The 72,089-nt window shown below is 39.1% G+C and overlaps 4 protein-coding genes across 5 annotated transcripts in view; 2 read left to right on the forward strand and 2 right to left on the reverse strand.

The window, feature by feature from the left end:
- Positions 1-9,627: 9,627 nt before the first annotated feature.
- On the reverse strand, positions 9,628-29,373 carry LOC122671952 (ADP,ATP carrier protein ER-ANT1). 2 transcript variants are annotated; one of them, XM_043869447.1, is made up of 4 exons: positions 29,055-29,373; positions 11,047-11,418; positions 9,861-10,177; positions 9,628-9,795 (listed from the first exon to the last, which is right to left on the reverse strand). In XM_043869447.1, the coding sequence occupies exons 1-3, from the start codon at positions 29,307-29,309 to the stop codon at positions 9,866-9,868; spliced, it is 939 nt and encodes a 312-aa protein (XP_043725382.1). In that variant the 5' UTR covers positions 29,310-29,373; the 3' UTR covers positions 9,628-9,795; positions 9,861-9,865. The 2 variants fall into 2 exon arrangements, with proteins under 2 accessions (XP_043725382.1, XP_043725381.1); XM_043869446.1 differs by having other exon boundaries at positions 9,628-10,177; positions 29,055-29,372.
- Positions 29,374-33,796: 4,423 nt separating this feature from the next.
- On the forward strand, positions 33,797-53,543 carry LOC122672462 (RNA-directed DNA methylation 4-like). The gene is made up of 8 exons (XM_043869930.1): positions 33,797-33,935; positions 34,058-34,138; positions 34,677-34,777; positions 39,797-39,912; positions 40,012-40,130; positions 52,744-52,825; positions 52,948-53,018; positions 53,101-53,543. The coding sequence occupies exons 1-8, from the start codon at positions 33,821-33,823 to the stop codon at positions 53,340-53,342; spliced, it is 927 nt and encodes a 308-aa protein (XP_043725865.1). The 5' UTR covers positions 33,797-33,820; the 3' UTR covers positions 53,343-53,543.
- A 2,639-nt stretch (positions 53,544-56,182) lies between these two features.
- LOC122670708 (PAN domain-containing protein At5g03700-like) lies at positions 56,183-59,151 on the reverse strand. Its single transcript, XM_043867669.1, has 2 exons — positions 58,647-59,151; positions 56,183-57,206 (listed from the first exon to the last, which is right to left on the reverse strand). Exons 1-2 carry the CDS (start codon positions 59,130-59,132, stop codon positions 56,193-56,195), a joined length of 1,500 nt encoding a protein of 499 aa, XP_043723604.1. The 5' UTR covers positions 59,133-59,151; the 3' UTR covers positions 56,183-56,192.
- An 8,767-nt stretch (positions 59,152-67,918) lies between these two features.
- Positions 67,919-72,089, forward strand: part of LOC122670585 (alpha-ketoglutarate-dependent dioxygenase AlkB-like) — an 18,923-nt gene continuing 14,752 nt past the window's right edge. The window contains exons 1-2 of the mRNA XM_043867523.1: positions 67,919-68,240; positions 68,809-69,153. Of these exons, the coding sequence (XP_043723458.1) occupies positions 68,001-68,240; positions 68,809-69,153 (585 nt within the window). The 5' untranslated portion in view covers positions 67,919-68,000. The remainder of the gene's footprint in view (positions 68,241-68,808; positions 69,154-72,089) is intronic.

The raw sequence follows: 72,089 nt of genomic DNA on the forward strand, positions 1-72,089 counted from the left end.
TTTGGATGTAGCACACCATATTGGTGTGTGAACCACGTTAAATCTCCATGTCATCTTGCTCTGTTTTCATTTTTTGTTCATGTTTTGATTGGTGTTTGTTCTAACAAATCGGCCATCACAAAGATCATAAGATCAACTGCAAAAATCAAATAAGATAGCAAAAGAGATTTGCATTTTGGGAGAAACTGGTTCTTAATTATCTCTACCATCAACTTCTTCTCCATCATTAGTAAACTTCTTTTCATTATTCCTTGATTTATTCTTATAAAGTTCTCATTGTCTTGCACATTTTTCTAAGGTACCATATTAAGAAATGATAGGATTTTACGGACTTAACTCCTCTCAGGTTCCCTACCCGGTCAGGTTCGTAGGTTCCTCTCATAGGGGATCGGAAATGACGACCTCACCCCCTGCCCAAACCCACTACCCGGGTGGGGTGAGGTTGTCATTTTTGCCCTCCCTATGAGAGGAACCTACGAACCTAACCGGGCAGGGAACCTGAGAGGAGAAAATTTTGGATTTTACCATGATTGAAAGTGTACTAAAAGAGCAAAATAATAATAATAATAAGAAGGTAATTCTATTTCACTAAGTTTGGTTACAATAAGATTTTCCCTCTTTCACATGATTAATTTTAATAGTATCACAATATCTTGGTTAGGTAAATCATCAGAATTGAACTGTTTATAGTTTACGGTTTATACCAACAAACTATATAGGGTTGAGAAGTACGAAGAATGCTTCTGCCATTGGAACCATCAGGAGGATCGTGATCTTCTACGACGTGCTGCTCGTAGCGGCCTGTGCGACCCAGACAGAGCACCGCATGCAATGTCCACCTTACCCCTGTCCGAGTACCTTACACGAGCAAGGGTAAGGCGGACATTGCGTGTGGCGCTCTGTGTGGCCTCTACGGGCAGCGTGCCATGGAGGATCTGTATTGACCATCAGTGTTACCATAGATGCCATTCTTGACACCATGTACCTACTCTTGAAACCATTACAATTAAATATTAATTGAAAGAAGTTAATTCAAAGCTACCTTCTCTTAGTATACAAAAGACAATAATGGCAGTGAAGAAAGGTGGTCCACGGAGTACAAGCAAATGACTTACTTTGAGAAAAAATGATCCAGGAGAGAAGGTAGGAGACGCCCAAAGAACCCAAATAAGGAAGACAAGGGGAGCAAAGAAGAAGTCTGAGAGTGTCCACAAGACTTGGCTATTTGACCTAAGTTGTTCGAATACACCAACCCAAATGTTGCTTCGACACATCATCCTGAGTCCTAGTTAGCAAGCATGCATTTAAAATAGTGTTTTAAATGCGTTTCTATTTTTTATCATTTTAAACACGTTTTACCGTTTTACCAAAAAAAAAACACGTTGTACCATTTGTTTTCCAAATATACAGGAAAAAAGATAAATGGCAAGCATTCCTGTTTTAAACACATTCAATTAGGATTTTTTTTGGCCTTTTTAAAGACTTTAAACTTGTTGAACAATGGCTTACTTAACTTACCATATCAATCTCTCTTTATTGGACTCTGATTGACCTAATTCTTTCGTCGACTTAAAGTTGTCTCGAAGAGTTAAATTTTCCATGCTATCACCTTTAAGTAATGTTCAATGCACAGACTCCAAAATTGAGCTACAAACTTATGCATCTACTGAAAAGGGTTTCTAAAACGATGACGCCCAACTCCAATTGAATATGCATCATTCCGAGAGTGTGTTGGTTGTGTTGACAACAATGAACTATTAACACCATAGCCAAGCCACATTGTTCAACAAGACTTTTGACATTTTTTTTTTTTTTTTTTTTTTTGTCATTGGAGGTGGTACACTCAATGGAGATCGAAATCGTTTACTACATTCCTTTGGAGGAATATGCTGCTTATGTGTTCTAAGTAACGAACAAAGCCTAATTAATCATATTATTACACATGTGTTCATTGAGATCCTAGCTCCATGAAACTTTTGTAATGGATATTGTATCGTAGTGCTTCCGCAGCCACCTTCAATTATTTGGGTTCCAAGGAAGTCTTTGTAAACACACATATGCGAGAGGAAAATAGCTTGTAATCATTTTCTCCATTGCTAGTGAAGACTGCCTTCATCTTACCATGGACGTAGACACATTATTGAATCATGTATATGTAGGTGCAGCGGACGGAGGGTCGCTGGCGTGCACCCGAGGGAAAGAAGGAAAATGAAAAAATATGAGTCGCCACCTAGATTTAGGGTCTAGGACCCATGAATGGTGCCCCTCCTTTGCAAAAGGGGCGCTAATTTAACTCCAATGACTCAATGGATGGTCTGCCCCAGATCTCTGGGTAAGTGTCAAGTTGCGGGCTGGGAAGGTGTTAGGCACCCAGCAACCACCCGGCCAACGGCCGGTCTTCCTAGACCAAACTCTGTTGTGTACTGTTGTTTTATACATATTATGTACCTAATTAAACTAATTTTTTTTGAAGATTTTTTATTATCTTAATTGAAATTTATGAACCTAGTTAGGCTAATTAAGATTAATGTTTTAATCCTGATTAGTATCACTAGGCTAGATGGTTATGTATATTATGCATCCTAGTTAAGCTAATTAATGGATTTTACCTAAATTAGAAAGCCTAACTCTATGGCCTAAAACATGGTTGATTGTAAAAAAGAAAACCAAGTCTAATTATATCATGGAGAAGGACAATTATATTGATAAGCAAAACAGCTTATAGGCCAAAATAGCCAAAATTACGAAAATGCCACTAAAGGGCCAAAATATGTACAAAGGCATGAAATCATATTTAAATGCTGTAAATAAGCAAAACATGATTAAATAACATTAACATCATGCATTTGGATCATCAAGAGCACATGAAATGGCAAAGAAATGTGGGGTGGTAAAAATTACCAAAATGCCCCTGTTATGGCAAACATGTAGAAAATGCATGATAATTCATGAAAATGCTGACTTATGCTTAAAACATGTTTATTAAATGTTAAAACATGCGGAAAAAGTAACAGGAGCCTTTCCGGGGTCCTAAGCAAGGTTTGGTCACAAAATGACCAAAATGCCCCTAAGGGCAAAATGGCAAAAGTGTCAAAAGACACTTAGAATCATTGTAGGCATCGAAAGTGATGTTAAACACCCTAAAATGACTGAACACACCAAATGATATTTCCAGAATGATAGCCTAGGCCCACGTTTGGTAAATTACCAAAATGCCCCTAGAGGGCGCAAATGACTTTGTATGCATATCTATCAAGCATGATGGTCACGTATGCATATGAAAACATCCTAAACCATTCTAAAACAGCATGTCATGCATAAAAACATTTTTTCCTATTTTTCCAGAATTTTTCGTTATAATTAGAAAAATGACATTTATACCCCTAAATGAGGTGGGAAATGTATAAAAACTATCAAACATGCATGTCAGTGGATAATGATTCCATAAAATCAAGCATGATGAAATATGCATTCCCTAATGTTTTTGTGAATTTTTATGCATTTATATTATTTTTAATATTTTCTGAAATGCTAAAAAAGAAGGGAAAACAAAGAAAAATACAAAATCCCCATCACAGATCCGAATTGGATCAAACCAGAGCCCATTACCTCTAATCAAAACATGATATTTAACATGGCCATAACCCTTTTGTCCAAATACCCACCCACATGTTCAGATTTTACATAATCCGAAATCCTTTACAGGGGTAAATATATCACAAAAAAATGATTTGGAGCTTGAAAAATTTAATGAATGTCAAACATAGTGACAAGCATCATCCCTGAAAATTTCATATTTTTATCACTCTTGAATTATTTTTAACATTTTTATAACTGAAAAACAACCTTTGTTGTAAAGAAAATCAAAACAAATACTTAGAAATAAGTAAAAAATATGAAAAAATACCCTTGAAGAGTGGAAGTGCCTGGGCTCAGCTTGAGTAACCTCTTTTTGACTGTAAGTATCGCCGGAAACCTCCAAAAGCCGCTCCAAGTGTGGTTGCTCCGAATGACAAGAGTGGTGAAGAAGGGGTATTTACGGAATTTTATATCAGTAATGGAGCATAAACTATGGATAAAAAAAACCATGGATGGAAAGAGGGGATCAAGGACTACGTGAAGGTAATTTTTCACTAATTTTCCTATGTCTCTCACCTCTTTAAAACACCTCCTATTTATAGGAAAAAAAGTGTTCGAGGAAATGACTGAATGAGCCCTGGGGCATTGAAGGCAGGGGACAAGAGGCTGGTGGGCAGCTGGGGTTGGCAGGTGCAAGTGGCTGGGCGCACATGGGCTTGACTTGTGCATGCCTAGGCCTGCTGGGCAGCCTAGGCCGGTGCAGCCAAGACTTTGGCAACCAAGTGGGCATGGGGCCATGCCCATGTGTGGGGAATGGTGGGCCTTGTGGCCTGACGACAGGCCCAGCCGGGCTGGGTCAGGCCGGGTTGGTCCGGGTCGGGTTAACCCGGTCTGACTCGGTTCAGTAAACTTTTTTTATATTTTTATATAAACCTTTTAAAGATTCCATTTTAAAGGGTCCACATTCAAACATCAATATCTTTTGATCCAGATGGCCTTTTTTGCACGCCACATATCGTCGTGAAGGTCGCAACACGTACTTTCCATCTGTGTGGCTGATGCAGCCAGATTTTGACTAAAAGTGGCACGAATACCAAAGAAAGCACATAAATGGTATTTCACATCGATCAAGGTCCAAATGATACCGGAATTACATGAAATTTTACGTGTAAGCACAATATGACCAAATAAAATTATCCAAATGGTTTTAGGTCACATCAGGTGGCTCGGGTACCAAGAACCATACCAGGGGCAAAACGGTCATTTTCACAAAAGTTACCCGATTTGGTCAAAACTTTACGTGAAAACTTAATATGACCAAATGAGGTCATCCAAAGTATTTCAGACTAAATCGGGTGGTCCAGATACTGAGAACCGTGCCAGGGGCAAAACGGTCATTTTCACAAAGGTGTTGGATTCAGGTGAAACTTCAAATGTGGACTTAAAATGGTTAAATACGGCTATGTTAAGGGTTTAGGCTCTATTTGGGACAGTTTGATTACAAAAAGTGGGTAGGGGTAATTTGATAATTCTTGTCATTCAGTCACCACACGAGTTACGTCCTTGACCATCATTGCTTAGACACACTTCCAAGGTGTCAAAATGTGGTGTCTACAGTATATCCTTGCATTGTGGTTGTTTGATTGTGTTGGGGACAAATACACAACAACAAAGAAGAAACCAAGCAAACAATCACATACAACACAAAGAATTTAACATGATTTGGTACAAATGCCTATATTCACCCGAGAGAACAGAGATATTTCCATTTAATAGAAGAAAAGAAAATATATACACCACTCTCCACCTCATAATGTGATCTCTCCGTTCTTGAGTTTAGGGTTTTCTCCACAGAGATAATATATAAAAAAAACTAAAACCCAAATCCCCGCATGATTACAATTTTACTATTATACATGTAATGAACCCAAAACCTAACCCAATAATATTAATGTGAACCTGTGGAATACAAGATCTCTCCATTTAATTACTCTTTTCATTTGTTTTATTTTGTTTTCAGCATAATATATAGATTTCCATTTCTAAAGTGACCTTAATTTGCAGCTTAGTAGTTGAGACAATCACGCATGCAAAGTACTGATGAGGATTGAAGTCCATTCACATCCACATTCACATTTACATTCAGTTGTCTGTTGATGCTTGCATGACTTAACCCATTACGTATCTAGAACAACTAATGCATTAAGCCTTTCTATACTAAGGTACATGCCACGCTGCACGATCGATTAGCGTTCTTTATCTCTCATAATTAACAGCAACTGTTTTCACAAAGCAAGCATGCATGTAGGGACGGCCGGCCGGCCGGTGCCGTCCCCTTTTCAAGAATGGAAAGCTGTTTGGCACAAAAAAAAAAAAAAAAAACGAGAGGCAAAAGCAACACTATTTTATATCTCATTTCCACCGTCCCATGCAATTCCCAAAACTAGACTCCAATCCCAACTGGTCATGAAGTGTGAACGGTGGTGACCTGTGTGGTCTGGGAAAATTATCACCTCCAGTTTGCTGACCGGCCCAGTTCCCCAGTTCCTCTAATAGGGGGATGGTGGACCCCACCCGGGCAGGGTGTTTGGGCATGGGTAGAGAGGTCATTTCAGCCCCCCTTTGTTAGAGGAACTGGGGAACTGGGCCGGTCAGCAAACTGGAGGTGATAAAGATCCGTGTGGTCTGTGGTGGACTAGAATTGTAGAACCAGTGGTTGGTGGTTGGCGGTTGGCGGTTGGCGGTTGGCGGTTGGCCTGCGTCCACCAAAGTAACCAACAACCATCATATTATCAACAAATTGTCAAGCACGTTTCGTCATAGGAGCCACATATATATAGTGACAGTGTGAGACAATACAATAAGTTGTTATTTACATCAAAAGGCCAAAAGGCCCACAACCTATAGTTGGAAAATCATTTTTTCTGACTCGATTCGCCTTTCAGAAAATCTGGTGATTTAGTCCAATCAAACTTAGTTAGGATGAGTCACATTTTTCTTATTTTTTAAATATAATATATATATATTAAAAATTCAGAAAATCTAGGAAAAGGCACATCATGAATTTATTGTTCTTCATTGAAAAGTTTGGTAGAAATTTCTTGAAACTTCTGTTGTATATATTACGAATTCAATGTTCATCGAAATTTTTTGTTTATATATAGTGGCTCATCAATCGGAAAACAACAATGGAATCCTCTCCTACCTCATTTTGGGAGGTAGGGATTCATTGATTAAGACCAATTAATGTGACTCATAAAATAGACATGTATTCTTCTTGTACTACAGGTTCTATACAGGTCTATTTTGTACACTGTTCATTTCAAGAATAATTTGACACACTGAAAAGGAGGGAAACTTAAATTCACAGTTGTTATCCGTAGAGAAATTTCAAAGTGACTAAAGGTTTCATTTACTCTCAACGAACCACTATCAAAGAAGAGGATTCAAGGGTTTTTACTAGTTTACTCAACTCAAATAGAACAATTCAATGTGATTTTTAAAAAGACCAAACCCACCAATTTTTTGTTTGTGAGTCAGGTGAAAAGACTATGACTCATTTGACTCGGATGAGTTGTGACCGATTAGTGTGGTTTTTTACCCTAACTGACCACTTCTCTTTTTTTAAAGTGAAGGCAACAACAATGTATATCAATACCCCACATGTGCAAGTCTGTATATGCAATTACACACGGTCCTACACATGATACATACTCACGCTACTCACGTGGCACCAAATAGATAATGTGTCAGCTCTAATACATGTTACAATCGCTTATCCCAAAAGCTTGAGCTATTAAGTAAGAGCAACATTAATGTATATCAACCCCCTTTACCTACCAATTTTCTAGAATCAGGGCAGTCCGAAGTTAACTTCAGAATTTAATTGCCTTGATTCTGAATGAAAGGTGGCAAGTGATCAAAAGGTCTTCCCAATGCCAAATAAATTAATGGGAAAACGACCCCTAAAAAGCAGTGTGGCTTTGTGCCCAGACATAGAGGGGCATGAAATGATCACCCTAACCTCCATGAAAGGTGAAAATTCCATCTCTGTTGATGCTTTCATGCATGTTCTCATTGGTTTTAGGCTGGCGCAAGGACCTCGTTGCCTTTCAAGGAACCCTCTCCCAAAATTAATAATGTTTAAAATACAGAATTTAGCCCAATAGCAATTGCACTTGCAGAAAGCCAACCTCCTCCATGGCTTATATAGTTGGTAGGTGAGTTTGGGATGTTTGCATCTCATTTTAGGAGTTATACTCTACTGAAACCATCTTGATCCGTCCAACCAAACACCATCTAAGTGGATTCATCTTTCCTGCTGATATGTTTAGCAGATTAAAGTTAAATCTATATGAGTGGAAACACCAGAATCAATACTACAAACAAACTATATAGGGACTTTAGAGATGAATCTGAAGAAAGAAAGAAAAGGATCACTTTGAGAACTTAACAACTGCAAAGCACAGAGAACAAAAACCTCATGGACTGGAAAATCACAAAGCACATAATCTCTACTTCAATAAGGTAAGTTTCATGTTCCAAAGTTTCTTTCTGAACTCATACTAGATACAGCATCACCACAGGCATAATGAAACTGCCAAAGCCCAACCTGACGAGTGAAGAATAATAGAAGCATGGGTGCTATGGACGGCCATTTCGGTCAGAACGTCACCGCGGATGCCTGTGAAATGGACAATAATCTCATTTACTATGTGCAAGATTCAAGAACCTGCACAATTCTCGTGTGGTTGAGCTCCTTGTATCTAGGGGTGCAAAAGGGTCGGGTTGGGCCGGGCTTTATAAAACCCTAGCCCAACCATAAGTCTCCTTAGCTGGGCCCAGGCCCAACCTGATCCTGATTCAGGACCTGAAAAATCCAACCATGACCCGCCCTTAGGGTCAGGCCGGGCTGACCTTGATTGGCCCTGATCATGGGGAGGGGGAAGGGAGATGCATGGGCTGGACTGGGCCGGGGAGAAAATTATCAATTTTACTTAAAATAACACTATAATAAAATGTTTATATCACTTATTACCTTCATATATAATATATATCATATAACAAAATGTGGGTGACAATTAAAGTTTATAATATATATACTATATCAACATATATTTTATAGTATAACTTAAAACAGAGTCGGGCCGAGCCGGACCAAGCTTGGCCTGAGGCCTCAACCCTGACCCAACCCGACCCTGCTTCAGGGTTAGAAATTTCCAAACCTGACCCGCCCTCAGTGAGATATCCCAGCCCAGACCCTGTTCGGGCTCAGGACAGATTTGGGCCGATTGGGCAAAACTTGAACCCCTACTTGTATCAATCTTTTACCTTTTCAGAGTAGTGATTCAAAATGTGAAGCCATATTGAGAGAGCCTGCCTTCCAATCTAAAAATAATTGTCAACATTTGTGCAAGAAGAATGCAAGCCAATGGGCTAATTATGAGTTTAATGGCAGACTAAAGGAAGATTTGACTGTTTTGGGTTTGACAACATCCACATTACCTGTTTATCACCCAGATGGCCAAAACCATTTCAAGTCTCTCTCTCTCTCTCTCTCTCACCCCACATATGACCTCCTGGGATTGACCTGCATGGTTCTCTAACACCTGCCAGGGAGGCTGTGCCTTCATAAGGTCCTGATTCAATGCAGCCAATACTTGTCACCCATCTGAAGCCGCCACAAACCGCAGTATGTTCAGAGCCTCATCAAATCACCTTTACTCATTAGTAACCAACAATTATCAGGAGGTTCAGAGCCTCATCAAATCATCTTCACTTCATTAGTAACCAGCAATTATCAGGACAGAAAAGAGTTCTGGTCCAACCAAACTAAGCTATCTTCCTGGTTCAAAATTTCATTTGATTAGAGTATTTCAAGCATTTGATTTAATTCTTTCAGATGGTCAGTAAACTTTTATATCTCCGATGCAAGAAAAGTTAAGCAGATTGGAGATGCAATGCCTTGACTTCAAGAAATCGATGGTCTCATTTAATTTTAGGTCATAGATTGTCATCAATCTCCACATATAGTACCACAGCAAACAATTTTCACAGCTGAAGCACTGTCAAAGAAATCGATCTAATTTTCTATTGTACAGAATATACACAATGAAGCCATTCCCTTGACTTTCTATATGCATTTAAGGGAAAAGGCAGAAAGTGCAAGTGCAAAAAAAATCATATATCCATTCCTCTGTTCTTCTGTTTGGTTTCTCCTATGCATCTCCTTTGGAGTAGATATTGATTTTCAAGCTAGTATAAAAACTATTAGATTGTGGAAACATCACTTCAAGGTTCTCCTTTGTGGCTCTAAAACATACCCCTGTCCATTTGCCAAGCGATTCAGCTGATCATAACCAGCGAGGACACCTGCCCCTGCCATACCAGAAAGCATGTTTGCAGTTACTCCTCGGAACAGTGCAGTGAAGCCCTCCTGGCGAATAATTTGTTGGAAGGCATGCATGGAGCTACGATATTTGGATGGCTGTCCTGAGGTCAGCATCATTCTTCGTCGAGTGGTATCAAAAGGGTATGCACATAACCCAGAAACTGTTGTAACACTCCAGCCCAATATAAAACTGGCACAAAAGTTCCCCTGCAACAATATAAGCTTCTTGATTTGGTAGCAAGCAAAATAACTGGGACATATGTTTGTGGACAAAATGTACTTCGGCAAACCAAAGAAAGCATTACATGTCTGATACTCTGATGTGAAAGAAATAGATAGTTGTGATGTCTATTGACCTAGAAGATATCTTATAGGGGTTGGAATCATTGGATGGTAGGGCAACCAAAAAGCCATTATCCTCTGCAATGCTCAGACTAAAATATATGTCAATCAATATATTCTTAAAGGGAGAAAGTTTTCTGTGCTGGGGGCGTAGGTTGCGCCCAGACACATGTGGATGGTCGAAATGACCATCCTGACCCCCTGAATAGCAGGCCCATGTGTCTGGGCACAGGCTGCGCTGCGGCACAGAGAACATCCCATTGTTAAATATTACCCCTGGCTAATTTTATCAAGAAATGCAATGGACAACAGTTACCACAACTTTCACTAGTGACATGTACACATAATAGTGATAATCGTCAGGCTTCCTCTAGAATGTTAAGTAAAAAAAAGATAACAATTACACACAAAAAATAATAATAAAAATAATTATATCCTGTAAATTGGGATTTTCCAAAAGTTAAATGCTTCTGTTCATAGTTTTATATTAGTTTAGTTTTTTAGTGTTGAGAATCCCCTGTTGATGGCAATGCCAAAGGTGGGGGTATTCTTATCTCTTTTTTTTTTTCTGTATTTGTTGTTTATGGATCATTCCAGTTGCTATATCCTGCACTTCTCTTTTCCTTTCTTCGATTTAATAAATTGCTTTCTGATTTCAAGCAAAACTACAATGTAACATAAAAAATATCCCAGGGGGGGGGGGGGGGATCCACAAAAGAACTAGTAGTCATTACCTCCAATGGTCCCACCAGAACAATGGGCTTCATAGTATCATAGAGCCCAAAGTACATTCCTCGGTAGAGAGTAATCCCCATGATTGAAGCCCCAAAGCCCCGATACAGACCTACAATCCCATCACTCGACAGGGTCTTCCTGTAAACATCTATTAGTCCTTTAAATTGCCGTTGACCATTGACTCGGCATTCCTTTGCATCAGTTCCTAGTCGGGTACGTGCATAATCCAAGTGATACAGAAACGAAGAAGTGGTTGCTCCAGCTGCACTACCAGAAGCTACATTACCGGCTAACCATTTCACGTACCCATCTTTCTCTTTCGAGAATCCGAAGAGGTTCTGGAAGTACCCCTTGAATGCAAAGTTGAAAGCCTGCGGTCAAGACAATATTTGCTCTTTCATAACTGAAATTTTTAGTACCAATATAGGCTTAACAAAACCTAACCTTTTGTTGGCATGAAGGAACACTCAAAACATTTCAACGAGGGATGAATAGAAAATCCACCATAGAATGATTCTAATCATAATAAATGTTCTTTCCCTGATTATTTGCCACTGCATAGGAATGCCCCAGCTATGATGGTTAGGGCTTTTCGGTTGGCTCAACTTTTGGCCAAGTAGTCTACTAGATCAACCTTCAAATGGATGGTCTAGAGCTAAACAGTTTTTCCCCATTTCCAGGCTCTATTAAGCTGGGCTGATTTCCACCATTCATCCCTAAGCCTGAGCATTCTTTTACTTTGAAAAAATAATAAAAAAGATAAGAGTAGATCGTACTTGTTAATTATTCTAAATTCAAGTAAGAATGCCATATTCAGCTAAAGAATGAAAAGAATGTGCACATTGAACCATAAAAAAGAAACATGGAGACACAATAGAACACCAAGGAGAAAGGACGTGAACGAACTACAAAAATTATTGGTAATGTTGGATTTAAAGAATAAATCAAAACAGCATTGCAGGAACCCAACCAACATAGTTCAAAACATTACTTAGGCGACAACTAATCAATCAACTTAATTGGCCATGACAATATGAACTGCATGAAAGCAGAGATAGTCACTGTACATGACGCTGTGATTCATCAGCTAGCTGTAACAAGGACAGATCTTCAGATAATTTTATAGTTTTCTCTCGACATCTGACCCTAGTGAGCTTGTTGAGAATGCTATACTTCAATTGTCCATTCTTTAAAATTGGGATAAGGAAAAGAATGACAAAAACAGAGGCAAGAATAGATTATCAGCACAAAAGGAAAAATAATAGATACATGTAACGGCATGGAGAGGAAACAATAATCAGTCACAACTAGGTGATCACATACAGGAAAAACATAAGTATGTCCACCTGTCTGTAAATCAAGCATTTAGGGTTGCTATGTTAAAAATTTTTATCACTGCCAGATTCCCAAGACACACGTCTGTATCCATGTTATGGAAGAATAGGAAACTGTTATGTTGATCGATTTATCTATTTGATTAAAATGGGGGTGATAAGTAATTTAAAGATCTCCATTTCCACAAATCAACAATGCTTTTGTTACCTGCGAAAATCAGAGGAGGAGAGGAGAAGAGAAGAGTTGCAGCCATCAAGAATCAATTGAATTAATTAAGAGTGAAGGAGGGTACAATATATAGGGATTAGGGAAAAAGGGAAAAGGACCAAAAAGGGCCTCATGGAGGAGCCTAAAGAGGTCTCGTGATTAGCGTTTATGCTAGACACTAATCACGAGATTCTGTTTTGGGCCCCACAACATACATTCTAACACTCCCCCTCAAGCTGGAGCATATATATTAATCATGCCCAGCTTGATACAAATATACTCTATCCTCCCATTACCCAATGGCTTAGTAAACACATCTGCAAGCTGCTCTCCAGTTTTGACATGGCTTGGAAGAATCAATCCACTCTGCATCTTTTCTCGAACAAAATGGCAGTCAATTTCAATGTGCTTCGTCCTCTCAAGAAACACAGGATTAGAAGCAATATGAATTAATGCCTGGTTATCACACCATAATTGTATGGGAACTGGAGTCTTGAATTCCAACTCAGACAATAGTTGTTGTATGCACATTAACTCGCATGTCAATTGTGTCATAGCTCTATATTCTGACTCAGCACTGGAAAGAGCCACAACACTCTGCTTCTTGCTCTTCCATGAACCAAATTTCCTCCAACAAATGTGTAGTACCCAGTGGTCGACCTCCTGTCAGTTGGAGATCCTGCCCAATCAGCATCTGAAAACCATTCAACCTCTGCTATGTCCATGATCTCGATACACAATTCCTCTACTTGGAGCCTTTTTTAAGATACCGTAGAATACGAACAACTGCATCCCATTGAGAGGTCCGAAGAGAGGAAAGGAATTGACTCACCACACTAACTGGAAAAGCAATGTCGAATCGAGTAACTGTTAGGTAGTTCAGCTTACCCACCAATCTTCTATATCTCTCAGGGTCATGAAGACCATCTCCTCCTTCAGTAACAAGTTTCACATTTTGCTCCATAGTTGATTCAATAAGCTTAGACCCGAGCATACCTGTCTTAGTGAGTAAGTCCAACACATACTTTCGTTGTGACAGAAAAACTCCCTTCTAAGATTGAGCCACTTCAATTCCCAAAAAATATTTCAACTTCCACAAATCTATAGTCTAAAACTTTTGTTGAAGATATGACTTCAAGTCAGCTATACCAATTGAACCATCACCAGTAATGATAATAACATCAACGAACAGAATCAGAAAGATCCTCCCTACACCTGACTGTCTATAAAAGAATGAGTGATCACTTCCACACCTGGACATACCAAAGGCAAGAACAACTTCAGTAAATCTACCAAACCACGCACGAGGAGACTGTTTCAGCCCATACAAGGATTTTTTCAATCTATACACCATACCAGACTCCCTGAGCAACAAACCCTGGTGGTTGCTCCATATAAACCTCCTCCTGCATAGTACCATGTAGAAACGCATTCTTAACATCAAGCTGAAATAAAGGCCAGTGATACGTTTTTGCAAGAGAGAATACGAACAAAAGCAAGTTTGGCAACAGGTGAAAAGGTATCTAAATAGTCTATACCATACACCTGTGCATACCCCTTCGCTATAAGTCTTGCCTTCAAATGGGCAAGAGAACCGTCAGGATTCACTTTCACTGCATACACCCATCGACAACCAATGGCAGTTTTCCCTTGAGGCATCAATACAATATCCCAAATATCATTCACCTTTAACGCCGTTAATTCTTCTTTCATAGCTATCCTCCAGCCAGGACTAGATAACGCCTCTGTCACAGACTTAGGAAGGGGATGGGCCTCAATAGTAGATAAAAAGGAACGAAATGGAGAAGACAAAGAAGAGTAAGAAACAAAGTTAGAGATAGAATGTTGAGTACAACAATGGGTACCTTTTCGTTTAGCAATTGGAATGTCAAGATCAGAAACAGTAGGCTTAATTGGAGGGGTATCCGTGGTAGGACCTGCAGCAAAAGAAGACGTGATAGAGTTAGCGAGAACTAGAGGGGCACCAGCTACTTGTGGGCGGTGGGCATACACCTTGATTGGTGGCAATCCCTGTACAGGAGCTGATGGGGGTGGAACAGGAGATTGAATAATATACACAGGGAAATCATCATCCATCTCAAAAGCATTTACTGGATCAGCATGATATGGAGTGGATTCAAAGAAGGAGACATCAGTCAAAATAAAATATTTGCACAAAGATGGAGAATAACAGCAGTACCCCTTTTGGGTACAGGAATAACCAAGAAACATACATTTAATGGCTTTTGGATCCAACTTAGACAATCTAGGCCTATGGTCACGAATAAAACACAGCCAAAAATACGAGGTGGCAAAGCAAACAATGGTTCAGTTGGAAACAATAAGGAATGAGGAATTTCGCCTTGCAAAACAGACTAAGGCATACGATTAATAAGATAGCATGCAGTCATTACAGCATCAGCCCAGAAATTTTTAAGAACCTTCATTTCAAACAACATAGAACGAGTGACCTCCATTAGGTGTCGATTTTTCCTTTCTGCCACACCGTTTTGTTGTGGTGTGCTAAAACAGGAAGATTGGTGGATCATACCATGTTGAACCATAAATATAGAAAAAGGAGTAGAAAAGTACTCTTTGGCAGTATAACTATGAAGAATTTTCATATTCACACCAAATTGAGTTTGAATTTCAGAAACAAAAGCACAAAATATAGAAAATAATTCAAACCAATTTTTCATTAAATATAACCAAGTCATCCTTGAATGGTCATCAACAAAAGTAACAAAGTATTTAAAACCCAAACTAGATACAACAGGACATGGACCCCAAACATCAAAGTGAATCAAAGAAAAAGGAGAAGAGGAACGCTTGTTGATTCTAGGGGGATAACTCACACGGTAGAGTTTCCCAAACTGATAAGACTCACACTCAAGACTAGAAAGAGAATTAAAACTACAATCTAACTTCTTAAGACTTTCCAAGGAAGGATGACCAAGCCTACAATGAATCTGATGGTGAGAAGCAACACTGGAGCAAGCAATAGATTGAGTGACAACCATCAAGTAGATATAGTCCCCTCGACTTACATCCTCTACCAATTGTCTTCTTCGTACCAAGATCCTAAAAAACACAAGAATCGGGATAGAATGTCACTGAATGATTAAAAGTATTGGTTAATTTACTTACAGACGTAAGATTAAATGAAAAATTCAGAAAGTACAGCACTAAGGGCAGGGACAATGAAGAATTAGGATGAATAGTACCAGTGCCCTTAACCATTGCTAAAGACCCATCAGCTAAGGTGGCACTGGATGATGATGGAGACAAAGAGGAAAAGATACCTGACATTCCTGACATGTGGTCGGATGCCCCTGAATCAATGATCCAAGGACGGGAAACAGCGGAAAGGCATGCAATGGCATTACCTGTCTTAACCAGAGTAGCAATGGAAGAAGTAAACTGTGAAATCTAGAACTGGTTGTACTGTGCATACTCTTCGTCTGACATAACAAACCCCTTACCCTCAGACGGTTGAGACGGAGGGGCTGAATCACTACTAGCAGCGGAATTTGCAAACTGCTTCTATCCAGGCTTCCCATGAAGCTTTCAACAAAATCTCCGAATGTGGTCAGGTCGACCAAAATGATGACAAGTCCGGACAGCACCCGATCCATCAGAAGAGGCATTAGACTGCCCACAACCTTGGTTGTTCCCTGACTGAATTAGACCTCGTCCTGTACCACGACCAGTCCCACGTCCACGACTTCCCCCATGGTAACCACCATCTCCACGGCTACCACCACCAGCCCTGGTTTGTGAAACCAGAGCTGAACTGTCAACTGCTAGTGCGGAGTCACGAGATACGCGAAGAACACGAGCAAACGTATCTGTGAGAGAGGTAATATTCTCACTACCAAGGATTTGTGATCAGACAGACTCATACTCCTGCCCGAGTCCTCCCAAAAGCCCCATAACAACCAATTGTTCTCTTTGAACTAGCATATGCTTCACATCCGACGAAATAGGAAGAAGGGCATTCAATTCTTCATATATTCGCTTAAAGTCAGCAAAATATTGGGTGATGGAATGCCTCTTTCTTTTAGTTCTATAGAACTCCTGTGATAATTCATATATCCTTGACAAATTATTTTGACCAGAATAAAGTACTCCTTAATAATCCCATAAATCTTTCACAACGTCGATGTGAGTAACCAAGTCGACAACATGATTCTCCATCGAGTTCAACATCTGTCCAAGAATTCTAGCATCAACAGTTTCCCATGTTGCATCATTTATTGGTGTCGGTCCTGTCAAGTGTAGTTGCTGGTTTCGACCAGTCAAAACAAGCTACACAATTTTCCACCATTGCTGAAAATTGGTAATACCTTCAAGTTTTTTCTCTGTGATTCGATTGGAAGAGGACACCGCTTCAGTAACCATTGCACTACTTTTATCTTCATCACCCATGCTGTCCATTTAAAAGGAGACCCAAAATTTCAAGAATCAACAAACACCAACCACGACTTCAATAGTTGCCGCCACAAATCGAATCAACAAACATTACCCACGACTTCAAGAAAAAATGATAGAACTGCTGCCAACATGAATTGAACCCTCCCAAAAACATCAGACCAGCAATATGGCACTCAATTGCCAATCAAACAACCACAAACATCACCACGAACAAATCGAAAATCTGCTTTTAATTGAAGAAGAGCAGATTTACATCATGTGCACCCAATCCACAACCAACAAACACCAATAAAAAATGCAGGGGTGAAAAATCACCCCCTTCTTTAAGATCATGAGCCTCTGGTAGAATTAACCAGAAATCGCAGAAGATAAAAGAAAAGAAATAAAGAAGAAAGAGGAAGAAAAGAGGAGAGGGACTTGCGCAGATTTGTACCAGGCCTAGGAGCTTAGCTTTAATACCATGTTACCTCCGAAATCAGAGAACGAGAGGACAAGAGAAAAGAAAAGAAGAGAGAAGAGTTGCAGCCGTCAAGAATCAATTGAATTAATTAAGAGTGAAAGAGGGTATCATGAGTTATCGGTGCTCAGCCGCGCCCCACGCTTACGGTCTAATCCCGCTGTCCTTATTTACAATGCCTTTGTCTCTATTTAGAGACAAAGCACAGCGCTCGCCATTCACGCGCTTTTCTCGTTCTGAAAGCCAGCTTTCTAAAGGAGGGGACATGGTCTAGCAGTTAATTACATCTAGATTTTAAAAACCTAAGCTAAGGACGCCAGCCAGTAGAAAACATATATAGGGATTAGGGAAAAAGGGAAAAGGACCAAAAAGGGCCTCACGGTGGAGCCTAAAGAGGTCTCACAATTAGCGTCTTGGGCCCCATGACGTACAGTCTAACAGCTTTCTTTAAGTACTTTTTGAGAAGTCTGAATCATCTGTGGATCTACTGTAATATTATGTTAAACTTTGAAACTTAAGAAAGAATAGTTCTATTACTTGATTTGATTAATTATTCTCTTCCCTGACAAAATTCATAATTCTTATCTTGTCATTCTTGCCAATGGATCCTCTACCAATGTGACTAGTCATGGTATGGTTTGCCCTACTTCATTCTAGACCTTGTACTCCGTCCTCCATGTGCCACAGTTACCATTAAATCTTTTATCCATCAATCAACTTACTAATTCTCTTAACTGTTATGTGACTTTCTATCCCTCTTATTGTGTTTTTCAAGGCCTTCAGACAAGGAGGGCGATTGGTGAAGGGCTTGAGCAGGCTAGACTCTACGACCTGGATTGCACTGGACCGTCTACCGCTGCTGCTACAACTATACTAGTGGCTATTCTCCTATTCAATAGCACTTTCGACTGGGTCATCATTCCTTTTCTAAGTTTCAACATATGGTTCCAAGTTGCAAATCCATCTCTCGTCTTGAGTGTGAAGCATGTAAACTCGGGAAACATCATCGGTCGTCTTTTCCTGTTTGTAGTGTGTCTAGAAATCCGTCTTTATTTTCTTTAGTTCGTTCTGATAGTTGGGGTCTCTGTTGGGTCAAAAATATATTAGACTTCTCTTATTTTGTCACATTTGTGGACAATCATTCTCGTTTGACTTGGGTATATTTGTTGGAAGATCGTTTTGAGGTTATATAATGAATAAAAACACAGTCTGATGCTTCCATTAAAGTTTTCCAGTCTAGTAATGCTCTTGATTACAATCAGCGTGAAATTTCTTATTCTTATTTGACTAATGGTATGATTCATCAAATGAGCTGTTCGCATACCCCAACAAAATGAGGTGGCTGAACAGAAAAACAGACATTTAATGGAAATTTCTCGGTCTCTAATGATCCATATGCATGTTCCCAAACATTTTTTGTGTGGTGCCATTCTCACTGCTTATTATTTAATTAACGGATGCCCTCTTCTGTTCTAGCTTACCATTCATCATTTTCTATTTTATATCCAAATTCTTCCTTGTTTACTTGGGGGGGGGGGGTGTATGTGTGTGTTTTGTTCATATTTTGCACCCTCCGATTGATAAATCATCTCTCAGGGCTGTCAAGTGTTTATTTCTTGGTTACTCTAGAACTCAGAAAGGGTACAAGTGTTATGACCTCTTGCTCATGGACAGTTTGTCAGTGCCGATGTAACCTTTTTTTTTAAAATACTTCATGTATCTAGCTCTACTCCTGATGCAGATACTGATCGTGTGCCCCTTATTCCTGTACTTGTGCCTTTTGCTAATGCTCCAATCACTACATCACTTGCTCCACTCCAAATGTATCAGCGGCGTAAAAAAAAGACAGAGCAGTCCACTTCAGCTCCAGTCCCTGCCCAGCACTTCACACAGCCTGATCCTGGTGCTGAAGTTCCTACTTCCTCTTCGTTTCCTACTGAGTTACCATTTGCTCTTCCCAAAGGTACTAATTCTTGCACTCAAAAATCCATGATTGCTTATGCCATAGAGAATAGAGAATTATGTTTCTATATCTCACCTTCCACCTCCACTACGTACTTTGCTTTTTCATTATCTACTAACTCCATTCCAAAAAATCATCATGAAGCTTTATCTCATCTTGGGTGGAATGTGGCTATGGAAATGGAAATGGATGCCTTGCTTTATCGACAAACATGGTCTCTAGTGGATTTGCCTCCGGGTAAGGATCTTGTGCAATGTCACTGGATGTACACAATTAAGTACAATCCAGATGGCTCAATTGAACAGCTCAAGACCCATTTGGTTGCGAAGGGTTATACTTAGATTATGGAGTGGATTATTTTGGGACCTTTTCACTGGTTGCTCGTCTTAACTCAACCTATGTTCTTATATCCTTAGTTGTGAATTTAGGTTGGCCTCTCTATTAGATGGATATTAAGAATGAATTTGATGTAAAAAAGTCACTTAGGGCTTATTTTAGTGGAAATAAGATTTGGGTTGGGTAATATATGTGTTGGGCTTTGGATCCCATGGGTTTATTTTGTAATTGGCCAATTTAATGGGCCTAAAATATGGGTAGAAAGTTGCAAAACAGGATTTACTTCCTTAGTTTAGTTAGAGTCCTATTTTGAGCCTGTTTTCTTTATTACTTCACCTTTTGTAGTCAATTTAGGTTACCTTATTAGTTAAGGATAGGGTTAGGACTTTCCTTTTTAATGTCTAAGTCTATTTTTGAGTCTTCTATATAAGTTTGTAAGGGAGGCCAGCATTGAACACGAATTTGATTAATGAAATATTGGCTTTAGCCTTTGTTAAAAATCCTGAGATAGGTTGGGTGAGATACCTAGGGGAGCTAAGATAGCCATCCCCTTCCATCAGTTATTGAATCCAAACCCTAATTTTGTTCAAATCGAGTTCAAGAGTGCTACAAGCTGCTGGGATTTCTTTCAACTAATTGTCACATTGGTTTCTTGAAGTTTATTACATCAAGATCATTGCTGCTTCAACAGGTTACAAATTTGTGGGTTTTTTTTATTTGTTACTTCAACCATGGAAATTGTTCCCTCATTTGAGTTTCCATTGTTCTCTTGTTTCCCTTATTCTTACTTCCCATTGTTCTCTTGTTTTACCTTTATTTTTAGTTTCCATTGCTCTCTTGTTTCCCTTACTCTTACTTCCCATTATTCTCTTATTTCCCTTATTTTTACTTCTCATTGTTCTCCTGGTTCCCTCGTATGATTTTTTTGTTTCCATTGCTCTCTTTCTTGTTCTTTGGAGACATTATATACGAATCAACATCAAAATATCCCCACTTCTAGGTTTGACAAACCGGAAGACTTTCTATCTTTATATTTTCCTTTTGATTTTGCCTGGGATTAGACCAATTCAGGTTCTAATCTTACATTATTTGGTATCAAAGCCTATCACCTCCTAGGGTTGATATCAATACAAGGTAGATGAAGTCAGAAGTTTATTACTTTGCTGGAACAAGTGATCCATTCCTATTCCTTGATTGGTTGGATTCTCTAGTGGAATATTTTGACTGGTACAACCCAATAGAGGCGCAGAAGCTTAGGTTTGTTTACTCCCAATTGACTGGTTATGGTAGACAAGGGTGGAAATTCCATAAAGAGTGACTCAGATCTAGAAGGTGTGAACCTAGGACTTGGGAAGAGATGAAGCACGAGTTGAAGAACAAGGACCTACCAGTATATATGCGAAGAAAGCTCTCTCTTCGACAACATTACCACCAAAAGACATTTACAGTTGAAGAGAACTTGAACCATTTATTGCAAAAGTTTGAAGCCATGTCTGGTCCTCTCTACCCTACACGTCCAACGGATGCTACCGTGGAAGTCATTAAAATTTTAAAGACGGAAGAGCAACTCGAGAAGGTGGACTCAGTGATCACAGCCATTGAATCCATTTCAAAGATGTTGGTGTGTGAACCATAGTTTGGAAATGAATGGGCTATTGGGCTATTAATGCTGCCCTTGAAGAAGAAGAATGTGAAGACACCATGCATGATAACATTGACATCTATGAGATTAATGTTGAAGTTCCAACAATTTTTGTCGTCATGGAAGAGCCAGTCCTTGATGTTTCGAATGTCGAGGCGTACATTGAAGAGTTTGAAGCAGAGAAGCTTGAAGATACAACTGTAGAAGACCCCATGGACATGACTGCTGATTTCAAAGTTGAGCACATAGAGTTTGTCATGCCACTAGAGTTCTTTGAAGAGAAAGTTCCATGCTTTGAAGATTACATTCCTAACATCCACGAGCTGCCTGAGTACTGGTATGGGTTGAAGGCAGATGTTCATCACACAAAGTTGATTCCTCCATTTTGCAAAATTTGAGGATGAATTTTTTTCAAGTAGGGGAGAATTGATGTAAATAAGTCAATTAGGGCTTATTTTAGTGGAAATAAGCTTTGGGTTGGGTTATATATGTGTTGGGCTTTGAATCCCATGGGTTTATTTTGTAATTGGCCAATTTAATGGGCCTAAAATATGGTTAGAAAGTTAGAAAACGGGATTTACTTACTTAGTTTAGTTAGAGTCCTATTTTGAGTTTGTTTTCTTTATTATTTCACTTTGTTAGTTAATTTAGGTTACCTTATTAGTTAAAGATAGGGATAGGCCTTTCCTTTTTAGTGTCTAAGTCTATTTTTTAGTCTTTTATATAAGTTTGTAAGGGATGCCAACATTGAACACGAATTTGATTAATGAAATATTGTCTTTAGCCTTTGTTAAAAATCCTGAGATAGCTTGGGTACTTAGGTGAGATGCCCAGGGTGAGCTGAGATAGCAATCCCCTTCCATCAGTTATTGAATCCAAACCCTAATTTTGTTCAAATCGAGTTCAAGAGTGCTACAAGCTGCTGGGATTTGTTTCAACTGATTGTCACATTGGTTTCTTGAAGATTATTACATCAAGATCATTGCTGCTTCAACAGGTTACAAATTTGTGGGTTTTTTTTTTTGTATTTGTTACTTCAACCAAGGAAATTGTTCCCTCATTTGAGTTTCCATTGTTCTCTTGTTTCCCTTATTCTTACTTCCCATTGTTCTCTTGTTTTTCCCTTATTTTTAGTTTCCAGTGTTCTCTTGTTTCCCTTATTCTTACTTCCCATTATTCTCTTGTTTCCCTTATTTTTACTTCTCATTGTTCTCCTGGTTCCTTCAAATAATTTTTTTGTTTCCTTTGCTCTCTTTCTTGTTCTTTGGAGACATTATATATGAATCCACATCAAAGTATCCCCACTTCCAGATCTGACAAACTGGAAGACTTTCTATCTTTGTATTTTCCTTTTGATCCTGCCTGGGATTAGACCTATTCAAGTTCAAGTCTTACAATAGAATTTCTATATGGCGATCTTCACAAGGAGGTGTATATAGAGCAACCTCCATGGTATGTTTCTCAAGGGAGAATTCTCATAGAGTTTTTAAGCTATAGAAAGTAATATATAGTTTAAAACAGGCATCCAGAGCCTTGTTCGACAAGTTTAGTACAATTGTTACTCGGTACGGATTCTCACAATGATTCTTGATCACTCTGTCTTTGTTCTGTGACGGAATTCTAAAGTGGTTGTTCTAGTTGTGTATGTCGATGACATTATTATATCTGGGGATGATGGATCCAGGATCACAAAGTTACAATCTTATCACCATTAGCATTTCATATGAAAGACTTGGGTGCTCTCAGGTATTTTCTTAGTATTGAAGTATTATGGAGTAAGAAAGGTATCAATCTATCATAGAGAAAATATGTGTTAGACCTCTTGTCTGAGACCGGTATGCTTGCTTCCAAACTAGTTGATACTCCTATAGATCCACACCAGAAGTTTGAGACAAGTGATGGCGAGGAATTTGAGGAAAAGCATCGATACAGGACATTAGTTGGGAAACTCATGTATCTGATTGTTACTAGACCTGATACATCCTCTGTTGTTGGTGTTGTCAGCCAGTTTATGCAATCACTTAAGAAGAATCACTGGCAAACAATGTGTTGTATCTTAAGATATCTACAGGGGGCTCTGGGAAAAGGATTCATTTATCGCCCACATCAGCACATTGATCTGGTTGGGTTTTCTAATGCAGACTGGGCTGGTTTTTTATGGTGATAGGCGATCTACAATAGGTTATTGTACATTTATTGATGGCAATTTTGTCAAGTGGAGAAGAAAGAATCAAACAACTATGGCTAGATCTAGTGTCGAGGTTGAGTATAGGGCCATGGTTCATACTGCAGTTGAATTGATGCGGTTGAAGTCCGTGCCTCAAGAGTTGGGTTTTTCTATTACTAAACCTATGTATATGTACAGTAACAATCAAGCTACTAACTACATTGCAAGTAACCCGGTCCTTCCATACATTGCAAGTAACCCGGTGCTTCATGGAAGGACTATACACATTTCAGTCGACTGTCATGTTGTGCGGAATGCAGTTATGAGAAAGTTGATTGTTACTCCATTTATCTCTTCTGTCGATCAACTGAATGATATGTTTACAAAGCCTCTGTTACGTCCTACTTTCCTGAAAGATTGTTCAAGCTGGGCATGGGTGATTTATATGCTTCATCTTGAGGGGGAGTGTTAAAGTTGTGTACATAGCACAGGGGGCATTTTTGCCATTTCCCCTGTGATATTGTTGGCAATAGGCTTACTTGTTAGTGATCACAATAGGGGGAGTGTCCCTATCATAATATGTCCTTGTTTATTTTCTGTTATTTACTTTCCTTACTTCAGCTTTAATCAATGTTGTATTCTAAGTAGGATCCCTACCTGGAATACAACTCTATTAGATAGTTAATAAATAAGATATTGCCCATGATAGACAAGTTATTCAGAGTCTATCGTGGTTCTGGAATTTCTCTCATCTTCTTCTCCTCCCTTTGTCTCTCTCTCTCTCTCTCTCACATCTTCAAGCTTGGCTATTAGTTAATTATTGGATTATCAATTGTAAGTTGTAACTATACAAAAACCACTTTTTCCTTTCTTTTTTTTTTTCCTCCTCTCCCTCCTCCCTCACGTATGGAATCGTACACTTTTCTCCCTATGCACCTCTTTTCTTCCCTATTTCTCTCTCATTCCTTTAACAACACCTTAGATGTAAAGGGGAAAAACCACATCTGCGCTCTTTAGTGAAAAAAAAAATGGATTTAGCACGCTACCTTCTTCTGCTCTCCTTGCACCACCTTTTCCTCAGATCTCCGTGCACAACCCCGGAACAATATGCCGAACCTCACTTTGATACTATTTATTGGGGACGAATGCACAACCACGAGGAAGTAACAAGCAAACAATCACACAAAACACGAGGAATTTAAAGTGGTTTGGCACGAATGCCTACATCCACCCAAGAGAACCAAATATTTTCCATTGTGACAGAAAAAACTCTCCATACCACTCTCCACCTCACAATGTGATCTCCCCTTAATTGTGTCTAGGGTTTTTCACAAAGATAATATATAGGAAACCTAGAAACCCTAATCCCCACATAGTTACTAGTTACAATTTTACCCTTGTACATGTAATGGACCCAAAACCCTACCCAATTACAAATACAACCCCAATAATAATTAGGGTAAAAAACATGGACCTCCCCTGACGAATGGCTAAAGTACACTTCCCCCTTATGTTTCTAAAAAGTACATAGACTACCCCTACTTTCCAAACCATTTAACACTTAAACCCAAGCCGTTAATGAATTCTGTTAGTTGCTAACGGAAGAAGTTTTGAATGATTTTTATGACCACTCTACCCTTAAGAGGGTAGAATTACATATTTGTCCTTATACTTACACCCTTAACATAATCGACCAAACGAAGCTCACCGATGAAATCAACATTCGCCAAACCATCACCTGTCTCGTGCTCCCCAATGTTGTCATGTCTTCGCTTGCAGGCAGTCACCCACTCTTTGTTATCAAGAATGCCCTTAGCCTTCTCGTCCTTCTCGACTACTATGATACCTCTAAGCTCCACGACATCTCAAAGGGCACGACCCTTACCACCACTCTTTACTATACGACCGGCAATGCCCCGGACGATCTCGGCTTCATCAACATCACCGACCTCAAGGGCGGCAAAGTCGGTTTCGGCTCTGCTACAACTGGATCCAAGCTCGACTCTACCTACACCAAGAGCGTCAAGCAGATCCCCTATAAGATCTCAATTCTGGAGATCAGTGCCCCAATCATAGCTCATGGGATCCTTACGGCTCCTACTCCCTCCGCCGCCGACATCAACAACACTGCCCTGCTCGAGAAGCATGGCTGCAAACCTTTTGTTTTACTCATTCAAAGCTCTGGAGTTCTCAAGGTCTACCAATCAGCGATGGCTAAGGGTTTGACGGTGTTTGCGCCGTCTAATAAGGCGTTCAAAGTCCCTGGCACACCGGATCTTAGTAAGCTAACGAACGTTGAGGTAGTAACATTACTGCAGTACCATGCATTAGTTGGGTACACACCCATTGGGACTTTGAAGACCACCAAGGCGATGAGGATGAGTTTCAGAGAACTTTTCCTCTTCTCCCTTCTCCTTTCTCAATTATCATTAATCTGCTTAGCTCACTTACCTCATCATCATCATAATCATCAACATGGCCATGGTAAATTACCAAAAAAACATGGCCATGGTGAAGAACATGTTACAATAACAGTCAAGGTTTAACGTATTGGTATCATGTATCGTATCGGTCGGGTGATTTTAAGAGATGTATCATATCGTATTGGAGATACGTATCGAACGCTACAGGTACACATGGAAATATCCTTTTGGAATAAAAAAAAAACAATATAAATAAGTAATATATAACAAGTATCATGCATAAACACTAAAATGGAGAATAATGTATAACTAGACAAGTGCCTTAAATTGAAATTGTTATAAAATATGAGGTTTCTTACATGTTGTAATAGTCTATAGCCATGAAGAGTATTGGATGATGTAAAGGATGATGTTGTAGAACTCCTTGATTCGTTTTTTAGTCCAAAAATGTGAAAAAACAAGATTAAATGCAAGATTTTAGGCTCTTTGTTGAGAGTTTTCCTTCATTTTTCCGCCAGAACAGCAGCTGTATCGAGTCTGTGAATGAAAAGGGATTTTAATGGAATGTATCGACCGTATCGATGGTATCGGTATGTATCGAGATGTATCGATGTCCCGATACGTATTGATACATATTGATATGTATTAATGCATCCACAAACCCATTTATCAATGGTATCAATGGTATCGATAAGTATCGACGTATCGTATTGGCCCGTATCGGCTGACACCAATACGTATCGGCTGACACTGATACGATATGATATGGACTGATACTTTAAATTCTGGTGACAGTGAAAGGTGCTACATCGATGCAGAAATTGAAAACAACTTCGTCTGTGCAACTTCGGATTGGTGGCCATCCTTTAAGTGCAATTATGCCCAATGTCCATGAGAAACCATATTTTTTGTTGTGGAAAACAGTAGCTACATTGTCTGCAGCTTTCGTTTCCTGGGCATTGTTGTCATGAGAAACCATATTTTTCAGGTTATTTTTTTAAACTTCTATTTCTGTTTACCTCCACTGATTTGCAGTGATTCAAGACATAGAATAGAGAATGGGATTTATTCATGTACTCAGTTAGATTAGAGTTTTCCATTATTTTTTTTTCGTTTTATAATCATTTTGCCTTTCTTTATTGCTGCGGATTGAGCAGCAATTGTGGTTCACTGGTTCAGCTGGGAAGTTGAGACGATTAAGAGTCGGAGTCATAGAGTGAATAAGTTGTATTGAGACGATTGAGCGACTGAAACGATTGATTGCAGAGATTACCCAAATTACTTACAGCCAGGTTAAGTTGAAGTTCACAAGGGAGTAGTAGAAGCTCTCAATTTGCAGGTCACCGGAACACTTAAACCCAGGCCGGTGGTCAGTTGCAGGTCATTGAAGAGACTGGTGGTCGCCTGAAATGGAGTTGCAGGTAATCGGAAGGGGCTGCTGCTCTTCGGTTCCTTCATTTCCAAGTGGTTTGAATCCTCCACAGTTGAGAGAATGGGGTTGCAGTTAGGATTGAAGTCATTTACATGAAAGGGCAATTTGGTCATATAGACATTTTATCTAATGTTTGTAGTCCCAGGGAGTACCAGGGGATACGTCTGTACATTAAGAAACACAGGAAGGGAAGTGTACTCTAGCCATTCGTTAGGGGAGGTCCGTGTAATTTACCCTAATAATTATGTGGACCTGCAGAATACAAGACACCCTACCCCCAACACCTTCTCCATAAAGGGAATCTGATTGTTATCCATCTTTCCTGAATGTACAACATAAACATGAGCACAGGTTGTTACAACTACAGCAAGTCCAAGTATGCAATACACCACAAAGTACTTGATCAAAGGAACTGGTCAGCTTGGCTGGAATTATTTTCTGACCCATAATGAAAAGCAAAAACAGGTGACACCTTTACAAATACGAGTGTCCAGCCTAGAGAACCTAACACATGAGCTTTACTGAAAGAGAAAAAATATCTAATGTCTCATGAGAGTTCTGTTTTTACGCGGGCCACTCTAGAGAGGGTTCTCTAGGCAGGCCCTGAAGCCCAGGGTCCTCTACTCACATGACAAGTTTTATCTCAAGCAGAGTTGTCCAAGTGGAAAAATTTAGTATTGAAAAATTGTTTTTTCTCATAGGTAATAGGCCAAGTCAGAGAGTTTCATTCAGGTGATAGTTTCCCATTGTTATTGGGTGGATTCCTTAGTCAGTAAAAATTTAGTCTTGAATCCAGCGACTGAACTGTTTGAAATTAAATTGACAAGATACTGATGAAAACTGTTAAAGGAATGTGTACATGTGCAGCTGCGCCAAGCTGCATTTGTTAAACCCATTTGACACACTCAAAAACTTTGAGGGCATTCTGGAATTTGCTATGAAGTCAGTGTGGACATACTACAGCCCTTCACTAATATAAGCTTCAGTTGTAAAGGAAGTATAAGGACGGAAATTCATATTTTTCGTGTATATATTTGTGGACTAGAAACTGGTCTGTATTGTTAAAAGAAAAAAAGAAAAAAAAAAAAGATTTTGAGAAAAATATGAAGTTAAATAGAGATGACCAAAGAAAAAAAATACAAGGAACAGAATACTAAAAAGCACTGCCAAATTTTGTATTAAATTTCTTTTGACATTTCATTAAAGATTAAGGATAATAGTAGTAAGATATCTCTAATGAGGGAAAAAAATAAGGAAGGAAAAACCATTCAAAATTAAGGACAAATTGAGTTAAGACACTGCATTGGATTGAAAAAGAGACTGAAAGAAAGAGAACGTAACTGGCAGCAACTCATAAGTTAAGATTTTAAAATAAAAAATGACAGATGCGCAAATACATAGCAAACAGAAGACCAGCAGCCAAACAAACCCAATTCTCCATCAAAACACGATGTAACATCAGAAAAGAATAGAAATCAAGCAAGAGTGAACATAAAACAATTCAACAAATGATTTCAGATCCAGAAACGCGTAAAAAGATAAAGGAATACATAAAAAAGAGTAAATTTGGATAAACTAAATGGAAGAAGAAAGGAAGAACACCTCAATTACCTGGGTTGGGAAATACCGAATGACGTTGGCCTGATTTCCTCTCCAGAAAGACAGCAGACCTTCCTCTCTCAAAACTCTCTTAAAGCAATCCTCAATACCCTTATAAGGTGTCTTGAGTTGTCCTCTCTTCATCATCTCTCCTTGATTCTGCAACAACAGCTTCACCCTTTCAAGCGGCGCCGCTGCGCTCTTCGCTATTATTGCTGCAGCTCCACCCATTACGAAATCCGCAGAAAATTTCTCTGACTGCGTCATCGAATCTCTGAACCCTCAAACACACACACACACAGGGGGAAGGCCTGAATGGGCTCTTCTGGTTCCTCTGGTTATAGCTTAGCGAGTTGCGAGTTGCGAGTTGCAAGTTGCAAGAATATTTTATGAACATGTAACTGACAAATAGGATAGTGACAAGGAAAACCATTAACTCCACCAAGAGTTTTGAGGTAGGTGGAAACGTTTGATCCCAAATCCCGATGCTTATGCCACTTATAGACTACCCGATCAGCTTAGTAGGTCTTCTAAATTAACGTATCAATACGATGTGTGGCTCATGATTGACGTTATAGGATAGTAAATACAGTAGAGAGCAGTAGATGATCAGGATTAGGACCGCGGATATAGCACCGCGATTTACAACAGATCCGGTTCAAACAATTCGATCAAATGAACCAACCGGTCGATCCGACTGGGACCGGGGATTGATACTCTGGAAGAGAGAGATGGGGAAGAAGACGAAGAGCTTTCGCTATCAAACTAGCGCCACCCACTCTCACCTTTCTTTCCTTATCCTCTTGTTATTTTATGTATCTCAGTCTCTTTATGTAAATCTCTTTATTTTTCAATCCCTTAATTGAAAGAATAGTTAGCTTTAACCACTTGTATAGAATCTCTTTACCAAAAAAACACTTGTATACAATAATAAAAAATTAAACAATATGAAGAATGCTCTCACCTCACTGTGGACAACTGGACATAGGCATATTGTCTAACCACATATATCCTTTGTCGTGATTCTGTGATTTTTTATTTTTTCTATGATTAGTGTTTTTTTGCAACATGTTTAGCTTTTCATTTCTACAACCTAACATCAAATCGACCGATTAGTAAATGGCCCAATGTCAAAACTAACCAAATTACCAACCAATCAACAACGATATTTGGTTGTAGCCCGATAGGTGCACAAACAAGACCGAGTAGAACCGTTAAGTGGCCATTTATAACCCAAGTAGCCCGTTTAAGGCTGTTTTATAGCATGCTTAGGCAAAAAGACCGTTTAAGGCTCAATTAGTCTGATTACCATGACCCCGATTATATATTGGGAACGAACAAACCAAATAGAAGCATGACCATGCCTAGCGTATGAGGCCCGATTGCCTGAAAAATCAATAATGGTGTGGGGCCTTAAATTGCCGAGGACCAACTAACCCAATGCATGTACATGAACACCACCACCCTTTACCCAGAGCCCAACAGACCCAAATCATACATCTTAAACAACAACACAAACACTCCCACCTTCTTCACAATAAGCCTGTCCTCGCCAACTTAAAATGACTTTGTTGTCCTCTTATGTATTTTACGGATTTGTCATATCTCATTGGTGCACTCCCCTATTCCGCTTGCTCAAAGAACCTCTCCCCCAATTTATTATGGGTTTCTAGTGTTAGACGCAGCAAAGATTTTTAACCGATGCTTATAATTGAGTATTCTTTTAGGAAAAAACTTTAGGAAAAAACTTATTTGAACCGTTAGGGGAGGGTATGCTAGCAGCCTAGCACTCTCTCTCTCTCTGTTTGACTTTTGAAACCTAGTGAAGCATTATAAGCTTTTCAACATAGTGAGCCGTAGAGTTGGATTGGGTTCAAATTTTGTACATATGTAGGGGAGGAAATTGAGACCCACATCCTACCTAGGGTTTAATAACATGGGATCGGGACCCAAATCTATCTTGACCGATTCTGATTCTCAAATCGACTTGGATGCCTTGAAATCGGCATCTCCGTACAAAATCAGATAGGGGAGAATCAAAATCGACCAAATTCTTATCCTACCAAGGTTTGTAATATCCATCTCGGATCAGGAAAATTGCTCGGATCGGATTGGTATCGGCCAAGACCGATCCCAATCCCGACACTGATCCAATAAACCTGGACGGACTAGGGTAAAATGGTAATAAAATAATTTTTTATTTTTGAGTGAGTGATAGCAACGCTACCCCTCAAAACCTTAAACGCATACCCTTAATCCTAACCGTTGAATCTCTGAACTTTAATCTTAATTGTTAAAATATAATTTTAATTGTAGGGAAGCAGTTTTCTATACAGGAGTGTGGCCTACACAGCACTCCCATGTGTCTATCCTCTCCTCTTTAAAACAGGGGGGCAGAGATGTCTTTTCACATTAGAGGAGAGAGATAGACTCATAGGAGTATTGGCGTAGGCCACACTCCTGGACAGAGATCTTTTTCCCTTCTTATTATTACTTTTTTACCTCCACAGACGATTAGTTTTGAAGAGAAAACCCAATAAAACGTAGTATAGGATTTCTCACCGATGCCAGCGGATATCGAGAACTCTCTGCACAACTCACTCACTTCACTTAGGTATCGGTCTCTCTCTCTCTCTCTCTCTCTCACTCACTCACTTTAGGAGTAGGATTCATCAATCGTAAATTGAACAACCAGAAATCAGCAGTTCCAAAAGAAGAAAGCAGAGAGAGGAATCAAAGGTAAATCAGCCATGATCGGTTTTGAACTCTCTCAATTCCAAAGGGTTTTTCCTTATTCCATTGCTCCTTTGGATTATTCGTTCGATGGGTAACGGTTTCGCGAAGCTTAGCGTCTGTTTCTCCGGTGCTGGAGGAGCACCTCGTCGGAACGACTCAGTTGTAATGATATCAGAGCCTCTGGATGAAGGGCTTGGCCACTCTTTCTGCTACATTCGTCTCGATCCCTTCGACTTCTCTTCTTCTAAGGTTCATTCCAAGGAGACCACTACCCTCTGCTCCATCTTCGGTGCCTCTGTAAGTGCCAACACCTCAACCACTCTCTGCAGAAAAATGCACTCCAAGACATAAGTGGAAATGGGTATCAGCGAAGCTGCTTTCAGAAGGAACTCCAAATCCGAAGCAGAGATCTTTGTTTAGTCCAGACAATCCATGGCTATTGCTCAATAAGAAACGATGAAACAAAATGCCTTAAAAGGCCGTGAACGATGAAACCAAAGCCGTTAGCCAGTTTTTTCAAACTTTCTATTCAAAATGTTTGAAATAAGAAAAGGGTGAGTGGTAGCAAAGATTATCAACCCTCAGTGCTGGAGTAGCAAGCAACAGAGATTAAGAGGGTCACCGTCGAAGAAGAGAGACAGAGAGAATGGTAGGATCCCGATACATCGAAAAGGGTAACCGGCAGAAGCAGAGATGAAGAGTTTCACCGCCGGAGAAGAGAGAGAATGGTAGGATTTGGTAAAGTTGGTTCACCAATAGTGCCAGTTAAACGAAAAGGGGATGAACGGCTAAGATTTGCTTATTTGAATCAATGGTTTAGATGAATGGTGGTGCGTTTATAGGTGAGTTTAAGGATAGCGTTGCGACCCTTTTCCCTTTATTTTTTATTTCTTTTATAAAAAACAAGAATAAAACTATAAAGGATAAATTACACATCATCCCCTGGTTTTCAAACGAAACTCAAATCACCCTCTGTTTTTTTGAAAATACTCAAATTATCCCTATATTAGACCCCAATATGACAAATTAGTCCCTACCATTAGTTTTATGTTAAGTGATGATGTCAGCCAGTTAAATAAATTTAAATCCCTAAACTACCTTTGATATCCAAACATAGATTTTGAAGGATAGTATTATAAATTTAATTATAATGTTTTAGTATAAGGATAAAACAATCCTTTCACACCAATAACTAACAAGAGACTAACACCGTTAGTGTAGAAGGGAAGTATGAGTATTTTAAAAAATCAAGTGGTGATTTAAGTTTCGTTTGAAGATCAAGGGGTGACGTGTAATTTACTCAAATACGTCTTATTTGATTAATCCAAAACACCGATGTGATCTATCGATATCCAATCCCGATACTGAGATTACAAACCGTGAATCCTACCCAAGTGACAATATTACTGGCGGAGTTTCACAACCCCAATACCTCATCTTGCAGAAACAGAAGTATAGAACATAGAAACAGCAGAAAACGGAAACAAACCCGTACCAATCTCAACATTGTGGGTTCCAACTTCATTGGTTCCTCCTTGATGATTTGAACCTGTGAGACACAAGCGACTATCCGCCTGACCGATGCAAATAAGAGACAGAGAAGAACAAAAGCTAAATGGATTGAAATTGATAAACATTCAAAGATGGGCAAATGCTTAAAAGAGCTCAGAAATGTATTTATCGCCGGAGAAGAAACCCTTTTGTATGTAAATATGTAGAAGTACTGGTCTTTCGGTTGGAGCGCTCAAATTCTCCCGCTTAGACAATCCTTCTGGTTCAGACCTTCATAGTTCACACCGCAATCCTACTTTAATTTTCTTCTTTGGCACTTGATATTCGACCTTTTGTTGGAGGCAACTATTTCTGGTATTAGTTTCTCTCATATCCCATTTTCCCCCTCTTTTGTTGATTCTTTCAAAATTTTCCATGCATGAAAGCCTTACTGGCATCTTGATCATTTGATGTCATTACAAAACCCTTTAACCAAAAAAAAATGTCATTACAAAACCCCAATTTACATTGTTTCTGCAGGGGCTTTCACAATGGCTGATAGTGGGGAAAGCTCTTCTTCTCCTTCATCATCGAAGCCCATGAATGGAAAGCCAGTGGTTGTTCGGCTAAAAAGGAAAGCTTCCCAGTCGAGGGTTGACGGGCTTTGTGAGTTTGACTTCTCTAGTTCTCTCACTCCCCCCCCCCCCCACCGGGGGCGTTGTTCTCATTTGATGGTATTGAGTATTTTCACTATTTTTGGGTTATCTTTTCTTCCCTCTCCGTTATAGGGCTAGAGATAACTGAGAGGCCAGTCAAACGGCCTTTATTGGATTTTGGGAAGCTATCCATCTCTGGTTCGATTGGGAAAGGTGAGAGGAGGCACTAAGCTTTTTTTTTTATAGCTTTCTTCCTAATCTAGTTGAATTATGCTAGAACTAATGAAATTTACAGAAGCAATAGTTTGTTTCACTTTGTCTTTTTGAATGGGTATATGTAGTATGTTGGTGATTTATTAGGGCTTGTGTTCCCTAACCCCTACTTGATATGGTTTTTCTCTAGACTGTGTATAAAGCACTAACTGCATATGCAATGTTGCTAAAAATATTTGACATTTCATCTGTTTCATACTGTACTAGGCAAGTTCAAAATGAGTCAGATGATACAATCAGTGTAACTTTGTGTATCCTTAATTTAGTTATTGTATTTGAAAAACCGACTTTCCCTGTCATCCATTATATCTTTCTCAACTCTCGACATCTATAGAGATATACTTTTGTTCTTTAATCTATCAAATTTTGCATCTGCTACTTTACGGTCATACGGGTGAACTCTATTTCAAGCTAGCAATACTTATATGTTTATTTGTTTTATAATTTTATTTTCATTTTGATCATAATTTTTGTCTAGATGAATTGAAGACCAAAAAGATTTTTGTACAGCATGTGGAGACAGTTAGCAGTACTGAGGCTACAGTTGATATTTTGCATTCATTTGTGGTCGGTGTGATGGTCTCTTGATGATTATCTCTTCTATACTTCCCTTATTTATTGATCTACTCGTGAGTAGTGACTGCCAAAGACCAACTTAGATAATGTAACCTTTGTGGAAATCATTAGGGGGAAACTGGACAAGGCTTCCTCAGTGCCATCTCTGGGCTGCTGGGCTTAAAGTCAAATCCAGCCAGAGGGGCATGGCAACAGGCCACCTAAGTGTGTGCTAGCTCTATGATGGTATGACCCCAGCTAAGAAGGGTCCAAGTCTTCTGACAAACTGATAAAAATAGACCACTTTCCAGATGAGTCATGTTTGTCTCTCTATACTTAAGTGGAAATTGCTAAAGGTCATAACTTGATGTGAAATTGTTTTAAGTCATTTTATTTAGGACTATTACTGAACAATTCAGTAGTTCTTGTTTAGTGAATGGATGATTTTATTAGCTACAGGAAACTCTCTTCCCACTTTTCCCAATTTCTTTTTCTCTTAATAATTTTTGCTTTGCAACTTTGCAAAAAGAAAGAAACTGAAATTGAATAAGGTGCAATTGTCATCTTTTGTATTTTGGTAATATCATGGACTTACAATTTGAAAGTATCAAATCTATGGGACGGTTTTCCACTTTCAGGATAAGTGGGGAAGAGATGGAAATTTTGTGGAAACTTTAGGCCATGAGAAAAGTCAAAAGAGGCATGGTTGTACAGTCAGGATTTGAAAAAGTTGGGATTGGAAACTAGGTAGTCTAGGCTGCAGGTTGAAGGGTATTGGCATGTTGGTCAAGGTGTTGGGGTCAACTTTTCCATTTTTTGCAAACTTTTATGATTCTTCAAGAGAGTTTGTTCCTGCTGTTCTTATTATTGTATGGTATATTCTTAAACATTCTCTACTGATGTTTTGTGATGCTACTGTGGTGCTGTTTGATAAGCTGTGTTCAAAACTGGCCTATGAAAGAACTAAATTGTGGCTTATAATGTGGATTTACTAGATGGTCCATGCTACCATATTGGCGTCATATTTTTTATGCCTAGCATTGTTCAATCCCTCTGATTGTATGTTTTTGGATAAATATATCCATCTTGTTTTAATTTTTTTCGGTAGATAATTGTTGTTTGAGCTTAGTTTCCATGCTGAATAAATGCAATCAATCTTCTTCTCCGATTGCGTTTTCCTTTCTAATTAAGAGAAAGACATAAAATCCATTCCATTGCCATTGGATACCAACCCTTGTGCTCTTGTTGCTTGGTGCAAGAGGGTATGAGTAATGATATGCCAGTCCTGAGGGCCGTTAAAAGTAAATTTCAACCAGAGGTTTTGGTGAAACACTAATAGTTGCATTTTATGAGTTCTTTTTTGTTTAATCATTGTATCGAAAAAGCAATCGGCATACCTGATTGTATTACATTTTAACCAGCAAAATGCATGCATGCAAAAGTCCCTTCCAGTTAAAATTAATAAATTGGAGTGGGCATTCAGCAACATTTTCCAATGCTTCAAAACTGATGGATCCAAACAAGGTGATGAATTGAACCTTAGCTTACTGAAAACATTTTGTGGAATCACAACTTATTTCCATCATATCAATGATTGTCTTTTTTATTTGGAGCTGTTCATTGCTTGATCTTAAGGTTACTGGCATGGAGTGTTGAAAATAAAATCTGCATGGTTCTCTCTTTAATATTTGGTTAACCTTTTTCAACCTACATTGACATAGGATTTCTATTTTCTTAAAGTCAGGATTTAAATTTTCAGATGTTTCAACTAATACTTTTTTCCCTCCTGATCCTAATAAAAAGCGAGATCAATTGTTATCAAGGGCCAGGCAGAAGCATGAGGTATATTAACTGGTAAACTTAGTGCCTACTTATGTTCAGCGTTTTAAGTACTTGTCTCTTCTAGGCAACATTTTTCATGTTTATTTTGGAGAGGGTTTCTCTTGTGCTAGTTTTGTTACTTTTGTAGCACATCTGTTTTACTTGTATAGTACCAAACATTATGTTTTATGGTACAATAGATATATTGATATCAATATATCATATTTGAAGGGATTTTTTTTGGGGGGGGGGGTATTAAAAGGATTCTACTTGTTTGGTCCTAAAGGATAGATGGTTTTTATTCCTTGTGAGACATCCTTACCAGCTATTTGAAAACCTTTGAACATACCAGACAATACATACTTTACCTGTTTGACACTGTGCTTTCCATCTGAATCAAATCACTCCTCCATACTGGAGGATCCCAAGATCTCCGCTGAACATGGCCATGCCACCTCAAACGACTTTCTCAAAGCTTATCATGTATCGGAGCTACTCCCAACTCAGCTCTAATATGGTCATTCCTTACTTTATCCCTCCTAGTTTTGCCACACATCCATCTCAATATCCTCATCTCCGCTACACTTAATTTATCTTATGATGTTTCTTGACTGCCCAACATTCTGCACCATACATTGTAGCCTATCACATAGTACTCTGGATGCACCTCTCTACTTCATCCATCCTATTTTAATTCTCTGAGCAGCATCATCTTCTATATCACCTTCTTTATTTATGATTGAGCCTAGATACCAAAATAATCACTTTGTGGGATCTCCCTCTCATCGACATTCACCACCTCATTAACCGTCCCAGTGTAACTAAAGTTACACACCATGTATTCCATCTTTGTTCTACTTATCGTAAGACCTTTTGATTCCAAAGTTGATCTCCAACTCCAACTTGGTGTTAATCCTTGCTTTTGTTTCATCCACCAAGATAATATCATCAACAAATAGCATACACCAAGGAACCTCATCTTGTATGTTTCTGGTTAAATCATCCATGATAGGTGCAAACATTTAAGGGCTTAAGGCTGATCCTTCACGTAACCTAGTTGTAATTGGGAATTCACTACTTTGATCACTCACAGTTCTTATGCTTGTCACCACATCAGCATACATATCTTTAATTATGTTCATATATTTACTTGAAATCATTATATTCAGTATATGCTAGATTAACTCTCTAGGGACTCTGTCGTAGGCTTTTTCTAGGTCAATAAAGACCATATGGAGATCCTTCTTGCCCTGTCTATATCTTTCCATAAGCCTCCTAAGTAAGGAAAAGCTTCCATTGTGGATCTTCCTAGCATAAAACCGAATTGGTTCTCCGGTTGTAATTGTTTCATTTCTTAGGTGGGTTTCAATAACCCTCACCCATAATTTCATTGAATCACTCATTAGTTTTATGCCTTTGTAGTTATTGCAGCTCTAATATCACATTTATTTTTGTAAATCAGGACCCCAATACTTCTCCACTCATCTGGCATTTCTTGGTGCTCATAATCTTATTGAACAACTTGGTTAGCCAAGTTAAACCACAACTTCCTAAGCTTTTACACACTTCTATTGGGATCTCATCTGGGCCCGGTGCCTTGCCTACTTTCATCCTTCTAAAGGCTTTTTTCACTTCAGGCACCCTAGTTTTGCGTATATATATCTACGACAAATAGTGTCTTGAAACTCTTAATGAGTAATACAATCTTCCAAGGCACTAATATTCAAAATGACTTCATTTAATAGGCTGTAGAAATACTCTATCCATCTCTCCAGAATGTCCTCATCCCTTATTAGCACTCTCACATTATCACTTTTATTAAAAAAACTATTATTCTTTACTCAAATCATCTCTAGTTGATTGGGGGTGTATTACATAGATAACTACTTTTTAAAATTCCGAATTTGACTTATAAAGAATTCCTAATCACACTACACATTCAATAAAATGAATAAACTCAAAACAGAACTCTATCTAGCCATTAAATATTTTTTTAATCTAACTACACTTGACTACTAATCCAATGTACTAACTTTATCCCCACTTTATGAGTTTATAAATTAGGCTCATTTCAATGAAACCTGACAAAAATAAAAGGTCTAACCTATAATGTAACTACCCAAAGGTCAATTTCATCCTATTGGATTGCCACCAACCCCTTATGGGCCTCCCAAGCTTGTGCGTAGGCCTCCATACGGGATTAATGTTGAATGCAACTGCATCAATTCCTCCCGGTGTTGAGAAAAACTTGCCTTGAGTTTTTAAGAAGGGCAGAATAGAAGAACTCAGGAGAATGTCTCATGCTTCGCACCAGTATTATGAATCAAGTTTAGAAGATTAATTGTTGATGGCATATCCTCGTCTTGAAATATATGGGGAATAACCACCTCAATATGTAGAACATTCATCGTCATAGTAGAGTCTGTTGTTGCTTCACCCATATTGACCAACTCGTTCCCCTTTACCATTACTTATTGTCCCACATCAGAACCAATTGATGCTATATGAAAATCAGATTATGCATCTCAGATGCAAGCAGGCCCCATGGTCAAATCTATGTTCAGATCTGAGATAAAGGAAGGGACTCCGTTGTTAAGGTAAAAAAATCAGATCGATAGAAGGGGAGGAAAAAGAGTTGAGATCGATCTGCTTGGGATGAAGAAGAGGAGAAGAAATCAGGTCTGGGATACCAATATTATATGCATTGCTCAACAGTACCAAAACTCTTAAAAAAACTCATTCTTTACTCAAATCATCTCTAATTGATGGGGGTGTATTATATATATAATGTTCTAAAATTCCTCAATTAACTCATAAAAGGACTCCTAATCACACCCACACTTAATTAAGTAAATAAACTCAAAATAAACTCTATCTAGCCATAAAGTATTTTAATCTAACTCGAACACTTTAACTAGAATCCTGTGTAATAACTTTATAATTTATAAATTAGGCCCATTACAATGAAACAAAAAATAAATAATAAAAAGGCAACCTATAATGTGACTACTCAAAGGTCAATTTCAGCCCATTGGACTGCCACTAGCACCTTATGGGCCTCCCAATCTTGCGCATACTGGTTTTCTTGCTCTGGTTTTGTAACAATTAAAAATGCCGAGTATTTTCCTTTTCTTAATTTCTTTCTTGCTCAAGGATATGGACAGTTGCTAAATTAATTTTAATTGAATGCTTTCAGTAATTAAAATCTTTTGTTCTTGTCAGGTTCTTGCCAAAAATGCTCGCTTTGAACAAATATGGAAGAGCCTGAAAGAAAACAAAGAGACCGTACTTGATGATTCACTACGAGAAATATGTCATCTCTATGATGCATGTTGTTCGTGTTGAGGCAGAAGAACGGGTGAAAGTTGAGCTAGTTTGTATAATTTCTGTATACACTATTCTATTTGTTGCAATGATTTATTTCTTGTTTGATGCAGGGATACCACTTTGGAGGATAACATAACTTTGTGTAATTATTTGCCTCTAATAAGAGAGTTCCTTCCTAATGCTATAGCAGAAATCAAATCTGATATTCAAGCTTACATGTCCAAACAAGGTACTTGTCCTGTTATTTCTACCTTTAAGGATAAGATTTTAACTTTGTATATGTTTGTCTTAGCATACCTTTTCAAGCAATTGGTGTTGAACTGCCCCAAAAGGTTATAGGGATGACCATATGAGTAAATCTTCAGAAGTGTCTATATCAACTAATATGTTATGTAGGACAATGGATGATAAGCCCTGATACAAGCAGGGATCCAAAGACGGTCAAAAAGCCTGTAGGTGATGGGCCCAATTAACAGAACAGAAGACTCAGGCTTCCTAGGGAATCTGATTGGACCAAATTGTAGTTCTGGTCAGATTTCAGATAACAGAACTGAGTATGAATGTCTGTGATTGAAATATGTAGCAGCAACCCAGAAGGTTAAAGAAGAAACAGAAACAGAAACATAAATAGAGAAGAAAAAGTGGAGAGGCCAATGGAAAAGAAAGTGGGAACAAAGGATTCGATGGAAGAAAAGAAGGGAAGAAACAGAAGGAACAGAAAATAAATCTAAGAAACGAATACTACCAGCAGACATTGGTTTGAAGTAGATCAAATGGCTGGATTTGTCTGCAGCATGTTAATTTCTATTTCTGGGATCTACTTTCTATTTTCAAGACCTGTTCATTTCTCTGTATCAGACCATCAGAATCATTTGAGATTTGGAAATCCAACACCCCTCCACCAGGGCCAAAACATGATGGGAGTTTTGAGGCCCATCAGGTGGCTATAGATGCTGATCTGGAGTTCTTGAAGTTCTTGAGTTTTACTCTCAGGTTTATGCTCTGCGCAAGGCCTTGTTGGGCTGCTGTTGGTATACGCTTTGACTGAGTTTTTTATGTAATATTGTCTCATATTATTTAGGGGTTGAGGGGTATTTTATGCTACTGTTAGGTAGTAGTTCATATACTGTTATTAAAGTTTGAAGTCGGTGTTGGGAAGAGGAACAAAGAGGATGCTAGACTTTGCGGTAGCTTATGATCTTTCCATTGTGAACACTCTCTTTGAAAAAAGAGAGGAGCACTTAGTTACCTATAAAAGTGGGAATCATACCAGCCAAATGGGCTTCTTCCTAACAAGAAGGGCAGACAGATTGGTGTGTAAGAACAGTAAGGTTTTCCTTGGGGAGAGCCTCTAACCACCCAACATAGACTGGTGGCCCTGGATATGTGCCTCAATGCACAGACGTGTAGGAGGGAGCCTAAATACCCTAAGATAAGGTGGTGGAGATTAAAAGGAGAGTCCCTAAGGACTTTACTGATAATGTGATCAAACAAGTAAAGTGGGACTTTGAAGGAGACACCAATGCGATGTAGAATGAGATGATTACTTGTATTAAGAGGATCGTCAAAGATGTGTTAAGGGAAGCGAAGGGTATTCATCAGGCCCCTCGAGAGACTTGGTGGTGGAACGATGAGGTTCATGCAGCCATTAAGACCAAAAAAGATTGTTTTAAGACATGGCAAAGGTCTAAAGAAATAGAGGATAAAAAAGGGTATAATGATGCCAGAAACGAAGCTAGAAAGATTGTGGGTAGGGCTTAGGTGAAGAAATATGAGGATCTCTATATTAACCTAAACACAAAAAGGGGAAAAAGCTATATATAAGATAGCTAAGATGAGAGATAGGAAGAGTAGAGATTTCGATTAGGTGAGGTGTATCAAGGGTGATGATGAAAGAGTATTGATACGAGATGGGATGAGTATGTTTGTGACCTACTAAATGGAGATAGATTGAGGAGAAATGACCCAGAGGAGTACATTTTTCAACAAAACACCACACGTCATAGATATGCACGAAAGGTTAGTGTGGCTGAAGTTAAAGAAACCTTAAGAAAGATGAAAGCAGGGAAGGCACCAGACCCAGATGAGATTCCAATAGAAGTGTGGAAAACCCTAGGAGGTTGTGGGGTATGTTGGTTGACCAATATGTTTAACATGATTATGAACATAAAGAAGATTCCAGATGAAGGGAGGAGAAGCATTGTAGTCTCGATTTACAAAAATAAAGGTGATATCCAAAGGTGCAATAACTATAGATCATAAAGCTAATGAGTCACACTATGAAACTTTGGGAGAGTGTTATTGAAGCCTGTTTGAGAATATATGAGGCTTTATGGCAGATAGATCCACTACATAAGCTATCTACTTATTTAGGAGGCTCATGGAAAGATATAGAGAGAGCAAGAAGGATCTCCATATGGTCTTTATTGACTTGGAAAAAGCCTATGACCGAGTCCCTAGAGACTTAATCCGGCATGTTAGAGTGAAGAGAGGGGTATCGAGTAAATATGTGGATGTAATTAAAGATATGTATGAGGGCGTGGTAACTATTCTGAGATCTGCGGGAGGTGAGGGCAATGAATTCTCAATTACGATTAGGTTACATCAGAGATCAACCTTAAGCCTTATCTATTTGCGCTTATCATGGACGATCTAACCAATTGCATTCAAGATGAGGTGCCGTGGTGTATACTCTTTGCCGATGATATCGTTTTGGTGGATGAGACAAAAGCAGGGATTAACACTAAGTTAGAGCTATGGAGATCAATCTTGGAAACAAGAGGCTTTAAGTTAGTAGAACAAAGGCAGGGTATTTGATGTGTAATTTTAGTTATACTATAATGGATACAGACATGGTGTGAATTGAAGAAAGAGAGCTACCACAAATTGACTATTTTAGATATTTGGGGTCAATCATAAATAAAGAAGGTGACATCGAGGATGATGTGTCACTGAGAATTAAAGTGGGATGGATGAAATGGAGAGGTGCGTCTAGAGTGTTGTACGACCGGCTATGATGTATGGGGCAGAATGTTGGGCATTTAAGAAGTGTCATATTGAGAAGCTACGAGTGTCAGAGATGAGGATGTTAAGATGGATGTGCGAAAAAATTAGGAAGGATAAAATAAGGAATGAACGTATTAGAGCTGACTTTGGGAGTTGCCCCAATCAATGACAAGCTCCAAGAGAGTCGTTTGAGGTGATATGGGCATGTTCAACAGAGGCCTAGGGACGCCCTAGTAAGGAGGAGTGATATAATCCCAATTAAAGGAACTAAAAGAGCTAGGGGCAGGCCTACAATTACCAAAGAAGAAGTTGTGAGGAAGGACATGCATAGTCTAGGTCTTGTCCAAGTATGACCTCGGATAGAGCCTACTGGGGGGCAAGGATCCGTGTAGCAGACTCCATTTAGCTGAGATTCTCTTGACTTGTTGGACTGTGCTCTTTCCTCTTACTTTCTTCTTTCATCTCGCATTTTTCTTATTATTTTCCATCTTTTATTTGTCATTTTCCATATTTCCGTTTCTCATCTAATTTCCCATCCCTCTTTTCCCATCTCTTCATTCCCCTTTTTTGCAAACCTCAGTTTTCCCTACCTTGTTTTTTTTTTGTATCGATGTAGCCTACCCCATTTAGTTGCGATAAGTTTGAGTTTGTTGTTGTTGTTGTTGAAGTCAGTGTTTGTTTTGGGGCACAATTGTGATCCTATCTGGGGATAGGGTAGTTCATACCTAGCCTTACATTAGTAGAACTCTTAAAATCTGACTCCTACTGTGACTGGAACTTGTTTAATCCTAATACAACTTGAACCACCGCTGACCAATAATAGATTGGAAAGAACATTATTTGATTCCTCAAGTCACAAGGAAAATTACTACTATAAAATACTAATAAATGGAATAAAAAAACCCTTCCAAACTCCTAATGCTACTTGGAAAAGGCTTAAAATCCAAAAATAGAATTTGTGTACCCCCTTGGACTAAATGTTGGGGTTTATAATTGAGCCCACTACGATAAAAAAAAAAACATTTGAAAAAAGCCAGCCCCATAACCATAAAACGTCAAAACCTTCAGTGTGCTTAATGTGTGATTGCATTTGACGTGTTGGGGGGGGGCTTGACTTTGGAATTTACAGCTGAGAATGGTGTGTAAGGAGAGAAGAGAAATTAAAGAAAAGATAAATAGAATGAAGCTCAAGAAAACAAAGTCTTAGGAGAGTACAACCATGGTGAATGCTCAAGAAGAGTTCCACCCCCCCCCCCCCCAAAAAAAAAGAACTGAAGGGCCCGGTATAGGCTTAATTTCTTTGACAGAAATCAGTTCTTGATCTATGGGGCTCTGTCTGGTTGGATCTTAGATGGATGCTGAGGGGAACTGTGAGTAAGTGCAACAAGTATTTTGCATTTTCCTTATTTTTTGAGTTTGATTGAATGGAACTTTTCCTTCACTTTCCAGATTGTGAACATTTTTTTTTATTACTTATCCATTTTCATTTTCCTTACATAATCAATGGGAAATCCTTCATTTTTTCATACAACAAAACACCTTTGAGAACTGAAGGGTCCGGTAGGTATAAGATTCATTTCTTTCTCCTCATCTTTTCTCAATTTCCTTTGCCTTCCCTTCATAGTTATCATGGCGTCCAGATTCCTTGGTCGCTGTGGACGCCTTGGGAGCCATGGCAGTGTCGCCTTGTGTTTTTACCCTCTAAAATGTCATGGTCGCCTTCCCGCCTTGATAACTATGCTTCCCATCCAACCAAATGGAGCCTTAGAGTAATAGGGCCCACAAGAGAAGGTATTTTATATTTTAGTTCTTCAATCAATCAAGAAACTCATAAACATAATAATTACTAAATTATTGAAAGAAAACATTAATCTGATCAAGAGACTGATAGACATGGTATAGAATAGATTAAGACTCAAAAGAGTGGTTCTCATATTCATGGACCAAGAAAAGGATCTATAAACAACAAAGAGTTAGTATATGAACTATTAACCAAGAATTGTATATAAAGATTCGGGTATCTGATCAAGAATTAGAATCTAATCATGAACTGGAATGCTGTGAATTAACACTCCTAGGGCTGAAAGCCTGTGAACAAATCCAATGCCCCATCCATTGTTCTTTTCACCATGATCAGCAACCTTTTCTCACAGAAAATCTTTGTGACGAGAACTAAATATCAATCCACTGGTTCTCTGTTCACTATTTCATGTCCAATCAGAAGTCTTTCCTCTTCTATAATATCATCCAAAGCTTCTAGTGGATAATCCACTGAAAGCTTGTGAACAAATCCAAGGCCCCATCCATTGATCTTTTTTTTTCCTCACTCAAGTTCAAGCCAATATCTGTGTTCTAAGATGAGAACATCAAGATTGGCTCCTATATCCAATCGTATTACAGAGAGTGCAACTTAAGAAAACTCAAATAGAAGAACATTAAAAGAAAAGAAAAGCAAATTAAAGGTCTCACAGTGGGAGAAAACCCACCAGGAAGACGAAACAGTCAGTCTGAGGAAGAAAGCTCTCAGATGGAAAAGGGGTGCACACTCGAGTAGATAACCCTTGATCTTGATATTTCTGCAGCCAATTTATGTCCTAGTTGTGCACTTTTGTCAAGTCATCCCCTTACTCCATAAATTATGAGTTAACTGTTTACTTAGCAGGCCTAGTGGGTGTCTTGGTGCAGAGATTCTAGATGAGTTAGATTTTAGGTTGAGAAGGTAAGAAGACAGAAGGAAGAAGTTGGAGGAGGAAGAGATGGCAAGAGAAGAGAGAAGAGAGAAGAGAATATTTTAGGTTGTAATCGTTGTAATCGATTGTGTTGGAGAGGCTTCTCTATACACCTATATTAATTCAATCATAACAAATAGTGAATTACATCTACCTCCCTAGGGAGGTACAAGGGAAATAAAGAAGAAAAAACAGTATTACATAATAAGGTAACTAGTAATGGGACTAGTTCCTAAACTACCCCTATTACACGACTTCTAACACTCCCCCTCAATCTGGAGAATATATATCATGCATTCCCAGCTTGCTTAGGAAAGAACTAAACTGAGGAGAGCCAAGAGCCTTGGTGAAGATATCTGCCAACTGATCACCAGTCTTCACAAAAGGAGTACAAATACAGCCAGAGTCTATCTTCTCCTTGACGAAATGCCTATCAACCTCAATGTGCTTAGTCCGGTCATATTAAACAGGGTTGTGAGCAATACTGATGGCAGCCTTATTCTCACAGTACAGTCTCATGGGTCCTTCAGTGTCGAGTCCCAGTTCCTGAACAAGTCTTTTTAGCCAGATGAGCTCACACACTCCATGTGCCATAGCTCTAAATTCTACCTCGGCATTAGATCTGGCCACAACATGCTGTTTCTTACTCCTCCATGTGACTGAGTTACCTCCCACAAAGGTACAATAGCCGGAGGTAGATCTCCTGTCTGTAATGGAACCAGCCCAATCGGCATCTGTGAAACCTTCCACTCTGAAGTGGTTGTGCTTTGCATACAACAGTCCTTTCCCTGGAGAGGACTTCAAATACCTTAGAATGCGATACACAACATCCAAATGGCCACTCTTGGGAGCATGCATGAATTGGCTAACAACTCCCACTGCATAAGAGATATCTGGCAAAGTTTTAGAGAGATAGATAAGCTTCCCCACTAGCCTTTGATACTTCCCCGCATCAACAAGAGAAGGACCACAGTCCTCTCCTAGTTTGTGATTCTGCTCAATAGGAGAGTTTGCTGGTTTGCAGCCTAACATCCCTGTCTCTGTCAACAAGTCAAGAATAAACCTCCTCTGACATATGTTGATTCCTTTCTTGGTCCTTGATACTTCTAGTCCTAAGAAGTACTTCAAGGGACCCAGATCTTTGATCTCAAATTGTTGTGCCAAGTAGCTCTTCAATTTACCTATCTCAGCTGTATCATCTCCGATGACCACGATATCATCAACATAGACAATGAGAGCTGTGATAGTACCATTACTCCGCTTGGTAAAGAGAGTATGATTAGCTTGGCTCTGGGAATATCCATTCTTTAGAATAGCCTGTCGGAAGCACTCAACCCATGCCTTAGGTGACTGTTTGAGACCATATAGAGCCTTCATAAGGAGGCACACTTTCCCTTCAGCTGAAGGTATCTTGAAGCCTGGTGGAGTTTGCATGTACACTTCCTCTTCCAAATCACCATGAAGGAAGGCATTCTTCACATCCAACTGATATAAAGGCCAATCTTTATTGGCAGCCAAAGATAAAAGAACTCTTGTTGAGTTATGCTTGGCCACAAGGGCAAATGTCTCCTGGTAGTCAATTCTATAGACTTGACTATACCCCTTGGCCACCAACCTTGTTTTGTATCTCTCAATACTGCCATCAGATTTATACTTGATTGTGTAGACCCATCTGCATCCAACTGGGACACGTCCCTTGGGAAGATCTACAAGTTGCCAAGTACCATTCTTCTCAAGTGTTATCATCTCCTCAGACATGGCTTGTCTCTACTTTGGGTTAGACATAGCATCAATGACATTCTTGGGAATGGAAGCAGTAGAGAGAGTAGTGGCAAGGCCTGTAGGAGAAATTGCATCATAGAAAACAAACTGGGATATAGGATTAGTACAAGTTCTTTTCCCTTTCCTAATAGCAATAGGAAGGTCCAAATCAGATGGAGGAGAAGAAATGTCACCTGATTAAGAAGAATGAATCTCAGGATGTGGATCTGGATCTGAAGAGGACTCTTGGTAGGTATTCTTTCTTGTATTATGCAAGCCTTCACCTTTTTGGTATGTAATGTGGTAATCCTTCTCCTTACCAGAACCACTTTCAACAACCAAATCTGTATTCCCCCCTGGTTGATCATTAACCTCAACCACATCTACAGTCCTGTGTTTTCCAATGTCAAGCATAAAAGGAGATGTGGGTAAAGGAGAAAGGAAGAAATCATCAGTAGCATGTTCACGCCCACAATTCTCCCCCTGAAGAGGATGCTGAGAAGGGACAAAGAAAGGGACAGACTCAAGAAAGGTAACATCCTTAGAAATGATACATCGGCGGGAAGAAGGATGATAACACTTGTACCCCTTGGTAGTAGAAGAGTACCCAAGGAAGAGACACTTGAGAGCTTTGGGGTCAAGTTTAGTGCGAGCAGATTTGTTAACATGCACATAACAAACACAGCCAAAGACTCTAGGAGGAAGAGAAAAAACAGAGGCCTTGGGAGATAAGATGTCCAAGGGAGATTTGAAATTAAGAAGCTTGGTAGGCATACGATTGATGAGAAAGGAGGCAGTGAGAAGAGCCGCAGACCAGAAGGTCTTGGGGACATGCATGCCAAACAAGAGACTACGGGTAACATCTAGGAGGTGGCGATTTTTTCTCTTAGCAACCCCATTTTGTTGGGGCGTGTCAACACACGCTAGCTGATGGATAATGCCATGAGTAATAAAGAAGGTTTGAAGGCCACCAAACATATACTCCCCTCTTTTATCAGATCGTACAATTTTGATGCGGGTCTCAAATTGAGTAAGAATCATTTGGTAAAAATTCTGAAAGGCATCACACACATCACTCTTATGCTTCAAAAGCACAGTCCATATGGCATGGGAAAAATCATTAACAAATGACACAAAGTAACGATAGCCAAATAAAGTAGTAGGGGAAGGACCCCAAACATCAGTATGCACAATATGAAAAGGAGCAACAGTTCTATTACCATGATAAGGATATGAAGACCGACAATGTTTGGCAAACATACATGGTTCACATTGAAAAACATGAGAAGAGGCAATAGAAGAAAATAAGTGAGGCAATTGTTTCCTCATTACAACAAAAGATGGATGGCCAAGACGACGATGCCATAACATAACAGAATCCACAGAACTACTATCATTACGGTCACACACATAGGAATGAGCTGTGGGCAAAAACGGATCAAAAAAATAGAGGCCTTGCTCCTCACGTCCACTACCAATAATCCTCTTCGCCACCAAATCCTGAAAAAGACAGTGAGAAAGAAAAAATGTGACACAACAGTTGAGAGATTTAGTCAGATGACTCACAGATAAAAAATTCAGTGTAAGGTTAGGGACATGAAGAACAGAAGAGAGGGAAATAGATGATGTCACAAAGATATTACCCTTACCAGATATGGAGGAAAGGGAGCCATCAACTACCCTAACCTTGTCCTTACCAGAGCAAATGGTATAGGAATCATAATAATGAGATGTACCAGTCATGTGGTCTGTGGCACCCGAGTCAATGACCCAAGACTAGGTAGCAGTAGAAGCTGAGGTGGAGACCTGCAAAGCTGAGGATGATGAGGATCCAGCCATACTAGATGTAGAAGATGTGCTCAACTGTGACACAACTCTGCGAACCACTGCATCCATGAAGGTGGAGTCATCCTGTGGGGCATCAGCATCAGTCGCTACCGCGGAATGAGCTCGAGCTCCCCCTCTACGGCCACGCATGCTAGGAGGACGACCATGGAGAGACCAACACCTATCCTTGGTGTGTCCAGTGCGTCCACAATGATCACATTTAAATCTATCTCGCCCAACTCCACTGGCACCAACTGTCTCTACAGTATTGACTTCCTCACGGTTAGGCCCTGGGCCTCTACCACCTCCACGGGTGTCTCGAACAGAACTGGAATTGAGGGCTGACCTCTCAGATGATGCTGGTGGTGGTGCCATAGTAAGCCGCCTGGTCTCTTCACTCTGTAAGTAACTACAGACTTCACTGAGAAAGGGAAGGGGGGACCGGCCTAACAGCTGGAGTCTAACTGGCTCATAGTCAAGGTTCAAACCACCAAGTAAAGAGTAGACATGCTCCTTTTCAAGAGTCAGATACACTTTTGCTTCATCCTCTGGGTTGGTCAAATGAAGGTCCCTATAGTGATCATACTCCTCCACAAGACTAAGGAACGCACTGTAGTACTCAGAAATAGTACTGTCGCCCTATTTCAATGAGTGAATTTTTTATGGAGCTGATAGACCTTGGCAGTGTCACCTACTTTGTCAAAGGCCACAGAAACACTATCCCAAATGGTTTTGGCAGTTTCCTTCCTTATAAACCTTCTCCCAATCTCGGGCTTCATGGAGAAAATCAACCATGTCATAACTGTAGAATTTTCAGTCTCCCATTTATCAAAAGTAGGTGAACCAGCTGTGGGAGCCTTAATAGCACCTGTGATATATCCAAGTTTTCCCCTACTCCTAAGGGAAAGTCTCACAGAATGTGACCAATCTAGGTAATTAGTACCATCAAGCTTCACAAAGGAAATCTGTTAGTGAGTACTCTCATAAGCCAACTGAGTGACAACAGTAGGGGGCTGTGAATCAGCAGTACCAAGCACAGATGTATCCGAATCAGGCATGATGGAAGGGATTTGACAATAAACAAGAACACCAAAGACAAGTGGGGAGTACACACTCAACCCAAACAGGCAAGAAGTCCAATACGCAGCCTAGGATAGCACACTGCCGAAGCAATCCTAGCAGCAAATCTCTTAGAGGACTTAAATCAAGCACTTCTAGTGCATTTCAACATCAGTCCAGCAGGCAGTCCCTGATAATACTGTACCACAAAGCTTGCAAGGAGTAGTATCAACTTCAAACAAGAGGAAAGGTCTCACAAAGGCTGTGCATACACATCCCTCAACCAAGAGCATCAAACTGCAGCTCAAATGCAAGGAAAAAAAGGCTAAACACTCTCAAGTTTACTTGGGCAGAACAGAGGATCCCACAAAAGAAACAAATCTGCTAATATGGCTTCTTCAATCAGCAAGGAAGAACATAGCCATCATAATAGGTGTCCTAGGGCAATGCAAATGAACCAGACCAAGACACAAAAGCAATCCAAGAAAAGGGAAGAGAAAACCAGCAACCTGAACCTGGCGGAACTAGTAGCAGCAGCTGTGTGAGATCCAAATCTTCAAAAGAGCTTCAAAACAACTCAAATAGATCCTTCAATCGTCAAAAGAGGCTAGAATGAGCCTATTCCATACTCTTTAAGCAAAGCTGTACACAGGAATCTCCTATTTGGAATCCTTAGACACAAAGGATTTCAAAGAGAAGAGAAAGAATGGAAACAGGGACTGAACACGACTCTCAAACCTTGAGCCTGCTCTGATACCAAGTTAGATTTTAGGTTGAGAAGGTAAGAAGAGAGAAGGAAGAAGTTGGAGGAGGAAGAAGATGGCAAGAGAAGAGAGAAGAGAGAAGAGAATATTTTAGGTTGTAATCGTTGTAATCTATTGTGTTGGAGAGGCTTCTCCATACACCTATATTAATTCAGTCATAACAAATAGAGAATTACATCCAACTCCCTAGGGAGGTACAAGGGAAATAAAGAAGAAAAAACAGTATTACATAATAAGGTAACTAGTAATGGGACTAGTTCCTACACTACCCCTATTACACGACTTCTAACACCTCCGAATTACCATGATCTCCCTTCCATGGGTCTTCCTGTCAGTGTTACATTTCTTGTTTTTATTTGTTGCTAAGTAGTTATTGGTGAATATTTGTTGCCAAATGTACAGCTGGTTTTCCAAGGGGATAGTTCAGTTGGCAAGGACCAATACCTCACAATTAAGAGGTCATTTATTCAAGTCTCCTTGGGACCTAACTTTAAAAAAAAAAAAGAGTAATATTCAGTTGGCATTCCATTAGATCAGAATTTTTATTAATATGTTAAAATAATTATGTTATTGACAAAATAATTGTTAGGTGAAAACCTTACCTAATAGCCCTGTCATGGAAACCTTCTCATGACAGTCAACTTTTTTGGCCACATGGAGGTTGTTCTTAGCGGTTGGATGGCTTTCAGACTTTCCCACCTTGTGGATTTGCCATATGTCAAATTTGGGGTTTTTTCTCATGATGGTCCACTACTTTTGGGACATGTGGAGGTTGGATCTTAGGGAGTGGGGTGTGTGGACGGCTTTCTACCTGTGTATTAGCTACATGTCAAATTTGGGGTCCCTTTTCCACATATCTAATTTTTCCTAATTTTTCTATGGTTGAGCCAAAATTTCCTAAGTTAAATTTTCAACCAGTTTTTGGAGCTTTATCTAGCTTCTTATCTTGTGTTGCTTATGGTGTTGCTTTGTGGCAGCTGTCGTTTTTCTTTGTTGTTTCTTTTGTTTTCTATGTTGTCTCGTAGGATTTTTTTTAAAAAAAAATAAAGTGGTTTCTTATCAGCCAACCTTTTGTTTATTTTTGTATCTCCACATGGAAATTTGGTTTGTACCGAGCTTAACAGGCTGATAGATGGTAACGTGGGTAACTGGTCCATGAAATTTGAGCACCAATGAATTGCCACGTGGCAGAAACTTGTCTTGAGGAGCTTCTCATGATGTTCCATCCAAGAGGGCTTTGCTCTAAATGTTGTGAGGGAGAAATCAACTACCATATTATTTTGGATCATCACACTATTATATTATTGTAGTTGAAGTGCTTTTACTCGTTAATGGATGCTAGTTTATGGATCTCATTTTTATCTGTGCCTTTCCAATATGTCCATCAAATAAGTAATTGAAAGCCTTGTACAGACTCTCTATTTTTATCTAGGAGCATCTTGTGCTTTTTTGTTTTTTTTGACTCTAGGAGCAGTGGCGGGAGCCTCGTGCACCGGATATGCCCTTTTTTATGTTTTTTTGTTGCTCAAGACTTTAATATGGTGAACTGGTGATGTATAATATCTCTTTCGACATGGCAGCTTGGAGGACTATGGATCTATCCCCTTCCCCCTGCTTTCTTCAATTATTAGATTCCTTGACTTTCGATGCTTTCAGTGAATGGTGTTTCATGGCATCCTCTTTATATGTTTTGCAGCATCAACAGATAGCTACGTATATGACTTGTACACTGTGTACGATAATCTGGATGCAACTGATTTCTCAGATGCATATCCTCTGTAAGAGATTTTCAAATTGTTGTTCCACTCCCCCCCCCCCCTCCTAAAAAAAAAAAAAAAAGCTCTTTTTCTTTTCACTTGTGATTATATCTTCTCAAAATGAATCCTTGCTGTTGGTCCAGGGTTCAAGTTGATGAGGAGGATTTCTACGATGGCCAAAGTCATTCTGAGTATGAAAGTGATGATTCAAATGGTACACTTCATTTGTTTGATTTCTTATTCTAAATACAGCCAAGATGCTCTCTCTTGATTTTCGAATCTGCTTTGAAATTCAGCTGAAGATAATCCATTGAATGATTATCCCGATGAGGAGACATCTGAAGAGGATGAAGTCCATTCCCATAGTGAAGCGGAAGAAGGTGAAAGCAGTGTCTCGAGTAATCAATCTGAGCATCAGTCGGAAGATGCAGGTGCATTATATGAGGAAGAAGTTTTTGTTGATGATGAGCTTGGTGTTATCGTCAGTTATGAAGATGATGAATATGATGATGAAGACTGGAGGTCAGAGTATCATTGAGGTTCATCTCTAGCGGTATCCATACTTTCACGTGGTCAAGAACATCCATAGTTCGTGTGTGAACATTGTTCATCCTTTGGATGTTACATCCCTGATGGATCTATGTTTTGTTGCCTTGAGGAAACAGTTGAATGTAGTGCCAATGGTATATTGTGGTAAAGGAATACAGAACCCCCTCTACAAAACCTTTATCTTCGGCCATACTTATTCCTAACCATAATAACTTTTGTCCTTAAATTTTTGGCGTATTTGTTGTTTCCTTCATGCTACATTTGATTATTCAATCTTAGAACACTTCACATCCTATAGGATGCAGTGGTAAAGTTTTCTTGTAGAAGAATTCAGAAAGCCGAGCTCTATGTCCAGTGTTCAGCTTTCTGTTACTCTAGTTGCTGACAGCGGTGGTGGTGCAAGTAAAAAAGGGGCAGCGTTGGTGGCGAGTTAAAGGGTGGCAGAGAGGGGCTTAGATTCTTTGTACATAGAGATGACTCTCACCATTTTCAGTTTCAGATGGCTCAGGTGCAACCGTAAAGATTGCTCCATTGTAACCAAGTGATCATGGGTTCGAGTCTGAAAACAGCCTCTCTGTGAGTCTCTTGTCGGCTCCATCCTTTTATTTCCTTCTCTTTCCCCAATTCCATTTCTCTACCCATCACTGTGTATTTCTCTTTTCTTATTATTATTTATTTTTCAGCCTGCAACTCATCTTCCTTTTTTTCAAACCATAAACAATTTGGAAACGATGAGTTGCAAGTTTTTTTCTTTTTTCTTGCAAGGGTATTTTTGTCACTATACCTATTGATTTTAACGATGTTAGTCCTACACTAACGGATTGGGGACGTGTTAATTTTTTGAAAAGTAGGGGCAGTTGAAATTTCTCAAAATTGATGGGTATTTTTATAACTACGTGATACCTCAGGGGTGGTAGGTGAAAATTTTCCCAAAAACATTACAAAACTGGTGGATATAACCCAATTATGTTTTACATTGACAAGTTACTTGAGTTAAAAAGGTGGGAGAATGTTCTCTGTGCCGCAGCGCAGGCTGTGCCTAGGTTCATGGGCAGCCTGTGCAGGGGGGCAGGATGGTCATTGCGCCCACCCACATGTGCCTGGGCACAACCTGCGTTGTGGCACAGAGAACAACGTCTCTAAAAAGATTTACCAAATCCCCATGTGAGTAAAAAAAAAGCTAATGAATAACCCAAAATGCCTCCAACATCCTTCTATCTCCTTCTCCGATGGAACCAACAACTCTCTCCTGCAACCACTCCCTCGATCCTCCCTCCCATGTTTTAAGTTAAAAGCTCCAAGAGGACCTAGTCTATATCCACAACTGATGCAACTCCGTATCGACGCCTTTCCCTTTGTAAATGGCTAAGTGACTCTGTAACCTTAGCTTATACCTTTTGTAAAATAACAGGTTAGTTGAACTCTTTCACTTACCGTCAACCAACTAAGCTATTTCATATCAAAATCTCACTTTTTTTTATTGTAATTCAATAACCAAGGATTTAGTTCACAACTGCTCATTCTAGCCCCCATTCACTCAAAATGCTGGCGATTTTTCTGGAAAATTAATATTCATCTAAAATTTAAAATATTCTTTTGGCGTGTCTTAAATGCAGGATTGCCCGTTAAAGTGTCTTTCTCGAAATGGATGGCAATCGAGCCTACATGTGTTTTATGTGGTTGTTGTGATGAATTAATTAGGCATCTTTTTCTATAATGTGATTGGACTAAGCGTATCTGGGCAACAAACCCTCTTTGATTGAGAGCAGAGCTTCTCTCCAACCCTTCAATGGCACTACTGTGTGTCTCTTTATTTCAGTCAAGAGTCTTGGATAAACAATCTTCTTATTGGTGTTATTTTAGTTTTTATTATCACTTGTTATTAGGGCTGCAACAGGGGCGGGTTGGGCCGGGTTTTTTAAAACCCTAACCCAACCCTGAGTCCCCTTAGCTGGGCCCAGGCCTGCCCTGACCCTGACTCAAGGCCTAAATACCTTGACCCTAACCCTGACCCTGACGGGCCAAGCCCAGCCCAAGCCTGCCCTGATTGGCCCTGGTCGTGCAATAATTAAATTAAAATAACAAGTCTAGAGAAGATGTGAGAGATGAGACTTGAACCCAAGACCTTTTGGTAGTAATTGGTTTTTTTACAACACAAATTGCCAAGTGCCCTAAGCACTTAGATATATTAGTAATAAATAGCTTCTATTTTTTAATAAATAAAGAAATTTCTTCGGTGCTAAAATCAAGATCAAAATCAGGATTAGTTAATAATTTTCTTGAGTTAGCTGACTTAACAGATAACTTTACCAATATTAGTCTCTTCTGGAGTAGTGATTTTTCTAGCTTATAAAGCAGTAGCAGATAAGTGTAACATGTCTCCGAAAGACTATATTCTTCATAAAAGATACAAAAATACAAAAATAAAAGGATTTAGTTCACGGTATGAGATCCGGTATCAGTCACGGCCGATACCTATTTGAGAATGATACATATCAGACAATATCAATCCGAAATGGCTGCAAATTCAAAGAGTCACAGCTGATCCGTAGCAGATCTGATACCGATACCTAAAATCATGTCAATAACCTTGGCCTTGGCTCAGCTAAGTGATGGTGAACAATTAGGATTTTGATTTTGATCCGGTATACTTGTTTAATGCATATCAGGTATGTGACTAGATTGTTGGAGCCCTGGAGAATGCTGGGCTGTAAACATGTGTTGTTCAGTTTCTCAGCCTTGAAATGGATATGCGGATGCTATGGATTCCAATAAGTTGATAGAATTCAATGAATCACCTCCTTCTTGTTGTTAGTATTGGCAAATAGCAATCTCAACTTCAAGTACTGTCATTGCCTGATGAATCCTTTCTTCTCTTTCTGATTACAAAATAATAAAAAGCAAAACCTCCCAAAACAAGAAGAACCAATCCATCAAGGATCCCTCCCATGACCAAGAGCAAATTTTTCAGTCTAGAACTCTTCCGATGATTCTTACCAATTCCCTTGGGAACTTTAACCAAATAATAACTCAACCCAACTCCCCTGTCAACCTGTTTCATTCCACTAACCAGCCCATAAAGGAAGCATCCACCTGCAGAATATAATGCAGCAACACATGAACAATTGGCCAAGCAAGAGCTCGAACATGAATCTTTACTAATGTTATAAATTTGATTGTTACTCATCAGATTACTACTGATACCCTTTAACTCCACCATCTCCACAGGGCCAGTGCTGACATTGCAGAATTCACTTGAAAATTCCTCACTACAATCAGATCCCAGACTGGGATTAAGACCTTCTCTTGATCCTGAAATTTCGATACAGGTACAGCTGTTGGACGGGGTATTACAAATACTATAGGGTTTACATGCTTGAGGAAGATCACATGTTCTATTCAGTGCTTGATAGGAGGCCTCAAACTTCCTCTTATCAACTGAATAATAATAGAGTCCCAAGTTTCCTGTTTTGTTATTCAGTGCTAAGAATCTCACCGGTTCATATCTTGTCGGTGAAATTTGAGCAATTCTTCGATGTCTAACATTGAAGAGCTTCAATCCTGTCGATCCTAACTCAGCAAAAGCACTGTTTTGGCTTTTCGAAGGCCTGAATTCCCAGTAAGGATACTTCCAAGTGCCAGAATTCAAGTATAAAGCTATCTTGTTGTTTTGAACTTCCAAAGAGTAAGAGTTCAACTCTGATGAGTTGGTTGAGAAAGAAGTAAGGTGAGCAGAGGCCTTGAGTACTTGGCTCCAGAGCATCACATCTGTGGGGAAGTCAAAACTCTGCCACTTGATATTGTTCATTGCATCAGCTAGAACAAGATTGCCTGTGATTAGTAACTGTAACCTCTGCTTCAAAAGAAGGGAAAGAAAGATGATTCAAAATGATTGACAAATACCAGGTCATGACAGTAATTGCTTAAATGGATTATTTGGATTTGGATGTTTATTATCCACATATGCTTAAATCACATGGTCATTGATCAAGAATCGGAACTGAGACTAGCCATAAATTACACTGAGTTAGTTAAAATCAAGATACTAAGATGGTGAAATCACCTATCTTGACCATCTAACAACTTGAAATTAAGTAGAACCTTATAGTCGATATTTTTTTAACAAGTAATCACCTTCCTCAGTCTGTATCTGATAATTCTTTTACCTTCTAATTGACATGCTTTGTGTTTATATGATTCTACTAAGGCTGCATTTCTTTCAACTTATAATATTTCACTGTGAAATAATAATTATTTATTTAAAAATTTTCTTATATATTTTTCTCTCATATGTGGATTTTTTAATTTTTAACTTTTTTTTGTTGCAAGGCTACCAAGAGTACCAATGATCAAGATACCATCATTCTTTTTGGGATAACAGGATCTGAATTTTGAAATGGATTTTTTTTTTTTTTTACAAACTATTGTATTGCATTTCAATAAACTATTTTCTCCTTTCTAATCCTTATATTTTTATATTAATTTTCAACAAAAACCTAGAAAATATTTTTCAGGCAAAAAAATGCAGGCTAAGAGAAACATTTACATGCCAACTAATATGCAGAGTCATTCATTTTTTTTTTTTTTTTTAGGTGAATGAAAAAAAGAATCCAAAATAATTTTGCTTGGGATCTTTTTCCAAGTGTTAAATTGGTGGTTTCCATTAACCTAACTTTTTTCCTTCTTGGATTTTATTTATGAAAGTTGGTTGGGGTAGGGTAGCATAATTCAAATTTCTATAATGCAACTACTAATAAGTAACACTCTTTTATTCTAATTTATAAGATCTTTCCACTGTTGCTACTAGCTAGTCATATATAGGTTTCCACCATAAATCTATGAGACATAACCAGTAATCAATCTTTAGCCTATCCAAAGAGTGCAAAACTGAGTCATAAAGCACATTTAATGGTCTAATTAGGATCAAAATTTCCATAAAAATACAACATTCTAAGGAATGGCCAATACAATATATGCATTTAAATAAGTTCCTTTGAATTCTTTGCTCTACAGCACTTTTGTTGCAAGAATGCTTTCTGGTTCACTACCTAATTTACCAAAAAAAAATTTCATAAAATGAAAGGAATTTTTTAATTTTAATTTTAATTTTAATTTTTATGGTTAAGAGATGGGACTGTGAACTGTTGGATTGGAATCCATCTATCCAACACCCACAAAAATTCCCATCCAACAGTCTACAGCAGGAGACTTAAACATAATAGGGATTTTTTTTTCTTCTTTTTTGGGGTTGATTGAACGAGTCAACTCAGTGGAATCCATATTAACATTTTACCTCCACACCTTCTCCAGAAGTATTAGTTCTCCACCCAACTCTTCTCCTCGCACCCATCAACCGCAACTCTCCATCTTTCCTCAGCTCCAAAACGCATCTCTGCGACGGGTAAAACGGCGAAAAGTGGCCGGAACTCCACACCTTTGTGTCACCAAGAAACACTTGCAGAGAACACGAATACCTCTTCAGATTATTCATGGCTTCCACGCTCAACGCAGCCCTGAAATTAGGTTCACTGTTGCCAATCTCCAAAATAAAAGCTTTTCCTTTGAAACCCTCGTTGAATTCAAGAGGAACTGGGACTGTGACACTGTAACCGATTGGAATATCGGATTTAGAAGCACAGCCAGAGAAGAAGCAGACGAGAAGGGTCAGTGTAAGTTGGTAGAACTCCATTTTTGGATTTTTCGAGTTCGAGATGTTCGATGGAATGCCTGAGGGATTTGGGGGAATGTGAAGGTGACGGTGAACAGGAAAGGTGGCCATGAGTGCGGAGTGTGGTGTCTCTATCGTCCCACACTCCCACCCACTGTTGAAGACGAATAATTATAGTATGACCTATGGGAGGACGAAATTCCTATCCATCTACTTGTGCTTGAAAATGTGAAAAAAAAAACAAAGTTTTATGGAAGTGTAATGGTTTCCTTTCAAAGAATCCTTCTTGTATGAATCTATAACTACTATGTGATAGCTCAAATTAAGCTCAAATTGTTTACATAGGTAGTGTTCAATGTCTTCCATTCATATGTGTCAATTTTAACTCAAAACAACAGGGCGTGAAAAAAATTGTGACAGGGTTTTGTGAGCGAGTGAGAGAGAGAAACACACTAATGAGGAGTGACGAAACGATTTCAAACATAGGGGGTAAAGAGATATTTTCATATGAGGAGAGACATAGAGAGATAGGGCGCTATATTGTAGAAAAATGTAAACTTAAAACGATTGAGAAAAGAATAAAAATCACAAACATTAATCACACAGTCATGCACAAAGATTTGTGTGATTTGATAAAATTGCATGTGTACGGTGATATGAAATTTGTTTCACTATCATTAGAGAATATGATTATAGTTGCTTAGTCTTCACAGTTCTCTCAGATTGATTACGAAAAAAAAAACCATTTGTTTAATCTTGTGTGGCAGATTCCATTCTACCCGGGTGGCTAAACAAACTTAGGAATAGAAAGGATGAAACTTTCATACTCTCTAAGGTAATGGTAACAGACTAACAGCCTAACATGACGGTGTGGATTGATGGAACTTGGAAAGTCCATTCACTTTTCTTAATTCTTTTTTGTTGTGATATGGTGTTGTCTGGTGAGTGTTGCTTAAATTCCCTGCCAAATGCCCAACCACTGTCCACTGAAGAGGAATCTTGGGGTGGTACCAGTGTCTATGATTATGAGGTGGGACCCACATACCTACCATCTTCGACTCCGTATATATAGATTAGGTGGGGGCCATGTTGGAAAAACAAAAGCATATTAAATAGGGACCAATTGGTTAGGTCTGGGTAGTATCATTGATCGATGTTGGTGATGCTAGAGTAACCAATTGGTTGCTACCACGTGTCCCGCATGTGTTCTCTGCTGACATGCACCCGCACGCCTGGCTGATGCAGACTAATTACTAACTTTTTTTAATTAATTAATTTTTAGCTGGTGGTCGAGTAGCTCTGTATAAGCTGGAGGGCCAATGAGAGACATTGGTATCTGATTGTCTGATCGCCGATATTACACGGTTTCGAAGGTGATCGATATCATACGGCCTATCGTATCAATGAAACAGTACGGATAAAAAGTAAAACAATTAAAAACATTTCATTTTTTTAGAAAAATCAAGGGTAAATTTGTTGGATAGGATCGATTCGTGTTGATACCATATTGATATCGTATCGATTTTGAAGGTGATTGATACCTAATTTGATACCATACATTAAAACCATGGAGCATCAATATGGACGGAAATTTTTTATTTTACAAGAGTGGAACAGTAATTTTCCATGAATCCTGTGTCTAGGCATGCAATCAGACAACATTTTTTTTTTCCTTAATATAATTTTGAGTTAGCTTATTTACTTTCACTGTTTAGGAATCGGATTGATTCGTATCACAAGCGTGATACATTTTTTTTTAATGAAAAAATGGTGCTTTAATCTGAAACCTAATCGATATGGTCCAATAGAGTCGATACATATCGGTGTCGGTATCAATATCGATATTTTGGCATATATCAATACTGTGAGCTAAATCCATGTTTACTTTAGTCTTAAGCACCTTATTGAGTTTGTTGTGCGTAAAAGTGTGACTAGGGAGCAATGTATTGAATTCATGTCTTTTGAGAAAGTATAGTTCTGGCCATTAGATTGGAATCATCGAATTCTTATAGTTTTTGAGGCCCTTAAAACCTATTGGAAAACTTAACTGATTAAACAAGATGTCTCTTAAACTTTAGTTAAATAGGCAGTCCATTTGCCAAGGCCAACAAAGAAATGTTCTTTTTGAAACCAAAAAATCAAAATCTTCAAGTTCGTTCAGACCACTAGGTGTTAGACGCCTATGCCTTTTGTTGATTGTATGTCATGTTCGATTGCCCTTCCTTTTTGCCTCATCTGTAGAATCTACCATTCCATAATCAAAAGAATAAAAGGGCAAAAGTTCTCTGTGCAGCAGCGCAGGCTGCTACCTCTAGACACATGGGCTGCCCATTAGGTCTATAATAGACCACCACTTTGGCGGTAGATAGTTTTTTCCAAGCGGTTCCACTCTATCCCAAAATTTCTGGTTGACATCAGGTAGTCCATTCTTGACAACTTTCACTTTACTTCAAGTAGCCCTCTTCTAGGTAGTCCTTTCCGTGACATGGAACCTGACACTGATACCAAAAAGAATGATAGAAAATAGGAAAAAAGAGAAAACAAATGTGGGAAAGATATAAAATATAATAAAAGATAGACATGCTTTACTGGCGAAGAAATGACGTCCTATCATAATTGGGAGGTCGTCGATCCTTTCTCAATAGATAAATTGTAGGGTGATAATCTCGACGACTTTCTCATTTATATGTAACTATTAAATAAGACGATTACATGAAAACTATTACAACTCTTGACAATTATCTTATGTTCTACCACTCCTAGCACGTCTCCTACTCCATACAATAACCTAGCATACGACTACCCATGTGCAATAACTTATTATACGACTAAACAAAACACCCCATAATCCCAACCAAACCTCCCATCCACTAACCCAAGCATGCAAGTCATACATGTAACATTCCACTTCACTTTAAAATTGCCCTTGTTCCCATGGGAGATAAGGTGCAAACAAAAATTAAAATAATCCCACTTCAACTTATCATTGCCACCAATTAGGGCTGCAAGTTTGGCCCTGTCGGCCCGAACCCACCGTGAGCCAGAACAGGGTCTGGGCTAAGATTTCTGGCCCTGAGGGCGGGTTAGGGCCAGAAATTCCTGGCCCTGAGTCAGGGTTTGGTCGGGTTAGGGTTGAGACCTCGGGTTAGCACGACCCTGATTTTGGCCCTGAAGAAATTTTTTTATTTATTAAAAAATAGAAAGTATTATTCATATATCAAATGCTTAGCGCATTCGGTAGTTTGTGTTGTGTAAAAACCACTTGTTGCCAAAAGGTCTTGGGTTCAAGCCTCCTCTCTCACATCTATCATAGTCTTGTTATTTTAATTCAATTATTGCAAGGCTAGGGCTAATCAAGGTGGGCTTGGCCCGTCAGGGTCAGGGTTAGGGTCAAGGTATTTAGGCCTTGAGTCAGGGTCAGGGCCGGCCTGGGCCCAGCTAAGGGGACTTAGGGTTGGACTAGAGTTTTAAAAAACCCGACCCAACCGGACCCTGTTGCAGCCCTACCACTAATGATGGAGAGAACATCAAACCTTAGGGTGAATGATTTGACGTGATACATTGTGTCGGCTCCTCTTGATATTCCTAGATCGTATGTCATGGATTGAGAGTGTAGCCATAGACTTCTCCATTTCTTTTAGCTTCTCCACTTGTCAATCCATGCCCGACTCTGATACCAAATGATACGAGCACATATAAAGAACGAGAGAAAATAAAGGTGGGAAAGAGATAAAATAGAATAAAAGATAGATATGATTTACTAACGAAGCAATGACGTACATCCTGACAGAATTGGGAGGTCGGCGATCCTCTTTCTCAATAGAGAAATTGTAGGGTGATAATCTCGATGACATTCTCATTTAAATGTAATTATTAAATAGGGTTACATGGCAATCGTTACAACTTCTTACATTATCTTATCTTCTACCATTATCTTATTTTCTACCATTCCTTGCACCTCTCCTACTCATATACAATATAATAACCTAATATACGTAGTTACCATAACTCCTATCCACGTACAATAACTTATTATACAGTTAAACAAAACACCTCATAATCCCAATGGAGCCTACCATCCACCAACCCATGCATGTAACAAATACTGGGCCAAGTTGAAACTGAACCCATGAGGTAAAGTTTGTTTCAGTTCGATTGGCAATCGTTATAACTCCTTCCATTATCTTATCTTCTACCATTCCTTGCATCTCTCCTACTCATATACAATAACCTAACATACGTAGTTACCATAACTTCTACCCACATACAATAACCTATTATACGGCTAAACAAAACACCTCATAATCCCAATGTAACCTACCATCCACCAACCCATGCATGTAACAAATACTGGGCCAAGTCGAAACTGAACCCATAAGGTAAAGTTTGTTTCGGTTCGATTCTAATTTTGTTTTGATTTTTTTTAACGGTCATATTCTATAGGGATCAAGGGAAGGTATGTACCAAAATGATTGAACCTCAAGACCTCCTAGTTGGATGGGCTTTAATGCTCCACATACTACCAAGTGCGTTAGACACCCTTTTGTATGTAACATATCAAATTATATGGAGGATCTCTATTATATGATCTACATATGGAAACATTACCCTTGTTTCAGTCATCCGAAAATCTGTTTGGATCCAAAAACTTGATAAATAAGGGCAAGAAGTTAGGCCAATGCACCAATTTAGACATTGGCTGCATTGTCACCGGCATAGCCATAGGCCCTAACCATACAACATCATCACTTTGTAATTTTTTAGGGGTGTCAATAAAGCCTGGCTGGCCCGAACCCGCCCTAAGCCCGGCCCGGACCCTACCTTGATTTTTCAACCCTGAGGGCGGGTTTGGGTTTAGTTATAGTTTGGCCCTGGCAGGGTCGGGTCGGGTCAGGGTAAAGATCCCGGGCTTAGCCCGGCCTGGCCCAACCTGACCCTGTATTAATTATAAGTATATAATATTGCATATATATATATATATATATATATATATATATATATATATATATATATATATATATATTTGGGTTTAATATTTATTTATATATATAGCCTAATAAAAAAATTAAAAAACAAAAGACAAAAAAAACCCTAAAGGCACATGGGATTACAGACAAAATCAGGGTCAGTGTCAGGGTCAATCAGGGCCAACCCGACCCTGCCCGACCCTATCAGGGTCAATCAGGGCCGGGTCAGGTCAGGGTTTAGGTTAAGGCCTCTAGGGTTGGGTTAGGGTTTAGAGCAAGCCCAGCCCAACCCGACCCATTGACACCCCTATAACTTTTCTCTTGGAAAAATGACAACTAGAGTGAGACTTACCTCAAGATCATGTGATAATGAAGACAAAAGATTTTGATCCAACAATTTTACACAAGTGAATCTCACCCTTTTTGCAATGTATAATATGTTTTCTACCAAAAAACATAAAAATAATAATAATATGTTCTATCAGCTATTGGTAGCAAAATCCCAAAACAATGGTTTTAATTTGAGTGTGAGACCTCCTTTGTAAATTTTAGGTGTATTATGTCATTTGAATTCTTTAAGGGATGTGATAGCAACTCATAAAACTATGGATCTAATTCATGGTATTGGTGCCGGTACTAGTCATCATCGATATTGATACCGATATGGATTGATTGTATCGGCCAGATCAGACAATTTTGCCCCTCAAGATCAAGTATAAGGAAGGGAGGGAAGTAAAGCTGAATCAACCAAACCTGAAGAGCAAATGAGCAAGCATTTAATTATGGGCATTTATCGGTTTGGTTCAAGATGTGATGGACGAAAACCGAAATCGACTTGATTATTTAATGGATTCCAATTTCTCAAATCGAAACCAATTAGTAACAAGTTTTTTATTGGTTTTAGTTACACATTTATTATTGGTTTCAATTTTGGTTTGTTCAATCGAATTCACTTAAACGGTTCGACCAAAGAAATGACCCATAATTCTGGGCCTAATTGGGACTATATATGTTCAACAGTTCAAGTAAATGTAAGCATTTTAATCGGTTTAAAACTGACAGTTTATCGGTTTAAATTTGAACTAGTTATTATTCGATTTTAATTTTCAAAACTTTAAAACTGATCATTAATTGGCTTTGGTTAAAACCAAACTGATCATTAAATTGGCTTTGTTTGAATTCGGTAGAGGATTGCGATTCAAAATTGATACCATTACAATTAATACCTGCATTGGAAATTAGTGGATGCACGCTACACACAAAAAATTCCAATTCCCAAGTTTAATTTAAAAAATAGAAGGGCAAGAGATCGCTGCCTGGTCATGTAGACCCTCGGTGCAGGGGTCCAATGAGAACGGACGATGGGGGCATGGATGGAATTTAGATTTTATGCGGTGTGACGGTAACTTTGCACGCTCTTGGATTTGGGTGTAAAATCCACGTGACCAGACAACTTTCTTTTTCCTGTAGAGTATAAGACCAAACGCTAACTGGTCGCATGGTTCCTGTGCGTAGACACATGAGCACGCGAAAAAACCACTCAACCTCTAGTGAAATAAAAAACCCCATCCAAATCAATGCTTCTGTGCACACCTTCATTGGCCCCCCACTGGTGTAGGGGCTACACAACTAGTTAGTGTTCTCTTGCTCAATAAATTTATATTAAAACATAGATTCAAGGGAAGGGTTTTCTGCACAGTTATGCATGGTGCATGACCATGCTCAAAGCCATTGGATAGGTAATTAGGTCCTATGGTGCAGTCCCTCAACTCTATTTGACAAGTGTGTGTGGTATGGTCACGAACCATGTACGACAGTGCACACAACCTTTTTACCATAGATTTGTTAAAAGGGTTTTCTTTCTTGTGACCATGCCTAAAGAAATACAACCCTTTACTATTTGCCACAAGACAATAAATGAGTTAGTCAATGTGATAGAGGACCAAACGCACATCTCATCAACTTAAAATGAGTAGAAGTAGTTAAAATTACTAAAAGATGTCATTTTATATTTTAAGGGGAAAAGAATGCTACTTGATCACGTGTGGCGTGCAGTTCTGTGCCTAGACACAAGGCCATGTGAAATGACCGCTGCACCCCCATGAAAAGGCAAAAATTCCCAAGGGTGGGACAATCATTCCGTGCAACCTTGTGTATAAGCGCAGGAGCTGCACGTCACATGCGACCACGTAACATTCTCTTTCTGATATTTTATATTCATCTCCAATTTGATGATATTTTGATAATTTTACTAAAACTTTGAATCAAGTTTGAGTAACTTTCATTGTTAACTTTAGATTAAAATTTGACCATTCAAATATATGTAAAGTCCTCCAGCCGATGCACTAACCCACATACTCTCAAATAGTAAATAGCGAAACGTTATACGTCTTTTTTTTGTGGAAGAACTAGCGTTATACTTCACTTTGGCTTTGGATGACCCTAGAAGGATCATTTATTAAATAAATAATAAAAATTTGAAAGTTTGATTAAAATCATTAATTCGTGTGATTATAAAACCTCTTTTTTTCAAAGTTTTTTTCAAAACGAATCAAAAGTGACTTCACTCTTCCACTTCCCTAAGAAATTCGTACAACGGGGGAGATGCTTTCAGCTTTAACGAAAAGAACGAAGCGTCGTAGTGATCAGTGAACCCTTTCTTAATTTCTACATCTCTTTCTTATGCACCGACAACCCTTGCTCTTCTTCCTTCGGTCTGTAACTCTTCCTGCCTTTTTGTCCATCAAAACCCTACTTTTCCCGCCAAACTTTCGCACATAACTCTGTTGGAAGGATGACGAGTCGTGGCAGAAACAACTTTGATCGTGATCTTAATCCTGGTCGTGGTCGACCAAATCCTGGTCGTGGTCGTGGTCGTGATCGAGGTCGAGGTCGAGGTCGAGGTCGAGGTCTTGGTCATGGTGGAGCAACTGTAAGTTTTTCATCTCCTTCTCCATTCCTTTTTGACTTTTTGATACAAGAAACTTGTAGAATGCAATCTCGCATAGGTTGGAGTCGGAATTGTGTGCCTGATTTCTGGAATAACAGAAACCTAATCTGAATATGAGTATGAGATTCTATAGCGACATTGTTGAATTGCCCAGACCCGTTATAAGTAACACGATTGGCATGTATTTGGATTCATCTGCCACACAGGAAACAGATCATTAGACTCCTTTATTGTCTCCGGAATTGAAGATAGTGTCAACTAAGTTACTGTGATTCACCGCATGTGCCCATTTTGTTGCTTCTTTGTTGCTTACCCACCACCACGAATCCAAAGTTGCAATCAGATGTTTACCAACCAAGATCAAATTGTTAACCTTAACCTTAAAACTCGAAACATGATCGTGAGAAGCAAAAGGGACAACTTCATAATATCGTACAAGATTATCCGAATTTTGATTTCTTCATCAACAATTCAGTGTTACTGCTTTCTTATAGAAAGAGGTCCAACCAAAAAGAGGTTGGGGGGGGGGGGGAAGTGAAGTAAACATCCCAAATTTACTGACAGTTTAGTTGAGTTGAAATCTTTTCCTTCTTTTCTCTGAAACATAAGCTCTTACTTTTTGGACAGGGCTCTGGATCTAATGTTAAAGATCATGGTGTTCAAGATTTCAATCGCAACCCCCTGGATGAGGCTTCTAGCGATCAAGGCAGTACTAAAAGTACTGATAGATATTCTCCTTACAGAAGTTCACCCCACGGGCAATCCTCACCCAAGAGGGAAGCAAATTGTAGTTCAAAGTGTTCTCAGTCAGCAATTGCAGTTGGTTCCTCCTACCAGCAGGGTGAGTGTATGTTGCCTTCTTTGGTTGGTAAAGACAGATCATCAAATACTGAAAGAACTCAGCAGTATTGTGCTTCAACAAATAGAGCAGTGGACAATTTCTCAAGACAGCTGAAGAACTCCTCAATGGAGGATTCCGCCAACCAGCATGATAGATTTTCTATTAGCAGTGACATACCTTCCCCTGCTGGAAAAACTCATCATGAGAAGGCATCCTCTGAGATGGCAGCAGATCACTTTAGAACAGAACATTCTGAGCATTTACCCATGCATGTACCTTTTGATATATGCCAAAGTAAAAGTAAAAGTAAAAGTGGGTCTGCATTATCACTAAAACCTTCTTTATTTGCAAAAAACAAAGAAAAAAGGAAAGAACAAGAGTGCTTCAAGAGTAGTGAAAAACATATCCTCCTGAGGAAAGGAATGGTTCTTCTCAGAAAATACATCAGTCTCAGTAATCAGGTACTATCTCCTTCAATCCTCCTAAGCTTTAGTACATTTTTTTTCTCACTGTGCAAATATTGGTGCTGCGGCATTTCATATTAATCCAGAAATTTCACGGTCATTAGATACATTAATAGGGAAGAAGTAAGAAGGGAACCATTAACTTACTGCAGACTCCGTAAATTGACTCACCGTTCAATTATTTCAGCCTCATTTGCATGAAAATTAATTTTTACCAGATAGTATCACTGTCACTATCTGATTCAATGCATTCTCTGGATGGTCATAAATATATTGTGCAAGAATGTAGGTTGTGTATTTTTTCTTCTGTGTTGAATCATCCAGTTAGAACCCCCCCCCCCCCCCCCCCCCCAAAAAAAAAGTACACTCTTTTACACCCCCATCCAGTTGGTAACTTGTGGAATCATTTGTTCGCTCGCTGCTCCCAACCCCTGTCCCTCCTGAAGCACTGATATTATTGAGCATATTTTGAATGATTGTGGTGATTTGGTGCTATTTGTTTTTGCATGCATCCCTTTTAGTTCTAATTATATATGTTAATGTGTCTTCATTTATTTGGTTGTAGATCAACATTATAAAGAAGTGTCAAGAACTTGGTTGCGGTCCTGGAGGATTCTATCAACCTGTTTTCCGAGATGGTGCCAAACTACATCTGCAAATGATGTGCCTTGGTAAGAATTGGGACCCAGAAATGAAATCATATGGAGATCGCCGATCAATTGATGATGCATGCCCACCCAGTATTCCTGTTGAGTTCAATAAGTTGGTTGAACAAGCAATTCTAGATTCCCAAGTCTTCATAAAGCAAGATCAGAAACTTAGCAATGTAGAAGATGTACTTCCTGGAATGTCACCAGACATCTGCATTGTTAATTTCTACACTGAGAGTGGGAAACTTGGTCTCCATCAGGTGTGTGATGTACTTACTACATGCTTAATAGTATCCTGCTTTGTAAGATTTCTTATAGTGACATTTTCAATGAAAAGAATAACATAGCTTCAAACATTCGAGATGGCAAAATTCCAAACCCAAATATGTATGATGCAGATTCATCACCCAATAGGGCTTGTTTCATTGGGAATAAGTCTAGGGTTGGGTTACATACATGTTGGGCCTTTGATCCCATGGGTTTCTAATGTAATAGGCCACTTTTATGGGCCTAAAATAAGGGTAAATAGGTTGCATACGGGATTAGCTCCCATACTTAGTTTTATTTCCATACTTAGCTTTTTATTTGGTGTTTTAAATTTAACCGGTTCAACCAATGGTTCAATTTAAGTTATTTTAGTAGTTTCCTTTTAAGTATTTAAGTTGGGCGGAATTAGGACTCTATTTTTTAGTCTATTTCAGTTTCCTAGTTAGTTTAAGTTACCTAATAGGTTTAGGATTGATTTAGGCCTTTTCTTTTAGTGTCTAAGTCTATTATTGAGTCTTCTATATAAGTTTGTAAGGGAGGCCAGCATTGAACACGAATTTGATTAATGAAAAAGCTTTTGTTTGCTGCCATAGCTGCTGCTCTGCTCTGTTGAGTGTTGCATTATGAGTCATATCAAGGTGAAGGGACTGGTGAATCGCCAGTTGACTCCTTGCGTCTTGCAGTACCAGGAGGTTCGTTCAAGTGGGATTGGTGGATTTCCAATCGACTCCTTGCGTCTTGTAGTATCGGGAGGTTTGCTTCAAGTTCTCTGTCAAGTTTTCCTTTCAAGGTTTTGAAGATCTCCATCAAGTTCTAGTTCAAGATTCAGTTTTATTTCAAGTTTTCATCTTCAAACAAGCTGCTGCCATTGAAGATCTGCAACAAATCAGATCCTGGTTGAACTGGCTCCTAGTAGGTCTCCTACCTTTCTAGGACTACATCAATATATTTTGTCATGTACTCAACTGTTGAAGTTCAGTTAAATTGTTCTCTAATTGAAAGGAATTTAGGATTCGTGTTAGGTAGTATCTGTAAAGTGTTCATGTACTCTACTATAGCCTTATCCCGACTAACTTGAGTTGCCTGTATAGACCCCTTTAAATGATCTATTTGGAGCCAGGTCCATGGTGGGACCTGACTTTAATGATCTTGATATGTATCAGCTGATTCAGCATGATTCTAGTCAAGTTTGGATGCAAACATCAGGGAATTCTTAAGTATAGGCAGATGCAGATTAACAGCAGCCCATATGCCTGATCCAATTCCAATTCTAATTCAACAGTTCCACTTGTCCTTCTTCTTCCTTCTACTTGTACCATGTCACTCCTTATTGGTGGATTTTTTAATTTTATTCTTTATATTTATTTTAAAGATGTCTGTCCATCACAATTCACTTATCCTCATTGTTACCTTTTGGTTCCAATGTTATCAAAGTTGTTGCTTTTGCCTTTGGACCTCTTGAGACAAAGCATTGACACCTAGGCATGCTTTGTTGACAACAAGAAATATGATACCATATTCTTACAATAAAAAGGATTAGAATATGCAGTTGGATATATGATATAAGATCATAGTTATCAAGGTGGGAAGGCTACCATGGCGTTTTAGAGGGTAAAAAAACAAGGCGACACCGCCATGGCAGCAAGGCGCCCGCCAAGTCGCAGGACGCCATGGCGTCGCCATGGTTACGCCTTGATAACTATGCATAAGATATTAAGTACTTTATTAGGCAGCAAGGCACCCACCAAGTCGCAGGACACCGTGGCGTCGCCATGGTTACGCCTTGATAACTATGTATAAGATATTAAGTACTTTATTACCTCAAAAGGGTTGGGGGTGAGGGGCAAAAAGAAGCAATATATCATACCGAAGTAGATAATGAGAAAAGAAAAAGTGAACAATAAGAACCTGTTTTCTATTTTGTTGGGAATGATGCAATCCCAGGTCACAAACCCTGCTTTGGTATCTCTATAGGCTCACAAGCTTAGTTGTCACGTCGTCTAGGTGTAGGAGTAGGGAAAAACTCAAGACTACATCAACAAGGCATCAAGTAGGTGATCAAGTCTCCCTTCCAGCAAAGGGTTACTCGACCCCGACTCCTTGTCAACTACATAGCTGTCACGGCGATCCAAGTCGGTGGAGGGGTGTATAATCGATATGTTGACGCATCTCCCATTGCATTGCCATGGCGATCATGACGACCATGTTTTATTTTTTTATTTTTAATATCATTTAGTATGCTATAATATATACAATTAACAATATGCCCTATAACATCAAAAAATTGCTGATGTGAATATGTGATTGTGTGGTGGTGCTTCCTGCTATTGGTGTTGCTTTACCAAACAAAAAAAAAAATTGTTCTCTCCCTCTCTGTATGTGTGTGTGTGTGTGTGAGAGAGAGAGAGAGGTGGTGGACTACTGGGCCACTGGCTGTAATCTCTATCTGTGGATGTGTGTGGCTGTGTGCAAGGGAAGAAGAAAAAAAAAAAAAACTATTAAATGAATAGAGTGGAGAAATCTAGCTAAGATTAATAATCTTTAATGCAAGAAAGAACTACAAATTCCAACGGTAAGAGAAGATATTTACAAGGCCAGGAAAGAAGAAGAAAAAAGAAAAAAAAACCCTCTCTGTGACTATGCGCAAGCCTGCAAGGCAAGAAGAAGAAGAACCCCCCCTCTCTGTCGACTGTCTCTCTCTATCTCACGACTCTCTCGGTCTCTCCCTCTTTTTCTCTCTCTACGTGTGTGTGGAAGTCGCCGGAGGACTGGGAGGAGAAGAAGAAGAAGAACCAAATAAAATAAAAACAAAAAACACTTTACTTACCTGCTTCAGTAGTCCTTCGGAGCCGAGGAAGGAGGGTTCGAACTTCAAAGAAGTGAAGAACTTCAACTATGTCGCCATCGAAGTGTCGAGCACTCGAGCCGA

This window comes from Telopea speciosissima, chromosome 8, assembly GCF_018873765.1.
Source record: "Telopea speciosissima isolate NSW1024214 ecotype Mountain lineage chromosome 8, Tspe_v1, whole genome shotgun sequence".
NCBI lineage: Eukaryota > Viridiplantae > Streptophyta > Magnoliopsida > Proteales > Proteaceae > Telopea > Telopea speciosissima.

Coding starts and splice junctions, on each gene's coding strand:
- LOC122671952 (XM_043869447.1), bottom strand. CDS start 29,309: ATGACGCAGTCAGAGAAATTTTCTGCGGATTTCGTAATGGGTGGAGCT. Junction 11,419..29,054: donor TTCGGTATTTCCCAACCCAG/GTAATTGAGGTG, acceptor TCTTGACCGCAG/GCTTTCAACTTTGCATTCAA. Junction 10,178..11,046: donor TTCTGGTGGGACCATTGGAG/GTAATGACTACT, acceptor ATATTGTTGCAG/GGGAACTTTTGTGCCAGTTT.
- LOC122672462 (XM_043869930.1), top strand. CDS start 33,821: ATGGCTGATAGTGGGGAAAGCTCTTCTTCTCCTTCATCATCGAAGCCC. Junction 39,913..40,011: donor CTCTATGATGCATGTTGTTC/GTGTTGAGGCAG, acceptor TGTTTGATGCAG/GGATACCACTTTGGAGGATA. Junction 40,131..52,743: donor AGCTTACATGTCCAAACAAG/GTACTTGTCCTG, acceptor TATGTTTTGCAG/CATCAACAGATAGCTACGTA.
- LOC122670708 (XM_043867669.1), bottom strand. CDS start 59,132: ATGGCCACCTTTCCTGTTCACCGTCACCTTCACATTCCCCCAAATCCC. Junction 57,207..58,646: donor CTTCTGGAGAAGGTGTGGAG/GTAAAATGTTAA, acceptor CTTTTGAAGCAG/AGGTTACAGTTACTAATCAC.